This window comes from Ixodes scapularis, unplaced genomic scaffold (assembly GCF_016920785.2).
Source record: "Ixodes scapularis isolate PalLabHiFi unplaced genomic scaffold, ASM1692078v2 PGA_scaffold4__175_contigs__length_147842914, whole genome shotgun sequence".
Classification (NCBI taxonomy): Eukaryota; Metazoa; Arthropoda; class Arachnida; order Ixodida; family Ixodidae; genus Ixodes; species Ixodes scapularis.
Genome location: NW_024609879.1, coordinates 124,115,771 through 124,185,634, shown reverse-complemented (window position 1 = coordinate 124,185,634; position 69,864 = coordinate 124,115,771). Strand labels below are relative to the sequence as shown.

The following is a 69,864-nucleotide window of genomic DNA, read 5'->3' as shown; positions in this document are numbered from 1 at the left end:
ACGGACTAACCGCGGACATGTCGTCACGTGATCCGTCTGTCGTGTAGATACGCTATAAAGTGGAAGGAGGTGGAAGGAGCTTACCCTGAATGACCTGTCACGGACTATAGACCTTTCCAGCGCGCTACCACCCGGGAAAAAAGAATGCGGACTCACTGGGCATTGGATGCATGCGCGCCGTCTCACAATTCGTACAAGACAGCTACTGCCCACGCTCAGCACGCCTTCCGCGGTCAAGAAGACAATGATGGCTGCGCGCAAATGTGTGTTCCCGACTGCTTGCACGTGGTTCAAGAACCGCGTTTGCAATAGGAGCCGTGAGAAGGCGAGGCGACGATAGCGTTTACAAAAATAGTAAAGTATTTGGCGTTGACCGTCTGCATACGCACAATGTGTCCAATCATAACCTCCTATATACTGACAGAGCTTGACAGATCGCGACGAGAAGCGGCCGCCGAAATGAAAAAGGTGGAGCGGCAGACAACGGATGAGAGAATAGCCACGTGACTGGCGCCCCGCTGCTGCGAAACGACGGAACGCACTTCTCCCGAGCGAACAAGTGCGATTCGGGTCCTCGCCGCTGCAAAAGATATGCGCTGACATCCAGGTTCCCCGAGAAAGGGCTCTTTGATGCTCTGTGCTACCAGATCCTCGCGCGCTCCGAATCTGCGACCGGGCACTCTATGGCTCCGTCGTCGAACTACAAGGCTTTGTGAGGAAAGAGGTGACTACAGACCATTCGAAGAAGTAGGCATCTGTCATTAAATTCCAGACATTCTCCGCCCGGTTTCAGTTACACCCTCTCTTAAATCTAGGTTCCTGACCGTCGCTATCTCGGTCGTCTACGAGCACACCCGCCGTTGGCCCTGGCAAACTTTGTTTTTTTTTGTCTTATTTATCGCAGGAAGAAAACTACGACTTGATATTTTCAAAAATAAAATGCGCGATCTAAATGCACGTTTGGGGAAATTTTAGAGCGCAGCTCTTAGGGGCCCGTTTCCGGCTTGAGCGGCGTCGCCGTCGCCGTCGGCGTAACCGCGCGGTGCATTATGGGAAATGTCCCATAATGCACCGCGCGAGCCCCCCACCGGGGTCACGTGACCTCGTGGGCGGCACGTGACCCCCCCCCGAGGTCACGTGACTCCCCTGAGGTCACGTGACCTCGAGGAGGGTCACGTGACCCCCGAGGTCACGTGACCTCGGGGGTCACGCATCGTCATCGTCATCATCAGTGATGATGACGATGACGATGCGGATGCCGGTGACGTCATCAGTGACGTCACCGGCACGTCATCATCATAATCATCGTCATCATCATCGTCATCATCACTGATGACGTCACCGGCATCCACATCGTCATCGTCATCATCACTGATGACGTTACCGACATCCGCATCGTCATCGTCATCATCACTGATGTCGTCACCGGCATCTGCATCGTCATCGTCATCAGTGACGTCACTGATGACGTCACCGACATTCGCATCGTCATCGTCATCATCACTGGTGAAGTCATCAGTGACGTCACTAATGACGTCATCGGTATCCGCATCGTCATCGTCACTGATGACGTCATCAGTGACGTCAGTGATGACATCTTCGGCATTGGGGGGTCACGTGACCTCCAAGGTCACGTGACCCCCCAAGGTCACGTGACCCCCCCCCCCCTGGTTAGTTGAACTCGCCCCCCCCCCCCCAGTACCCTTCCCTCCTCCTCCTCAAGAGCTGCGCTCTAATTCGGCGTTACATGGAGTTGTAAGCGGCTTTCACTTTTTTTTTTTAGTTTTCTATCGGCAGTTGTTGAGGTTGACTAACTTCTGGCCATAGAGGTTGACTAACTTCCGGCTGCCTAAACATACACACAACACAATTACTGTATATTACTAAAGTCCCCCCCCCCCCCCAAAAAAAAAAAAGTTACTTTAAATTTATATCTAATTTAAAAGCAAAGGTGCCGAAATTGTTGTTGCTACGACGGTCGGCGGTTCCGGATGCGGCCATCACAGATTCCCTCGATCGCCGCCTACGGTCCGCACTCTTTGAAGACCCAATCTTTCCTCCTGGGTGTCGGCGGTTCCGCGCAAACTGCGCCGTCTCTGGGCCATGGGTTCACGTTGCCGCGTACGCTGTGCATACCGGGGAAACGAAATCATGTGCCTACGTCCCGGCGCCATCGTAAGAGGCGTGCGCCGCTCGCGTCAAACAGTACCGCGTCATTGGAAGCGTGCGAGAAGACTCTTTCCCTTTGACGTAAGAGGGGAAGTGGGCGCACCGAGCCAATGAACGGAGCGAAAGAGCACGGCGGGAATAGCGTAGCCAGTTCACCAAATCAGCCCAGTCCAGTCTGAACCGAAAACGGCTGCATGCACTAGGGCAATAAATGCTAACGTATCTAAAATAATCATTAAAGGCCATTTGGCTCCTCCCACACTAACTCCTTCGTTTTAGGCCTAGAAGTGGACCGTTACAGAAACACCGTTTTGTAGAAAGGTAACCATGTGGTACCTGTATAACGCTATCAAAATAAAACGTTTGCGTGTTCTTGTTTTTTTTTCCTCTGGAGAACTATATTTGTAAATTTCTAGTTTTATATAAAACTACTTCTGTATAAAACGCTGGTTCGACCAAAGCTTGAATGTGCAGCATTTATCGTGGGACGTCGCTCACACGACACCGGTGACTAACCTCGAAGCTCCGCAAAAATGGCGAAGCACGTTTTGTGCGTTGTAAGTCGTAACTATATATAAATGCACATCTATAGTCGGTTACAGGTTAAGAAGGTAGCGGCAAATGTCCCTCAAAGGGAATCCTATATTTTTATAGTACCTCAACCATAAAAATCACTTTATAATTTCCTCCCCTTTCTTTCCGCAGTGAAATAGCTCGTTTATGCGTTTTCTGAAATTTTTATGATTCTAACGCTTCACTAGAAAGTAAACTATTCCTTAGCCCCTCGTGCATTTCTGCTACGAATTGATCAGTTCATTTCATTTCAATATATTTGGCCCAGGAGAGTAGGGAGAAGAGCAGAAAGGCCGAAGGCCTATACCAGTTGTCATGGTATGTTCTAGTAAAGTCAGCATAACTTATTGTGAAACGTCAGCATACGCATGCTCTTTCGTAACAAGAATGACCTCTGATTAGAACTGCGTAGAACTATTTCAAGGGGTGTTAACTAATCACCTTTGCAAACACCTCGGACAAACTATTTCCTAACAAAATTGCGTACTTAGTTCTTATTTTATTTTGTGAAAATTTTCAGTGCGAATTTACGTTGCCCTCCCCCTCTGTAATGCCTCATAAGCCCCGAGGGCATTAAAATAAATAAATAAACGACAACACAAAAGAAGCAACGCCTAACTATAGAAGCATTCCAGCGAAACGAAGCACAGATATATACGATCGGACCAAAAACGTGCGATGTGCTCATGATGCAATAATCATTGTTTCACTCGCTCATCGTCCCTTCCCACATCGCATTCTTAAAATAGAACCGTATTAACTGATTCGTCATTGAATGGGACCCTTCTGTGAAACCATCACCGTGACTGGCTGTCCTTGGGTGTTTTGCCGAAAAGTTAACTCACAGACTTTTTTTACGCGGTTACTGAAAGAGATTTTCTGGTGTTTCCTTGGTTCTTGATGTTCTGATTCCGTTCCAGCTCTGTCACTGACGGTCACCGCAAAGACAACGGAGGTTGTCGACCCCCTACCACCACACCAGACCGTGCACATCTTTTACTTTTTGCTCTTCATGTGCCTCATCGCTGTCGAGGCTCTGGTCAACTGCTTGTTCGCCATTATCAACGCTCCAGGCTACCTGAAGCTCATCGAAAGCTTTTGCGAGCTTGAGGAGCAACTTGCCCTTCCACCAGACGCAAGACAAGTCATGATTCGCTGTTCATGGAACATTATCAAATGTCAGGTAATCAAGGGTGATCGCTGTGGTGATATCCGGCTCTAACAAACTGTTTTGGAGATGACTGATGCAAGACAGTACTTGTGCATATGAGACAGCGGTGAACAGCAGTGGCATGCTTCACTCTCAAAAATAGGGTGTGTAGTACTTACACCCTTTGTCCAATATATAACACCCCAAAAACTACAAATCCATGCTGCTTCCCAGCATGGATGCAGACCTAACCCAAGCTGCGATACTGCCCTTGCTACCGTTGCACACTATGTGAGGAACAATCTGAACAACCGTACGCCGACAGACTTGGTCCAACTGGATCTGTGAAATGCTTTTGATACTTTAGACCACTCCATCTTTCTCTAGAAAATTGCACAGCACGTAGTGGGTGGCTCCCTACTGCTCTGGTTGAGCCGCTTTCTAACTGACCGTGCCCACTGCGTGTCGTGCCATGGCGATGTCTCTGATAACTTCACTGTCACCTCCAAGTTACCCCAGAGCTCAGTTTTGAGGCCCACTTTCTTCCTGTGATACGACAATGACATGCCTACATCTAGCGAATGTCTGCTTGTCCAATAGGCAGACAACACCACCAATCTGGACCCAGTGACGTCGCCCTTCTTTGTGTCAGACGTCCAGGCTCCTTAACCAGATCGACTGCTGGACTAGAATCAGCAACCTCGCGAAAAACCAACACAAAAGTACGGCAGTGCGCCTCACCAACAGTCGTTCTACTTTCCTTCCAGCTTACTCCCTGTCAGGCGCTCCAATTGCCGTGGTTCATTCGCTTCCTATCCTGGGAGTTGTCTTCTCTTTTTCTCTGGACTTCTCTCAGCACATCACCAACACTGTCTCAAATGCGCGCCGAACTCTCGGCTTTGTTGTTTCAAGCGCCTGGGAGTCTGAAACGTTTCGTGCACTGTATACTGCCTTGGCCCTGCCTGGGCTTGAGTACTGTTTCTCTGTATGGTGCCCATTCCAGGCCCACCTGGTCGACAGAATCGAAGGCATGCAGCGTCGGGCCACCCAGATTCTATTTTCGCGTGCTCGGCCGGCGTGCACTAGCTTGCACCCCCGTACGAGGCTTGACTTAAGGCTCTAAGGTGGCAGAGCCTTCAGCCCCGCCCGACTGTGGCTCGGGTTGGTCTATACTGTGTCGGCTGCTCGGCGGTTCCATGGAGGGCACTCCCCTTGGTTCCTACATTCCCATAGAGAAGCAATTCGGCCAGCCAGGTCCACAGCTTGCACGCACTGTGCACCACATCTAACTCTGTGCTTCCGGTTGCCCCTAGGGACTTCTTGAGACCTTGTCCGTTCGTTGCCCCCTCCCTGTACTGACCGGACAGAATCAGCCGCCCTTCGCCGCGCATTTTCGCGATCCTTTTCCAGCGTGCGAGTCGAGTGATACATCTTATAACGTATAATGACTCCACGAAAACACTCAAGATTTTGCTGGCCCTGCTGCAAAACCTCCGTCTTTTCTTTTTTTCTTCTGTAGCCTTAGATACGTACAATAGCTATTTAGTAAGTTAAATGTATAAATGCATATGTATATATCCCTGTTGCGTTCCATTTGTTATTTTCTTGTCGTTATATCTTCCTGACTTGTTTATGTGCCGATTGTGCTGTCAAAGTTCGTAAAGGAGGCAGGAACTTGTCAAGCCACCTTGAGTAGCTTTTTGTCCTGTCGCCTCTCCATAAAATGGGGTCAATAAAATCTAATTGAACTGAGTTCAGCTATTAAACCGCTCGTAAAAGTTGATATCGTCAGCTCGACGTCAGCGGACTGCACCTCGCATTGTAGTTTCAAGGTGGTATTTATGGGAAATAGGGTGTAATTACACTTCCTGTTTCTGAGAGTGTTGGTAGTACTAAAGGTGGCCCCAATCGATAACTTTTTACCTCTGGTCGAAGTACGCCCGTATGCATAGTGGATCAGCTGAACATTCTCATAGACGTGTTGAAACTCAGGAAATAACAATCATTAGAGTACTTTGTTTTAGTGATGTAGACTCTAATCAAGAAATATTCACGAATGGTAATTTGCAAGCATAAAAAATCACTGCAGTCAATTTGATCTTTTTTTTCTCCTATAGTCATCACTGTGCTATCGGCACAAATATATATATATATATATATATATATATATATATATATATATATATATATATATATATATATATATTCAAGTGATCGAAGGCCGGGACGGTGAAGTCGCCGCATACGACGCTCTGAGATGTCGCGAATACACTGAGAGCGAGGCTGGTTGGGGTATATCAACCTTTCCATCCCAAAGATGCTTCGCGGGAAAAAAAAAATAAGTTACCGGTTGTAAATAATTTTACTTTAACTAATTACCATCTATATTGGTATCATTGCCAGTTCAGAATTCGCCCGAATTTCGAATTCATGAATTCGCCATAACCGTTCATGCAGGCGTGACACCGCCATAACTGTATTTTCCACAGGAGGCAGAAGGAAGTGTATGCACGAGACAGCTCGTGCCGTCTCGTGTTCGGCTGGCCCGGATCCGCAGTGGAGTTGTCGCGCGTCCAGTTCCCACGATGCACGGCAGCTTGCGCCTTTTCCCTTACACGTCATCACTAGGTGGATGGATGGATGGATGAAGCTGAACCTTTTGAATCGGGCGGCAGCTCGCGCCATCTATAGCTAGTGAATCAACGCAGCGCCTCCTGGCTTGTGTCTAGAGCAGGGTGTCGAACCGGAACCGAACCGAACCGAAAACCGGAACAGAACCGTTATTTTTAGCCGAACCGGAACTGAACCGAACCGAAATTATCGCCGCCATCTTGGAACTGAACCGGAACTGAACCGGAAAAAATATAACGGTAACCGGTTCAAAACGGTTCACGGTATTTTTTTTTTTGTTAGTATTACAAATTTATTATTTGGGACTAAAAAATTGGCACGTGTATTCCTCTACGTATTGATCAAATCGTCATATACAGAATTGCAATGTATAATAAATCCTGTTTTTTTGCGGCGCTTTCTTATTGGCACTATGATTAGCCATGTGTCACATCGTCACGTGACGTCATGATGTCAAGACATGCTGTCAAGTAATGTCACATCACGTGACCCCGTGACGTCACGTGACTCACCACGTTAAGTCGATTCGAATTGAGGACGTCGCTATATCTATTAACGTTGTTGATACCGTGACGTCACATGACATCACAACTTCGCACTGAGAGTCACGTGACACCATGATGTATCCGATTGTCATGATCCCGAGTCGAATGCTCTGGTTCATGACAACCAGTATCGCCAAACATTCGGGTAACGGCTCGTGTTCAACTCAAAGATTATGATGGGCCCGAGTCCCACTAGAGCTAGAAACAGAAACAAACGAAAGCTACAAGCCTCAGACACATGCAGCACGTTCGCGATGGTACCTTTACACGGCTTTGAGTTGTTCGGTGCTCGCGAAGTTGGCACGAGTGTTTACAAGCCTGCAAATGGTACCATCGTGTGCATGATACTCATGTTTGAGCAAATCCTTCTTTATTCTACAAAGCCTGTCAAATCGCGAAATACTCTGGTTTAAGGCTAGCCGCTGTCGTTTGTTTCTGTTTGTCGCTTTATTGGGGCTCGGGCATTATAGCCCAACTAAAATTATATCTGAAGATCAGCCCATGCTCTCTGCTTTGCCAACCCTGCGTATGACTATGATAAACACTGACGGTGTATATATTAGGATCAGATCACGTGGCTGATAGTTCTAATTGCGAGTTGAGGAGGGGAAAGCTGTTTCATTTCTTTCTTTCGACTGTGTGCCATTTCGCGGAGGGGCAAACTAATGAATGCTTTTGCAAGTTATCAACGTCAGGGATTACAACTTAGCGGTATTTATTGAACTTAGTGTAAAAAAAAATGCTGCACGACCCATTTTACATGTATGCACACCATTGAGGCTCTTAAACATGTTTTCGTTATTGCTGAACTGCCTCAGAAAGTTGTCCCGAGAATAGAAGTGTTAAGGGGTCTAAATGTGACGTATTAGTGCGACGTTACATGGAACTATTAGTGTGTACGGGAGGGATACCTGAGAAGAAAGATCCTAGTGGCCTCACGGGGATAGCCGAACGTTGGCAGTCGCTCTAAGTCTCACAGGAGTGTCGTTCTCAAGTTCTCCAAGTTTCGACCGCCCTGTACTTTGTTTAACCTTCACAGTTTGGTGCAAAGTTAAAGCAAAGAAGAATTACTGTTAACAAGTGACACAAATATAATTGTCGAGTGAACACCACTCAATACGGAGCAGGCAATCCCTGATGAATAAAAAGTATCTTGAGGAGCAACTAAAAAAAAAAGGGAGTGGGGAGGGGGGTGGTATTAAAGCATACTATGTCGTAAAGATTCCTCTGCCCCACATTTTCGGCGCAGACTAGAAAGCGTGGCCTGGAAACGATAGTGACAGATGGGTAGTTGGTACAACTTTTATTTGTAAAAACACTCTTGCCAGAAAGCACGTTTTCGTCGTGCCAGATACTCGAGCCGTGCCTAACGACGATGTACCAACAAGAAAAATGTGTGCATCTCAAATACATAGCTTGCACTGAGCGCGAAACTTTTGCAGCGTGCATTTTGCCAAACCGGATTTGATTTTCTCAGCAAGAACAACTCGCAATGACAACCAGTATCTAGTGCGATTACGTCACGTGCAAACCATGTTAAATACTTCAGCTTTCTGGTGAAGTGCGACGTTCGCAACACTAGCAGTAGACGTCCAATGTGTAAAGTTGTGTAGTATTTATACAGTCTCGCGATGATATACGGCAGCCTAATGAAATGTTGGAGCACATGACTGATAAAGAACGGAGTCGTGAAGTAAGGTCTCAAAACAAGTGCACGTAAAACCTAAGATAACATTAGCCTCCCGAGGTAGTATCTCGCGACGTGTCGAGCTGAGGCAAGCTGATGCCCAAAAGTGATTTATGTTAGGATTCTAAAAAACCTTCTTTTGCCCTGCGCGGAATTTATGTTTAATTAGGAATATCATTTTATGCATTTCTATGAATTTCTTTTTGCAGTAAAGGGTTGTGTAAGGGATTATTTAGAAAAAATGGCGTGTCATCTCCTTATTTCTGCACATTTCGTGTATTAGCCTTCCGATATATCATGTGACCACAGTGTTTTTTGGCATACCCTGCAACCCAGTATTTTACACTGCAAAACAGCTAACAAAAGCACGTTGCCGAAGACTCAACAGCTGGCGTATTTTCGAGTATCGTCCTTCCGTGTCGGTCTCAGGTGGTTATGTGAACTACATAAAGTCAAATTTATCGATGATAATAAAAATATACTTAATTCCTGTCTGAAGATTTGGCAGCATAAATAGAAGATCCTCACCTCAAAGATATTTAAGTAAATGCGCCTTTAAAATATCTGAAAGATGTTCTGCAAATATTTTTCGGCGCTTTTATCCTCTATAGGCACGTTATAGGTGATTTTGAAAAGCTTTAAATATTTTTTTTTATATTTTGAAGCTAATTTAAATAACGATTTGTGTTCCTCACGCATATATAACTTCTCAGATATATAGAAGATTATTATCTATGTGTTTTTATTATCGCCTTTTTTTACTGGAACGAATGGTGGAACTATGACGATTGCACACTTAAACTCTCAGAAAGTATCCAATTAAGTAGCTTCCGAATTGAGTAGAGCATGAAATCCCACTTTGTTCTATTTAACAAAATCATTAATTAGCGAGGGTGATGCTTATTTGCAAATGAAATTGATTTTGCATTTTGTCAAGAGCAAACATCAACATCCAGGCTATGCCAGTTTATCCAATATAAGAAAATGTTCACATGGGTAAGCACTGTTTTAGGTCAGATTCGATCTCAGTACGAAGGTGCTCATAGATTAGAGTGAACAATTTCAGCCACTCCTTTTCGCATGATTCGTCGCCCGCATCATGGTGCTGAGAGCAATCAATGCTAGTTAGAAAAACAAGCATTGCGATTGTCGCTTAGTGTTTCTATAAAATATAGACTGGAAGGACTTGTCCCGTGACTTTCGTGACATTTTGAAAATTATATTGCCTTAAGCTCAGTCGTCTCGTCATCATATATATATATATATTGTGAAACATATTCCGTAAAACACATTTTATGGTATATATGGCGACGAGGTGCCCATTTCATGATTTTATTCACTGTAATTAATTCCTTAGTTCAAGGGCAAAACCACGATTCAACATCTAATACTGCGATACAAAGTTGTACCAATCACGGGTATTTTAGGCAACCTACTTCCCTTCGCGAAAACATTTCGATTCAGGTACAATGTATGTGACTCTGGCAAACGAGGGGACGTTGAGTCGTATAAACACGACGTTTTGTATGTTAATGTAGATTTTCCTTTCGTGTTGTGTAGGAATAAATAACATAATTTTATAATTTTGGTACCTGAAAATAAAACTGAATTGAACAAACGATAAAAAAAAGAAAACTATATACTGCAAACGACTTATTTTTCGTGGGCTCAATATTTCGCGATTTAGGTCAAAGCTGAAGTTTTGGAATAATTCGCGGGTTGTAATTTTCTCGACGCGGTGGAATCTCAATATAAATTTCAATCTGTTTACATTTTACCGAAATCGTTCGCGGGACCCATTTTTCGCGAATTGTAGGCGATTCGCGAAATTCTCAAAAATAGGTCCTCGCAAAAATCAGATCGTTTACAGCAGTTAGTTTCATGGCCTAAATAGTGCCTATTGACAGAACAACGCGGAAAATATATTCTCAATTTAGCGGTTCAAATCGGTTCGAACCGGTTCGAACCGGTTTGAACCGTTATTTTTTGCGCCCCGGAACTGAACCGGAACTGAACCGAAAGCCGTGAACCCGAACCTGAACCGAACCGATAAAAATATCGGTTCGACACTCTGGTCTAGAGTCACTCTACTTGCGTCAAGGTCACCTGCAGAACGTCTTGCAGCATCTCACAACGAGAGCAATGCTAGCAGGTGGTAACGCCAAGACGGACGCGTCTTCCACTTTGCGGCGTCTCGCGACGAGCCTCTGCATGCTTGCCGCTTGGGGTGCGTCGGAGATCCACTAACAAATGAAATCTTGCGCAGACCGCTGATCTCTACTGCAGTTGGGGGTGTCGCAAACTTTCGTCGAACCGGATTTTGAGATTGTACTTTCGGGGTTCGACTAGTTCGAACCGGTTCGACGAACCTTTGAGCTTTTAACCAGATTCGACCGGTTTGACTTTGTGGACAGTGTGGCCAGACCTTGATACAAGCATGTCTAGGTTTGGAGATTTTTTTTTACGCAAAGGGTTATTTTAATTATATGAACAGTTGCAATTAAAAGAAACTAATTCTAATCACTGAAGAAGTTAATGACTTAGTTTTGTACTGTATTAACTGAAATAACCAATCAGTGCTGCCCTTAATTCATCCCTTAGCCATCACCATCCAATCCGAAGCCAACTGGCCAGCCTGTCACGCATGCGCATGGCAGTCAAACCTAAGTCGAACCTTTGTCGAACTTTTCACAAAAAGTTCGAAAAAGTCGAACCTGGTCGATCTCTAACCGCTACCGGTTCACGAGACGATCCAGGCTTGTCTTGTTGGGGTCGAGTGGCACCACCGGCAGCCATCGCTGGACACCCTACAAATGCATGGGACTCTAAGGGAAAAACGAGGAAAAAGCGCCGTTTCCCCCGAATCTAAGCTGTCGTCCGCACTGAAACTTTTTTGGCTGCTTTTTTGGGAAGCCTGTCAAATAGCTTGCGAACAAACATTAAAACTGACAGCCCTCGCAGTTCTTATTAATAAATGTTTTTTCGGTCGAGAGTGACTCCGCTGGGCGAAAAATGAAGTGCAGCTCAATGAGTTACTGCGGAGTCGGTGGTGGTTTCGATAAGTTAGGTTTAGCAGACGACCAGCTCAAAGGCTTTGCTACGCGAAATTCGTTCACTCCCGGAAAGCCGCGGTCAAGATGAACCTTTTTCGACATTCAACAACTTTTGGGCTTTCCCGAGGACAGTCTTATTGACGGCAAGTTCCTCTGTTTACGCCTCTGCGAGAGCAAGCTTGCCAGCTCAGCCGTTTGATTTTTTAATCGGTGTTGGAACGCTTGACAAATACCGATTCGATCTCCAAACACCCGGTATAATGATAGCAGCACATCATAAAATACTCGCCTTCGAGCACAGTGTACGAGCTTCAATATTCCTACTTTCGTATGTTTTTCTCATAGACGCGTTTAATGCCATGGTGTCAAGCAATGGCCGCCGGTGGTGCCATCGACGTGCTCCCGATCCGGGATCCAGCTTACTACAATAGGGATCAGTGGCGCAGACCTCGTATTTTGTATTGAACCAAGCCGTCTGTTGAGATCGGCATATTAATTTCAGGCAGTTCAAGTTTCGAAACTGTTTTCTTGGTGTCTCAAGAGGACCTCCTTCCCAGATGGTGATGTTGGCCTGGAGCCTCGCCTTCGGCGCACTCAGCGACTATGGGACTGCTTTGGCAGCGGGTTTGGTCAAGATCCCCGACATCTTGTATTACGTGTCGGCAGTCTATGGCACGTACGGCATGCTACTCATCTGCGGAATGGCCCTCATCTCTAGAACATGGATGGCTTACGTCGCCAGGGCCATCCGCGTCTACCTCGGCGCCATGAAGGTGCAGCTGGAGCGGAGGCTGAATTCCCGCACCGCCTCTTTTCAAGAGTAAATACTCCCAAGACTGTTATTTTGTTGTAAGGATAAAGAACGTTTGGGGACCAGCGTGGAGTTATACCCATAGCCATGTATTAGTGTAAGTTGGTTAAACAGGACCAATACTCTCTATAACGTACATAAAAAAATTAAGGTTAGTGCGTGAAGGGCTAAACCGCCGCAAGGCATCTGCTAGTATGACGACTTTTCTTTTCTTCTCTGTTTTCTTTTTTTCTTTTTTAAGGGGGGGGGGGGAGGGGGAGGCACCAGCCTTTTCTTCTGGTATCGTTGGAATTCCCCAGCGGAGGACTGAGGACAAACTTATGCCACAAACATCTCTGAAATCTCAGTTAGAGTATACGTTTCAGCGCCATAAAACTCTTTCACTCCAGTTTGTACACCTGGAAATATGTCATAAATTGGCGGCGACCAAGATAGTCTGGCTACATATGTCGCGTAGAATGTTGTCGAAGAAAGGCAAAGTGGTCATACCGTTTGATTTTGCCCTATACTCCGTTCATCCCATAGCTGAGACTGAGTTATTTGCGTCCCAAGCTCGTTGCTCGCCCTCCCGCGGCGGAAACGGGAAGCGCTCTAGTGAGGGTCCCCCGATTCTCCTGCTCAGCGGGCACGGCGGAACTGCTCGCGATCATGGCTCTAAAAAAGCCTTTTCCGAATGCAAACAACACTCTTCACTGTCCCAATGCATGCTGCAGCCGACATATGTGATCGTACCTGAGTAGAGAGTTTTAGTATTGAATATAGAAGCATGCGCTGCGCGTTTAAGATAGACTTGCGTGCCCTACGCTGCGCATGCGCGTCGTCGGCATGCTCCAATTTAAGGCCGCGATTTTGGGCTCCGCGCACGCGCACTGCGGAAACCGAAAACGCACAGTACTGTTTTACCGGTTTCTAACGCAAACGAAACGTGCTGCAGTGAGCAGACGTGCAAGTGGGTAGGCGTTTCTTGGAATTGGAAAGGCTGAGATTGGCGAAACGGTGGTGCATAAAAATGAAAGAAACTAAATGTTCTGAAAAAATTGATGATTAAAAAAAAGGTAGAACATTTTTTTTTAAGGGGCATATTATTCGGAATGATTAGCGGCGACTTTTGGAGTTTGGTCTATTGTCAAAAGTCGCGACTTTCATAGCACCATAAACTTTACCCACAATTAGTATAATTTTACGTGGATTTCTGAGATTAGCTAGAATATTTTCAGTGATTTTAGACTAATTTTATTTTATAACTTGTTAGTTAAAAATGCTGCAATTCGCACCAGTAATGATAATTTGCACACTTTTGATTGCCATACTCGTTTGCTTGTTTGAAATTAGATCGTAAGCAACAAATTATATGAGAGCTTGAAAAACTATGTATTAAAATATCGTAATTGTATTATTATTATTAATGCAAATTGCGGCACGATCACAATACACGCCAGGATCACAAAAATACGCCATTTGACCATAACTATTTTCAGAAAGATCTCATTTTGTTTTCTTCTTAGCATATGGAAAAATATTGACATCGTTATCAAGAGAGACAAGCATCAAACACTGGATGTAATATAAAGTCGTGTGTGTCACGCGTTGCCTTAAACACACACACACACACACACACACACGCACACACATCTGCTGACTGACTCGGATTTCGTCCATGGTTTGTTTTAGTGAAAACAGCGTTTCTTAACTTATACATTTTGTAAACCTAATCTAAACGCATCACCCGTGGCGATATTCTGTAAATTCGGATTGATTCTGATATTTTTGTGCTGGGAATAATGATAAAGCAATTAGTCATCTAAATACACAAAGGCCCGCACTTCGTTATTTCACATGACAATTATCTGAGCGAGAAAAGGCAGCAAGGAGACACAAATATCAGCAGATTATTTTTGCGACAAATACAATATTCTATGATACCTCTAAGGTGCATGAAAGACCCTGTCTTTAAAGGACACTCTTTAAAGAGACACTGCACTTGCCTAAATATTTTTAAGTGTCTGGATCGGACACGTATGTCACAGAATAAAGTTTCCGCGAGCAACTTCTTTCGTTCAATAACTATGCTCTGAGACACAACTTGAGTTATGAAAGAATCTGAAATGAACACTTATACCGAGAAATTATGTCCAAAATAGAGGTTACTTTCGGTTTCGTTCCAGAATTAAAACGTGCCCTCTGGTGTAAATATCGGGCTAAACTCCGCTTTTTGTTTTCAGGATAAAGAGCTTACCTGCGCACATAAGATCCAAGCTTTCTCGTATAAACGGAATAATTAGAGTCGCTCAGTGGAGCCAGTATACGCCAGACAGGCTCAGCATCTGGTACACAGGCGCATATCTCCGACCCTCACCACAACCGCCATTTTGAAAAATGAGTGGCGCCACCTATAGTAAAATGGAGTCGCGGCCTCCCTCTTGTCACCTGACCGGGCTCTCTGCGCGTGGGTATGGACGACAGCGTGATCACGTGGCGAAAGAGAAGCGTTATGACTCGTCTCAACTGAGGGTGAATGGAGTATAGTAGCGGTCCTGTCGCTTTGATGCTGCTTTTAAGCTTTTCGGAGCTTAGCTTCGGGGAAATAAAATGGAACGACTATACGATACAATTTGCTCATAACCCCATCGACGTCTTGCCAGTACAAGAGGTTCGAATGTTTCTTTTTTCAGAAAGATTAGGGCTCTCGACCAGTGTCGGCTGCTACTCCATCAGGTCAAGAAGACCACGGAAGAGGCACAGAATCTGCTGAGTTATGGACTTATCTACACGTACCTGTACAGCAGTATCGATATTTGTATCGCCATGTACTACGTCACCGTTAACACGATGTTCATCTTCGAAGTTCGACTCTTCTTTCTGGGATGGACCATCATTCACATGAGCAGCATTGTGCTGCCTATCCTCGCCTACAGTTGGGTCAAACGAGAGGTATGTAGTTTTTACTGTGCACTCCTTTCAAAGGTTGTCATCTTAACAGATGTAAAGGACCTTTTTTTTTCGACACCATGAGCTTGCCCCTAGCTGCTCCAGAAAGCGGTGGTCACGCCTTTATTTATTTATTTATTAATAAACGCCGGATGTGTGGAGACGGCGGTGCGGTCGAACAAAATGACGTGGTGCCAAACAGACCGATTTCACCAGGAGTTGCGCGACGCCACCACTGCCGCGGTGCATTCTGGTACCTATAGTTCTTCCCAGTTTCCTGGGCGCGTCATAGCGTGTTGTACGCCCGGCGTTTGGAAATTTTCGGGTGAGCACTCACGGTTCTGGGCCAAGGTGCTACAATAACAGCATCAGGCAAAAGGGCATCGAATTTCGTCTTCCCGAAAAAAAAAAGCAGCCCTTGAAAAGAGTGTCTAAAAAAGGTAAAGAGAGCTGGGAAGAGCGGCAGGAAAAAGCGTTTTTTATTTGTTTCGTGAATTCCGTCATAATTTATATTCCCCCCATTGCACGCTAACTAAAGAGTGTCAGATTACAGGGCACGAGACTTAGTAGGGCGTGCCGAAGTGTTCCGTACGTTGGAATCTCCCTGAGCACTCGCTCCGTAGCGGTATATCCGTTGGGACCTCCGCACTGCCTTGCGGCTGCCGTTTTTAAGACAATTTTTGCTCGATGTGCTTTGGGCATTGCAACTGTTATTGCGACGACATGTTTCGAGCACAACTGTGCTTCAAAAAATCGGGACGATCACTAAAGAAAGAGCAGCGATTCTCGGTATGTATAACTTGAAATAAAACGGCTTTTTCGAAATCAGTCTTAATTGTTTTTTCTGACAAAACGTGAAAACATTGCACAATGCAATTTAGAAGTACAACACTTACCGCCAAAAGGTACCAAACGAACCTGACCCACCTCGTGGTGAGCTATTATGCCACAACCTGATTTTGGCTAGCTTTATATCGATCTAGTTAGTATTAACACCAATCGAGACGGCAGAAAAAAAAAAAAAAAAAAAAAAAAACATTTACCGTCGGGCAACTCTTGCCGTTCGAAACTTGCGCAAACTTAATAAAGCCGAACAGAAGCTGAACACAAAAACTCATCTCTACCCGAAGTTTTCATGTATCTCGCACGGTTTGTTCATTTTAACAAATGCGAGTTGCTTCTTTATGTGCAGGTATCTCCCTGCAGTTCATCTGCACTTTGTCGCGAAGGCTGTCAACCAGAATAAAGCGAGTTTTAGAAAACCGCTCCCCGAGAATGTCAGTTTAGCTCATCTTACTTTATTGTCGGTTAAAAGTTATACCCAAGGCGGAGCACTACAAAGGTCAGTGTTCCACCGACAGGTTTGACGCTGTTTCGCAGTGCTACACCGAGCCGATGGTCCCTCTAATTTTGTTGCTCCAGGCTTCCTTTCTTTTCAACACTTCTCTTTCTCTCCCTCTCAGATTCTCTGCTCTTTGACATTGAAGTAGATGTTCACTTGCTTCCAAGTTCATTGAGACGTCGGAGCAGCCGGAGTGCTCGAGAGAGTAGTGGCACCGTTGTTTTTCCCGGGGTCGCAGTGGGACCACCGCGTGAACGCAATGGGTTCACGCGCGTTCACGAAGATGAAGAAACTGACGGCGACGAAGCAGACTACAAAACAATTCTAAAGCGATCAAAAGACTGGAACTGTTTTTTTTTTTTTTTTGTGTGTGTGCTTGGTGACAAACTAAGGTATCACAAGCAACACAATTTTATAAAATGCAGGCCTTCCCTGACTACTCCCAAATCAGGGCTATTCAGCCGGGAAGCCGGAGAGCGATGACTACAAGTAGCATGGCGGCGGCAATACTTCCGGAAATGCGGGCGCCTGCGCAGTTCGCTTGGTGGCATCGGTCTCTTTGCGCAGCGCAAGTTCGTCTGCTTTTTGAGCACGAATGGCGGTGAATTCAGAACGCCGAGCCCTGATTTACTCTCTTGGAAGGATATTGGTAGACCTCAAGGCAGCTAGCATTGAGGTCTACCTACTATCCCTCCATCAGAGCCCATCACAGCTCGGTGATCTGAAGTCAGTGCAACCTCTGCTCAAGAAGCAGACGAACGTTTTCACCTCAAGAAAAATGAAGTTTTGCGCAGTGTTCATACGCCACGCGAAGTAGTTCTTACAAGGTTAGGTTGTCAGGGGAAGAAGCGCTTATTTTGGTGTTTGAAACGTGTACGTCTTGATAAGATAACACACATATATATATATAATCTAAAGCGCACCTACATATATCTCCATTCTATACATAAAAGGAGAAAATAGTAAACCTCCGCGAGGAGCCGGACTTTTTTTTACTACGGTTCTTGAGGTGAAGTTCGCATCACACCGCGCTGTCAACGACGCAGTTCGAAAGCGGTTCCGTGGTTGCTTGGTTGGCCGCGATGGCTTCACACGCAGCATGGGGGCCGACTGAAGCTGCTTGATCGGGACGCGTGTTTCTGAATACTCGAGGTAACATGTGATTCAATTTCGGCTCGCTATGCGTCGCATTTCTAACAAAGTGTGCATTTACTGGCCTCAGTAGTGTGGTAAGATAGGCGACAAGTATGATGACATAGTGAACATAACAGCGCACAAAAAGACAAGGACAGAGAAAAGGAACATGCACGACACATGGCGCGTGTGTGTTGTGCATGTTCCTTGTCTCTTTCTGCGCTGTTCTGCTCGCTGGCCTCAGCGTTACACCGCGTTCACTGCCACCAGCTGCTCTGACATAACACTCCCAAGCAATTCCTTGCTTACATTGAGAAACAACTCGCTAACTTTCAAAATTTGTTAGCGTAAAAAAGAAAGAAAAAAGAAAAAGGAAGCAACTTATGGCGTGTTTCCAAATAGAGAAAGTGATGAAGTGACAAAATAAAATTCAAAATTCCTGTACAAAACGTTAACAACTTTGCCATCCTGCTTTCTTCAAGGTGAGGGACCTTCGACATGTTGTGCAGAGCTTCAAATTTGAGGGAACAGTACCGGGTGCCCTAGTCGAACAGGTAAGTCTCACCTGGTGACCTGTACAAAAACATGTAGCCGTAGCAGACTAGCCGTCAGAACGAAGCTGATTAACTATAGGAGTTGGAATTTGTTTGTCACGGTCGTACTTTGTGACCCTCTGATACGGATGCTGCTGATATTTAGTGATTAGTCGACGAAACTTGACTGTGGACGCCGTCTTACGTGTGCGTTGTGTCTAGGACGTATGTTGCGAATTGAAATGACTCATCGGTGAATAACACCGGTCTAAGGAGAGTCGGGATTGGATGCAGATATTACCATTTACTCACCTGTCCATAGTCATGGCATCTTCACCCTACTATCATGCGGCGCTGTGGGCCTTCACTTCATGGGTCGCTGGCCTTTCTGCTGCGTCGCGGCTGTCCTTGGCCAAATAAATACACGAATATGCGGTCAGTTCTGACGCCACAAATAGGATTATGATAAACCAACTTGAATATATTCATGGGACACATACTGATAGATCACATTGTTTCTGTATACACACACCCTCAACCGTCTTTACTTTTTTTTTTCTTCGTCAAAGCTGGCCATGCTTTTGTATGACCTGCGAGCTGAAGACTTCAAGTTTTCCGTTCTGGGTTTCATTCACTTTGATCCACCCATGATGGCAAAGGCAAGTATCAATGGCTTTCGGAGGAATGAATTTGGTTTTGAGGGGCCACTTTGATGTCCGTTCTAAAAGCAATTACATACAAGAGTTTCGCTCCTGGAATTTGAAGCGTTCCGTGGGTTCTCTGAAGTGAGATGGTCAAAAACCCAGGCTAGAGCCTATTACCTTGAATGGCACCTAAAGATGCCCAGTCCAAAACTCATTATGTGTTCAGGCATGAAAAACACTTTTTTTGGGCCAGAGATTTCTCACTGCTTCCATCTAAAGTGCCGTTCACACACTTGCAACCGAGTAGATCCGAGAGAGACAAGATAGGTTTTTAGGCCTCTTGCGACGGCGTAGGACGAGATGCGCTGCTGCGGAGCAGGTCCTACGCCGTTGCAAGAGGCTTAAAAATCGGTTTCTACTCTCTCTCGGTCCTACTTGGTTGTAAATGTGCGAGCGGCGCTTAAAGGAGCGATGAAACAATTTTTGTACTTTGCGCAAATACCGTTTAAAACGGATCCCTAACGTTAATGACCTATGAAACACGCGTTCGTTTTTCACCCCACGTAATAGAAGTCCCAGAAAAAAATTTAAAAAAAAATCGAGCAGCATTTACCCCCTCAACTCGCAGCCAGAACAAGTGGCCACGTGATCTGGAGCCGATGATATGCCGCCAGTGTTGATCATAGCCACGCGCTGGGGTTGGCAAAGCGCAGGACACGCGCTGAGTTCCAGACATTGTTATGGCTCGGCTGTTGTCGTCATTGCAGCGATTGGACACGGGTCACTACCCGAATGCTTCTCGAGCTAGCAATTATCACGAGCCCAAGTCGAGTGCCCACGCAATGCTCTGGTCCAATCTATGAACCTCATTCAAATATCGTCACTTGGGTGTACTGTGATCCCCACGTTACGTCATCAAGTTTTGCAAAGGAGAGATTGAATGAAAATGATCGCTTTTGTCCTTGAAATTACACCGCAACAAAGGAGTTTCTTTGCCAGTGGCGTTGCGTGTGAGCATCCATGAGTCCCAGGTGTGCCAGTAAGCTCGTGTATAGTGAAAAGCATTCTAACTGAATATCGTTGCACAGCTCCTTTAAGGCTATGTTTGAGGACGATCACATTTAACATCCAAAGAATATGAGGAACAGGAAAATCACTACCGGTTTCTCTCTCGTCTACCCCCTCCAGTAAGTTACAGGGTCACGACAAGCTTGCGCTTCGTTTTCTATTTCAGATGATGGGTGCCGTGACTACCTACACTGTGCTCCTGACCCAAACGACTCAGACTTACATCAGCGAAAGCGACTTAAACTGCACCTTCTACTCCCTCATTATTCGTCCAAGTTTGACGTAAAAGATTCTATCTTACAAATTTTGTTTTCTTGTGCGTTTTTTTTTTTAATAAATATTTACGAGATTAGAACGGCATGGGGTGCCCTGCAGTTGTACCCCACTACCAGCCCAAACTTCTCACCTTCGATAGCGCCTCGGGCGTGTAGACCCAGTCAAAAGGGCGCGCCGGGAGGCAACGGGCGAGTGCTGGCTGCCGCGGCATCCGAAAGATACGCCCTGCTGTCCTCATTCTGTCAGTGCCTATAGCCTCCCCTTTCTCACAAAGCCTGGCAGTTCGACGACGAAGCCATGGAGTGCCCGGTCGCAGATTTGGAGCGAGAGGATCTGGTAGCGCAGAGCATCAAAGAGCCATTTCTCGGGGAACCTGGACGTCAGCGCACAGCTTTTGCAGCGGCGAGGACCCGAAGCACACTTGTTCACTCGGGAGAAGTGTGTTGCGGCGTCTCTCCGCAGCAGGGCGCCAGTCACGTGGCTCTCCTCTCATCCGTCCTCTACCACTCCACCTTTTCCATTTCGGCGGCCGCTTCTCGTGGCCGCCGAAATGGAAAAGGCGGCCGCTTCTCTGCTAGGCTTTGTCAATATGTATAGGAGGCTATGGCTATATGTTTTCTTTACAAAGGTTGCCCATATGCCCCGTGTCTTGCACGTTTGAACAACGGGGATCGTAGGCGTACCATCGATTATTAATGAAATGCGAACAGCGGAGCGCGTGGCCAACGATACCATGCTGCGCTAGCTATAGAATTGATAAAACTATGGGGTGGAAAGGGGGCTGCGGGGGTGCGCGTAAATACCGGTGCGTGCAGCTCCGATGTAACCCCGAGAAGTTTGCATGGCGCGCCCTTACGGCGAATCGGGGTGACGTCACGGCGAGGACAAAATTTTTGCCGGACTCGCTCCGCTCGCCCTGCGGAGGCTGTGACGACTTTAGCTTTCGGCGCGCTCGTTTCTATATGTGGCTTTATCGAGGTAGGGCCTGTAGCTGCAGGTGAAACTTCAACCAACATTTCAGGCATGGCTGACAAGGCAGGCAACGCATGAATCGCAGCTGGTATATGAAAATGAAGAAATATAGCCACTAGAAATATAGCATCCCTATATATTTACATCTCACACAATCAATGCTGCTGATGGTCGGAATGAAATGGGAGGTTATGTATACAATTTTCGTGTTGTTTTTTTTTGTATCTCTGTATTTAAACCAAAACGCAGAAGCAGAAAAGCAGCGTGCTGCTCGGTCTGGGCCATGTAGAGAGAATCACAGATGAGACTGCGCAAGTACAGGGATAAAGTAAAGAAAGAACGAACACAGTCATATACAGTTAATTGGTTATATCTGTTTATATTGCTCGCATTCGACCTTCACTGGATTTGGATAGTATTTCAATGGACTCGACTGGTGCTATCTGTAGACTTCTTTATAATATCACTCAAGTAATGTACACCAAACAGGTAAAGTTGTCTAGCCCGTTATTAGTCCCTTAGGCTCTAAAATTTAGATTTTAGATAAATCAAATTGTCCTGGAAGCTAAAATACCAGAAGCATTAATCACGCAAACTGTCAACCTCCACAGTTTCACATTTTCTGTTTTTAGTGCAGCATCTACCACCGGAAAGCCGTCAGAATGCCTCGCTGTTCCTCCTGTTTTCCTCTATTGTCAGAGAGTCCAGCTGCAGGGAGTTTGGAGGCTGAGGAAGCTTTTGGGCACCTGCAGCAGTGTCTCCTTCATTGGGCATGACAATTCATACTAAACGGCGGTAAAGATTGAGATTGGGAGAAAAAATTTAATGAAATAACTGCTCTCATTTCAAAACGTTACCATATCGCACTAAGCCCTAGGGTCTAGTGAACAGTCACACTGCTTCGCGTCCTTCGTTGGTGTGGGCGTATTTTGCCGACGACAGAAGTTTCCTATGCAGGACTTCATCCTACAAGACTAGGTTGTGAATGTCTGCGCACTTAAATAAATAAAAAAAATAATGTCCCGAAAACGGGACATAATTTTTTATTGGGACAGAAAGACAGGATGGCAGAAGCGGACCTTAAAAACGGGACTATCTCGGCCAAAACGGAACGTCTGGTCACCCTACTTTACGGATTACTCGGATTGAGGATTGCAGCGTGAGCACTTACATTGGCCATAGAGATCATACATACTCCCTCTAGAGGAAAAGGTCCGCCATTTTCCCATGCATTCTGGCTGCCGCAAGCGGCGGAGCATGCAGGCAGACCCTCGGGGCCCCACACATGGTTACCAATTGCCCCTTCGATTTCACGAATATAATTATATCACCAGAGCAGTTTCATGGACTTCAACAGTCCACGAACTTACCGGTGGAAAGATATTCGCGTTCCTTTCGAAGCTTTCTTTTTGCATAGCACGCAGATGTACGGCCTCGCGTCAACGCTAAACTAAACCAGATACCCGGGTTCGCCGGTGGGGCGCGGGTGGGCGCGGTTGAGGAATACGAAACCGCGCAACCACCAGATTTCCGAGATTTCGACAGAAGGGAATAGCTCAGAATTTAGTTTACTACGTTAAATTATCACTGTTTATATTGCTGATAGTTTTCAGTCTTCGCGTTTACCATTGCGACTGTCGTCCTTCAGCTGGCAACGTTGCTTTCTTTCTCTCGTGTTCTGTCGCTCTCTTTTGCGATCTTTCACTCGGGACCCCGGGTGTCGGCGCACGGGATTTGCCACTCCTCCTCACCCACCTTTACCCCCCTGACGTTGGTAAACTTGGTAAACGTTGGCTCCTTTAAAGGGCAACTCCGCTTCATTTTTGATATTTAGAAAACTACGTAGCCCTCTTCAGTATCATATAGGAAGACCCCATGTCAAATATTACGATCTAATTCCGTTTATATATTTAATAAACTGGCCAGCAAACCTTCAAGCGAGCCAAGTCGCCGAAATCTGCCAACTCTAGCGTGCGGCGCAAGGCGCAATCATCAGCGCAGTCAATGCCACGGAGTTGGAGCAGCCGACATTGAGCCACTACGTCAGAGGCATGACTACGTCATTCTCACGTTTTGCTTGTTTTTACTTCTCAGAGCGAAATTGAACGATGACGTCATGAGTTTCTCCATTCGGTGTTGGCTGACCGGGCGTTCACGTGATCACCGTAACGCGGATGCGCTAGTTTGCGCTGCCCTGCGCGCTTATCGGTCTGTTTCTCCGCTCCCCTTCTCCTCTTTCGTCTTCTCCCCTTCCCCCTCTCCCCCGGGCCATCACCGTCCACGCTATGCGAAGCGACCTGCCCGCGTCCAATAAAAAAAAAAAAAAAAGAAAGACCTGCCCCCGTCGCGTGTTTTGTTTCTCGCTCCCTCCCGAACGTCACAAGACCACGTGGTTCGAAGTGACGTGGCCATGACTCTGACGACCTGAGACCAATGTTGCCTGACGCAACCGAAGTTTCGGTTTCGGTTATCAGCTGATGTTTAAATTAGGATTACATAAATAATATTCCACATTTCGCGAATCCGAAGACGTAGAGTTGTTTAGTAGTGCTTTGTGAATTTGAATCACATGTAAGCCTAAATTGAGCGGAGTTGCCACTGATCTCTATGACAATTGCTGGATCGCGTTTGCCCGCTCCGCGAATGCGGTCACTGGCGGCCATCTTTAGGTAGAGTTATATCACCTCTAGCCAATGTAAGCTGCTGCAGCCGCTATCATCCATGCATGGCAGATAGCGTTTTGGCAGGTGGGTTGGCAGGCTGCGATCAAAATAGCGTGGGTGATATTGCGTGCTTGATTAAAATTATTTGACGAAACATGTTTTTGAAACCCGGCGTGAACAGCAGTCCGGTTTTTGAGGACCTGGTAAAAGTTTCACGAAATCGCAGCACCGGAAGAAAAGCAGCACAGCACGTATCGAAAGTCGCATCGAAAGAAGCATCGAAAGCAGACGACGGTACGGAGTCTGCTTTTGATGCGAGCTGCGCTGCTTTCCCCCAGTACTGCGCTTTCGTAGAACTTTTGTCGGGTCCTCAAAGATGAGGCTACCGTTCACGCCGGGTTTCAAGAATCTGCTTCGTCGAACAACTTCAATCAAGCACGAAATGTCACCCACGGTACAGTGTACTAGATCTATGGCTATTTTTATGGCAGCCTGCCGCCATTGCGCTGTCCGCCATATTCACTGATCAGTGGCCATATTACTATGATGGCTAGAGATGATATAACTCTACCTAAAGATGGCCGCCAGTGACCGCATTCCGCTCCATAGGAGGAGCTGGTCAAACACATCAGTGGTCAAACGCGATCCAGCAAATAGACATAGAGATCAGTGGGAGTTGCCCTTTAATCTGCCATTTTTTGCACCAATGTTGCCAACCGTGTATAGTGGATTTCGCTAAATCAAGAGCACTGCAAGAACATCGCCGCAAATCGAAACTACGCTACGCCTGTCGGACGTAGTTGAAGGGACACTGACAGGGTATTTATGCTCGCTGAGGTTTTTAGTTGTACGTGACATATGAGAGCTCAACTACCCAGAACAGAATTTGCGCCTCGAAATTCGGTTTCTTTCCGCCCGAAAACCGCCGATCAAGAACTGGCCGGTTCGAGTCTCGCTCACTCTCTTTTTCGCGGTCACGGGCCGTTTTCTAAGGTATCGATGCGACCACCAAATTTAATCGAAGTCGTGGGTCACTGAAGGCACACACTCAATATTAAAAATAGAAAAAAATATGAAACCCATTTTTTGTGGCTTCTAAAAAGCTGTAAATACGTTGATTGAAAAAAAAAAAAGTTCCACAGACAACCGGAAGCATTCTGTGCGTGCGTCGTTTCGCGTATCGTGGGACTCGCGGGGCCGGCGATGGCAGCGGACGACGGGCGTGGGATCTCTATTTCAGAACTGTCGTTCGCGGTACCGGCGAATTCTGTCTACCGTTAAAAGAGAAATTTGGGACTGATCAAAAGAATTGGTATTCATCCCGTACGACACGCACGGCCACCAAGCCGATTTGCACGAAGACGTCGCCGAGCCGTCGCTCCCTTCTCGTGGCTGAAGACATCGCTCCCGCAAACGTCAAGCACGACGTGTCTACTTCGAGTTCAATATGCACGCGTACGATTTCTTTACTGGGTGCGAATGTCCCCAAAGCGTGGTGCTTCCCGACTTCGACCCGGGAGTGCTCTTGCTAGAGAAAAATCGACAGCAAACTTTTCAACTTACAGTTTACCGGCTGAATTATTACTAAGGAAAGAGATCCACCAAGATAGCGATGCCCCAGTAGCTCAGTCGGAAAGACGTCCGGTTCATACGCGGTAGGACCGGGTTCGATCCCCCGTGAAATTTTTTTTTTTTTTTTCAAACATTTTCCGATGTTTACATATATATATATATATTTTTACAATCATCACTGAAGAAACAAACAAAAAATAACAAACTAATGTTGTGGACGATACTTCGCTGAATTAAATGGTATGGGATTTCCGTTTTGACACCTGCGAGCTCAATGTAATCACTTTCCACAAAATGCAAGGAGCGTATAAATCAGGTAACGTCCGCTTTCCGAGGTGCCCGTATATGTTCTACAGGAATTGCAGCCAGCCGTTGGTCCCGATCCCGTTGATCTTTCTGAAACTCTGTCGCACAATGCCACTTTTTTTCGGATGCAGGAAATGTGAGCCAGCTGTTCACGCAACATCTTGGGTGTATTCTTTTCGGAGCCGATCATGGAAATTCACCACGGGCACTCACTGCTCATCTCCAACTCCTCAATGTACAAAACAACTCATCTCGGAGTACAGAACAACGAACGGAACAAACATAACTGCAAAAAAATCGCACGGCGAGCAGTTCCCGACGCCGCATCGCACGCCGCATGTCCTGTCGTCTGCTACCGGAGAGGAGAAAAACAAAAAAAAAAAAAACGCACGGTCGGGTGTAGCCACGTGACTTCCGCCACTCACTCTCTTCTCTCCACTTCTCCGACCTCCGTCGGGTTTCGGTTTCGGTTTTGAGCAGTTGCGTCTTTTGGCTTTATTAAAAAAATACGCTACTCTGTTGCAAAATATTAAATGGGTAGTCCTCCGACACCATAATGAAGCGCCTGGCAAAAAATAAAAAAATTTTTTTGGGGGGTGTCAGTGTCCCTTTGAGGAAGGGTGCGAAGGATGTTGCCACTCGTGCTCAATCGGGCTCGGCAAAAAGCGAGTGGTGCGCTTTCGATGTCGAGTAGAGATATCGCAGGATTGGTATACAAAGCGCACTCCTTCTCCGCAAATATCAAGCGGCGTGTTTTCGACGATTGTGACAACGTCGACCTACCGGTTGCATGCGCGGACGTCAAAAGGCTAGATTCTAAAACACAGGCGACAAGGTAAGAAAACTAGTTTCGCGTTCAACTAAATTGTTACGACCACGCGACACTCTTGGGTCAGATTGCATTTGATAAAATTGTTCTGTTTGGGCAGAGGCACAAGCGCTGCTGTGTTTGACGACGTGGACAAGTAATAAAAGGACGGAGCTCGTTGTTTCGAAAGTTCCTCGGTAGAATTCACGCTTACAAGTACCACCAACCATTATTGTGGAAACGTGCAAGACACGTGCCACGAGCGGGTGTTTCTATGCCATTCGCTTCCAAGGGCCGCTCATTTAGTGCTGCGCCGTCCTTTGTTTCTAAGGGAAGCTCGAGACAATGCCCTCGTGCACTGGCGAATTTGATGATACCTGACAGGCAAGTGCAAACACACCAAGGGGCTTTAGTTGTTTCTGTTTCACGTCTTAATGCTTTGATTTTGTCATGAACAGTTGCTTGATTGCATGCCGAAAATAAAACAACCTGGCTCTCGAACTTCGATATTGATGTGGAACCGAACCGCTAACACAAACTTTCAAAATTCACTTTTTTTTTTCTCTCCGTTTTTAGTTCGTCTGTGGGTTTTGACTGGAGTTTGTCCAGGACTCGAACATAAACCGTCTGTTCACAAGCTCGTGTGCACACGTAAATAACGCCAGCAAGTAATTTCACTCTAAATAAAAACAACAACACGACGATAAAAACTTACTTCATGTACAAATATTTTATGCTGTACCAAGTTGATCTCTGTTATGAAAACCGGCGTTCAGGCTAAAATAACAATAAAAAAGCTATATCTGGGGATTAATAATTAATATTTCAATCAATTTTTATTAGCACAAGAAATCAAGTCTGATTCGTTCGATCAAGTATCTTCGCTGTCTGGGAGAGTCGGATATGTGCATCATTAATTTTAAAATTAAGCTATGCTAGGGTTGAGCGTGAAATCGACGCGCGACAGAGACTGTTCGCGTTCGACGACTCGCTGCATCTTTTATTTTGCGGATAGCCAGTGGACGCGGAAAATATAACAAGCGCGATATAATTCTGGAACAGAGGAAACAGGGGCCGCTAATGTGAACATAGAACAAACAAAACCCGAACCGGAAGTGTACTCGGCTCCCTGTCATGGCGGCAGGAAGTGGCCCGAATACCATGTACATGTGCACTGATCTCAACCATCTCAACTCTGTATGCGAGTGTGGCGAGTACCAACGTTGGCGAATACCGCAAGTGCCGCGAGTACTCAACAATCAACATTCAGTAAGTACTCGCATAAAAGCCGCATCCGTCGAACTGAGCTGGCTGCGGTATCGGGACATTCTCGCCGCTAGGGACATCACGCTGGGGATCAAATTTCTCTACTGCGGCGAGTCCGGGTAGTCGTCTGCTGCCTTCAAACTTCGTTTCTGTGTAAGAAAGAAGCGACATTTCCCAATTTACGTCCCATTGATATTATACTAAGCGTTTACGGAGGCAATTTTAAGCCTCCTGAATTACTTTTGATGACTCGTTGCACCCTCGTTCGTTCGGACGTACTCGTACGCCTACATTGGAGAAACTTCACCGGCGAAAGGCGTGAGCATGGAACTCGTAGAGCTGCACAACCATCCAGAATACCTCGATGCCTGCTGCGACATTCTAAACAGTGAATGGAAACGAAGCTACACTGCTAGGTAAGTTTATCGTAATCACTAGAAGGCTGCTCAGGTGATTTCATTCGAAGAAATGATGTGGATTTCGTGTGAATGGTCATAACGCTGCTGGTTTCGCTACTACTGTTTATCCTGCAGACAAAGATTGTGCCTTTGAAGCTTGCAATTGATGAGTGGTAGATTAGACTGACGCCCTTTCGTAGCACACTCACAAACACTCGGGAAACTAGCTGTTCTGAAAAACTAACAAATGTGCGATCGTCGTTGCGATCGTTGATATACATAAAAATGTCTCCAAAAGGTGGATCGTATATAACCCTGCCACCGTCTCGATTACCGTCCATCACGTCATGTCACGAACATCAGGGTCGGCATGCACAGAATTATGTTCAGGCCATCGATTTGCGTATCTGTTTCGGGCATATAACACTTTTCCCTGCGTGTTGGTCGAAACATTTTCGTGCCTTCATAAGCTATTCAAGAAGTTTCAAAATGGTATTTCTGTACTACATATTGTTTTGTATTTACCTTCGTGTCTCGGCTGCTTTCCAGATGTTCAGTAGATATGTGCAGAATTAATTTTGGTGTGCAGTACCAGAGTCAGCCTGAACATCAAAACAATCTTGCCAAAACAAACTTGACCGATTATTCGAGCGAGTTGAACGACAGATTACATTCCCGCTAAGTATCAAAGAATGATAGCTTGACCATAATTATATTCGGCCCATCACGTTTGAGGGGCTTTCTCCCATAGGGTACTGTCGAAAGTCCCTCCATGCAACACTGCACACATTGCACGGTGGGAACCAGTTGGCTACGGAGCAAAGTGGCATGGTTTCGGTTTCGATCAGACAGCCGATGTCTGTACTCATCCAGCCAAACACGTGAACTTCCAAGCCTGCGTAACTTTCCTTCACGCACACGCGAACACGCTTGCACGACAGGGGGTACCAGCAGGGAAGTTGCAATTCATCGTTTTAGATTTGCCTACTTTTGCCCAAGATCCGGCACATCGGAAACCAAAAAAAACAGTGCCAAGTTTTTTTTCGGTATCTCTCGGCAATGCCCACAGTATTGTGCACTTGTAGGAAGTCGCAGCAATGAAAACGCAAGCAGTGCGCTCTGTTACGACACAATGATCATGACATCTTGTGGCCAACTGGTACCTAGAATTCATTTTGTGTCACCATGCCACCAGGGCACTTTGATTCAAGAAAAGATCTAGTAGCGAACTCAAACAATGCTCGTATTGCGTACTGTTCCTTTCTTTGAAGCACGACACAGAGCCACGAAACTGGTGGGTCGACACGTTACGACAGTGGCAGAAAGATACGCTGCCTTCAACTAAGTGTGCCCGTTTTCTAGCCAATTGTGCGGGATACATTGTACGAATGTATGCGTTTTGTAGACTGTCCGCCTCTTTTCTTCAGGGCTCATAGTCTGAGCAAGTCAACCAGCAACCTGCCAGTTTCGTTAGTGCTGGTGCTCAAATCGGAAGCACAGACACAAGTTCTTGGCCACGCCAGAGTGTGCAAGGTGCTGCATGATGAACAAGCCTGCTTCATTGAGTCAGGTGAATGATCAGGCACCTGGGTGATTGGCTGAACTTGAATGATTTGGCGTTCGATTTGTTCGCTCAATCATTACAGTCATCGTCATCCCAGAAGAAAGAGGAAAAGGGCTTGGGAGGGCGATCATGAAGCTCACCGAAGACTACGTCCGCAGGTACGCTAGAGTTCCGATTTTGACGGCGGAATTTTAAGGTGGGCGACGTAAACTGAAATCTGTTGGCGTCGCCACCCGTCGCGGGCCTGTCCATTTGTTTCTTGTACCATGCAGAAAAGGCTTCACAAGGTGCCACCTCTCGACGCACGACAAGCAGGAGTTTTACGAACGGATCGGGTACTCTGTGAGCAACCCTGTGTGTGGGGTAACTTGCTTTGTGGGCTTTTGCCTTGTAATCATGTAACCTCGACCGTAACCATAATCCTCTGAACATGCGTTATCGTAACTTTTCAAAGACATGCTGCTTTGACATTCTCTGAACAACCTCTAACAGACCTGTGCAGACGTTAAAAAGACGAAGCAAATGTTTAGAGAAATAAAAAGAAAAAGCTGATAGCCTTATTTCAAATGTCGATAGCTACGAGATGGCAGTTAACGTCGACTTGTTATTTTGCAGGTTAGTGGAAGTGTGGACCGCTTAGGCCACTTTGAGAAGGGTCTGATCAGCCAGAGAAATCTTGCACCATCTCCAGCAAAGCTACATCTTCCGGCAGCCCAGACAAGCCAGAACTGTGCTGTACCACCGCCCCCACCAATGCCTGTGATGACTCAGCCTAAAGCGCAGCTTGGCACAGGACCCGTGTGGATGATAAAGATACTTTGAGAGACGTGAACACAGCCACACTGGCATTTCTTCCCTCTCAAGCTATTTGCAGTCAGTTCCTCTAAAAATAAAAATAAAAACAGCATTGATTGCCACACAGGACACACTCAACATACCCTTTACTTGTGCTTATGTTCACATAAATATAAGTACTTCTAAATTGTGAAACTTCGTACCTCAAGCTCCAACTCTAAAATCACACTAGATCCGGCAACTCTGTGACAAACATGACTTGACGGACAGTCTGCGAAACCCTGTAGTGCATCCTCAATCATGACTCGGCAAATGTGCGTGGCTTGGCAAAGCTATGTCTAAAGTACTTGTGACGTTTTCGTCCTCTTCTCCACAAAATACCATTGATGGGCATCATAATGTTCTTTGTGGGAATGCCGTAAAGATGACAAGAGATAAAGGAATCTTCTTAAAAGCAAGAAAAACAAAATAAAATGAAAAAAACTCATGCCATCATTGACTGCCGAGCCTCATCCTGCGGCTGATGTCCATTGGTTTCGTTCATGTCCAAGTTGATGAGCTCGTGTTCTAGCTCAATGAGGTGGTGGTCTTTGATATGAGGCGCAAGAGATCTCATGGCTTCGGCGAGCTTGAGTAGGTATTCGCGGTTTGGTCCGCTGGGGCCTTGAGCCGTTCGGATCTGCCTGGCTATGTCTTGGATACTGGCTGGACCGAGGTAGAACGGATTGTCCCGGTGTGCCACATAGATGGTCAGTGGGAACGGTTCCAGGGTGCTATCGCTCTCTGGATGGAAGATCACTTGCACCTGGGACATATTGATAGAACGTCATGAGAATTATGTGCCCCATTCACACAAACGGATATTATGGGGTGTCTACAACGGATCTTAGTGCTGTAAAACGAGTTACAGAAATCGGCACCGGTGCATGGAAAGCTCTACCTTTCACCAAAGTTGCGTTTGGGTGGTGCACTTTATCTGGTGGAAGTTTAAGGTGTAGCATCCTTTTTGTGAGAAGTGAGACCAACAAACTTGCCAGAGTCAACAGCGAATGTGTCCACAGACAACAGAGTTAGCAATATTTGCAACTTGTGATGCCAGCTGCCAGGTGCAGTGTCAAAACACTTGGAAATGACAGCTTGAAAGTAAAGTAGCAGAGTACCTTAACATAATATGCGGCATAAATTCACAGATCAGATTGAAACTGATGGAGCTAGTGCTTCAGCCTATGGAAAAGCATAGAGATGTGAGCATATGCTTATGCTATCGGTGTCCTTAACAAAGGTATATAGCTTCACACTCTTGCCAGAAATTTTTAAAAGTAGGTATTGTTTCTTCCTGATCTAGAACACTGCAGAGGTGGGACAGCTACGCCAATCGTGCCATTTTGACACATCCACAATTTCTTGCACCAAAAGCATGAAATTTACCAAAATTGTGCCATGCTGCACCAAAGATCACGGTGACGCTAGATTTAGCGGAAGGTGAAAGTTAGGTTGATAACCTGGGCTATTCCATTGCCAGGTGGCGCAAGCGGCTGTCCGCAGAGCCTTATCCAACATTGTTGGAGTAGTTGAGCTATGGAACTGCTCATAGACGCTGCTTGCACGAGCAGTACCCCCCTCACTCACCAAGACTCGCTTCCCGTCGTTCGACACGCCGGACAGCTTCTATGGTAACTGCAGTGTATTCTCTGGAACACATATGTTTTGAAGCACAGCATCTAGATGGCGTTCTGCTATACCCTATTGAACTCGTTATGAAAGGAAAATCTAGATGGCGGTTCAAACGACGGGAGGCGGGCTGAAGTGAGGGAGGGGGGTACACCCTCTCAATGGGAGTTTTACAACTGAGGTAATCTAGTAACATTGGCCGTATCTGTCCAATCAGCTGTATCTGTCCATTTATTCATCCATCCGATGGATTCGATGGACACATTCATATATCCAAACCGTCGTACCGTTGCATCATACATGCGACAATGTATGAAGCAACGTAGCGTTAATGATCCAGAGTCGTGCCTCTTTATTTTAACCAGAATTTGTTTCTTAAATAAAATATATATCTGTGCAATTTCACATATTTCTCAGTAAAGTTATATTTGGTACTTTCCAACACTTGTAGTACAAGCCTAGTTTCCATGAATTGTTACTCTGTGTACAACTGGCTGGGATGCTTTCTTAAAATGATGTCACAGCTTACTCCTAAGGTGCTCCAGCAAAAAAATTTTAGCTTAGTGTTCCAAAATGCAGAATTTTCAGCTAAAACAATTGCTCCAAGTTGGTCAGTCCCACCCCTGACACCGTGGTAGTTATTAAAAATATAGAAGAACAAAGCTGAGGTTGGGGACAGTGGCATCCACTGCCTAAATGATTTGGGTGCTGCCTATATTTTTCTACTATAGAAGGTGCATCTGAAGGAGGACACTGTTTCTAATATTAAAAAAATATATATATTTCGAGGCTCTACTTCAATGAACAATCAGTTTGGTTTAAATGTGGGACATTAGTTGGCAAGGATACTGCTGTTACTTTTTGCTTGGTTCAGCCTACCAGTATAGCAAACAGATTCACAAAACATTTTCTCTCTGATATGAATATCACTCGGTCACAAGTGCTGTACACGTTGCAACAGCGGAAGTTCTCTAATGGATTTGCATGCATGAGCTCAAACATGCAAACATCCAGCTGCTATAGGAATGGGAAATGATGACGGCAACAGCTGGTGCAAACAAATTACTAGATGGCATTCGGTTAATTACAGGAAACCTATGTCGTGGTAAAGTGTTTGTGTATGGGGATAAATGGAATTTGAAAAATGACAATAACAATTGCATGGACTGGTATAGGTAGATGGTATATTCTTTTAGTTAGAGGAATCTATGTCATAGTAAAGTTTTTGCTTGCAACGATGAACGGAATGAAAGAATGACAAGAATACCGGATGGTATTCGGTTGGTCAGGGGAAACTATGTCCTAGTAATTATTTTGCTTATGGGGATCAACAGAATTGAAACACGACAACAACAACTGCACAAGCTAGAATTAGCAGATGGTATTCGGTTGGTCAGAGGAAACTACGTCGCAGCAAAGTTTTTCGCTTGTAAGGATCAACAGAATTGAAACACGACAACAACAACTGCACAAGCTAGAATTAGCAGATGGCATTCGGTTGGTCAGGGGAAACTACGTTGCAGCAAAGTTTTTTGGTTGTAGGCATGAATTAATCAATGGAATACTAAATTCCGCAAAATTTGGAATGCCTCAACTCTTGTGGGAAACGTTTTGAGGTGTTGCAGTCCATCATAAAAGTGTGAAAATTTGGGAAAAGGCACAGAGTAGGACATCAATTAGACTGAAATTCGTCAAATGCGGGTACCGAAATGCACTTCTGAGAATTCCTTTTTGAACGACTTGAGCCCTTGGTCATAGCTAGGGTGCTGTGTTTGCTGGTACGTACAAACCCAATAAAATCTGAAAAACGCTCCCCGGTAAAAGTACCGGGGATTCCGATTTATCCCTAAAATTCGGAATTCTAGAACCGCCATTCGGAAAAGCTCGTCGGGTCCTTACTTTTCTCCCAACGTCACATTTGTTTGTAATGGCTGTTTCACACATTTGTGTTCGGCTGGCTGTGTTACGACCGCTTAATTGTGACTGCTCGCAAGATAATGCAGTATCCCTGAAGCATATATCTCCACATTTTTTTTAATGCATTATTCTTTCACTGCGGGCTTGAAATATTTCTGAAAGTGTTACACTAGTGATCCGTTTCTCGTAGACGGCTCGCAGATTTGATCTCGCAAGCACTGCAAAAGCTTCAGCCTTTGTAGTTATATGCAGGTCGGATGTGATCCACCTGCCAGATGGCATCAGTGTTTTTTCTGGTTGTAAGCAGTCGCAAGTCATCGTAACACTGTGAGTTACGGTCAAACGCAAGTGCGTGAACCAGCACTTTAAGGGTCACAAAAGGATTGTCTACTGACCCTTTATCAGAAAACGGAAGCAATGTTCTTACGACATGAGCCCGAACACACACTTTGTTTGGAGATTCGGCTTTCAGACACGTCTTCCTCCCAGACATTCATTTATCTTTTTCCGGCTCTGTTTCGTTTGGAGATTGAATCTGCTTGCCATTCAGGATGATGAGTACCTTCGTGTGACAGAAAACAAGTGAAAAGCTCCCCGGTAATTGGGCCGAACAATATCTAGTTCTTTTTAAAGCAACTGGCAGGGACGGCATTATCATCTGCGAGCTTTGCCTCTTAGAAGTTAGCATGGCTGTTGGAAAGGGTCCCCTCTACATCTTGGAGTACTGGACGGCACGTTTGGCTTTGAAGTAGAGCTCGTCTCGAGATCTCTACATGTGTATCTCTGTGTGAATTATTTGACAAATTAATTCATTTTGTGATATGTTAATTTCTCGCTTCGTTGCCTAAGACGGCTTTACTGAACTCTGTTCTCTACTTAAATTTAAAAAAAAAAGAAACGAAAAAAAAAGAAAAGCTTAAGAATTTTCTGTGAGCTGAACGGAAATGCTGATCAGAACTCCGAATTATCAATAAAAACAATTAACTAAAAACAAAAAAAACAAAAAAAAACACCAATTCTGTTTTGTCATAAGATAAACTCCGAAAAGGCAGATCCGTAGCCATACATAGAGCATGGTCACATCAGGTGTGAAACCTTTAAAATATTGAGCACATTATTAAGAGCTCAGCTAGCAAAATAAAGAAAAGTTGTGCACCTTATCATATCCATCTTTTTCTCTAAAGTCAAGATAGTACATGACTTCTTGGATATGCTTTTCCGGGATCTCGTAGGCAACACCCCACACACAGTCCTGAAAGTACACAAGAAAAAGAAGAAAAAAAAATTGTACGAATATATTTATACATATATTTAAATACATACATGAGATATACGCAACAACAAAAGAACATACCTCTGGATCGTTTGAAGGTATTATTGTGACCACTCTGCCAGGCTGCAAAACAAAAAAGTTCAGGTAAAAACTTTTGTCAGATATTCGCACATCGAAGCAGACCTTGAATGACACGATCCAACGCAGCAAGTTTTTTCCCCCGCAATGCTCCGTTACGCAAGGCAAGTGCTTCCTCTACCTTTGCGGCGGTTCACTATTTTTAAACCGGTGCGGGAGGCCAACATAAGCTGAAAAAAAAAAGTGTCTTTCTCCAAGGAGAGTACAAGTTTAACTACTTTCCGTGGTGTGTACTCACTTTCCCGGGCACTCCGCGGTGATCTTCGCTGGCCTGCCAAAATCGCCGCACGTAACCCTTCACGTAACCGACCACTCGCCGGCTGTGAGGAAAGTCCGCCTTCCACATTAGGGATCCGTACCCGAAGACCCACATCTTGCGCCCGACCTAGAACTTCTGGGAATTGCGTAAAGGAAACATCGCCGACGGATTTTAAACAGCTTCCGAACAACAGCTGTTTCTGCCGGAGCCCCTGCGGAGCGCGGCGTTTGCGGAGAGGTTGGACAAACGAAAACCGAACGTGACGTTTTTGATCACGTGACACGCGCGCACGTCGCAACTGAATCAAATGAATGGGGTTTCAACATTGCAAAATTCCGGGAGCCACGCACGAAGTTTTGTAGAAGTCGTGTCGCGTTTGTCTATGTTTCAAAGTTTATGGAGTCATATTTTTTTCTTCTGTTTTGCAGTGTTCACTATCGAATCATAATTGGTTTCGTAAAGTTGTCCGCACCGTGCATCAGTTTTCGAAACCGTCCACGAGGGGGAAATCTGGCCGCCGGCTGTGAACAAAAATGGCTGCAGCATGAATTTTGGAGGTGTGCTTCGTTGTTTCGTTTGCGGCAATGTTTTGAAGAATGCCGGACCACGGAACATTTTCGCAGCGACTCAGTCGGTAAGCAATAGTCTCGTTTTCTTCCAATGAGTGCAATTCATTGATGTTTCGGCGAGGCTTACATCGTCCTTTGAGCGCTTCTGCTTTGACCTTCATAGGTAGCATCAAGCTCATTCATTCGACGGTCAAAATGAAATGCAACGCTTTTGGTTTCAATCAAAAAAAAAAAAAAAAAGGATTGTTGTTATTTCTTAAAACAGTAGAATCCCCGCAGTTTTCCTGGGGTGTATCACGGCTTTTCACAAACGCTTTATCAAGAGAGTAAGTACTACTCTGCCTGGTACCGGCGAAAATGAGTAAAACGAACAAATAATCAAAATAGCAAGCAGTCTTCATGTAAAGATACAACCATGCATATATATCACCACATGTCAACCTTTTTTGGGGTTTAGTTTGATATTTACGATTTAGAAGCTAAATTCTAGTAGATTGTAAAACCCCTCTGTACACCGAAACAGTTTTCTGAAGCGGTCCACGCAACACAACTTGCATGCAACAAAGGCCATGCAACACAAATTGCATCAACGGCCTTTATTTTATGCACATGCGATGTGGAACCGACGCTCTATCATGAATCGCTGTTTAGAGAAGCTACACTACGGAAAGTGCTCATCTCTCAACATGCCAAAGCTCTCCTGAACCAAAATAAATGTACTACTTATTTTGTTTTTTATAATACAATTTTTATATTGTATCGTATAAAAATTATATATTGTATTATATTACGCCTTTTAGCGTTATAATTTATTACGCTGGCAGGCGCTCTGCGTAAGGGTTTTCAGCTATCTGCCTAACCCCGCACACCACATGTGCCCCTTCCAGTATGTGAAAATAAAATTATTATTATTACTAATACAAACACAAGGGCTGTAGACGCTCCACCTCCGAATTCACGGTGGGAAGTGGTGTTCACTACACTATTCGGTGTGAATGCACAATTTGTGAAACGTCACAGAAAGGCAGGGGCATCTGCCAGCACCCTTCCTTCAAAACTGGCACCCTCAAAAACAAAGCTCAGCTTAATGCTCATATACCTTTGTGCGATGAGAAGAGTTGGAGCCTCTCGTGCAGTTCTTGTGTCGCCACAGACCAGTGAGTCTGATCGACAAAAACGAAATGTGGTTTTTTGGCCCGCACAAATAAACTACCGTAGAATACCACACATCCGCCCATTCCACACTAAGCGCCCATTCTCAGATTTGTAAGATCTGAGAAAATATGCACAGTACACCGATATGTAACATTGATGACCGGACAAGCACCCGACCCCCATTTTTTCGCGATTATCTCAAAATTTGGAGTGGGCGGCTTGCTCTGTATTTTACGGTATGCATCGCAGAAAGCTGGAACTCTGTGAGAGTGACGCTAACGGTAGTGACAGTGTGCGAAAGTTCGAAAATGTGACAATGTGTACAGTATATCACACCTAATGCTAACCGTATGTTAGGCTACCTCAGGCGTAACTTTTCATTGGCACCTGTTTCCCTCAAGTTGATTCTTTATAAAACTCTAGTTCGACCGAAGTTAGAATATGCAGCCTCTGTCTGGGATCCCGGACAAGCCACTCTCATCACCGCGTTGGAAGGCATTCAAAATAGATCCGCTCGTTTTATTCTTTCTAATTATCATTAAACATCTAGCGCAACTTCTATGAAATCTACTTTGTCACTTCCGCCCCTCTTCCTGCGACGTAAGCTTTCACGCCTCTCTTTATTTCACAAAATTTATTTTCATAACTCTGTGCTTTGCGACAAATTAATCACTCGTCCCTTTTATATTTCTGCTCGTCGTGATTATCAGCACAAAGCTGAGGTACCAGTCGCTATCACATCTACATTCCAATCTTCTTTCCTTCCTCGAACATCCCTCGACTGGAACCACCTTGCCGTACCAATTGCATCCATAACTGACAATGTGCTTTTTAGGTCTGCTCTAGCCAATCTTTTTTTATTGAGTGTGAATATCGATACATTACAGTGTTTTAATCCCAACTTTGCTCTCTCCCTGTGTAATGCCTTCGGGCCCTGAGGGTAAAGCAAATAAATAAATAAATAAATACAAAGTAAAAAGATGCAAGAGAAAAACTAAAAAGTAAAAAAAAAAGGGTACTGATGTAAACCTAAGCTTAAAGGGACACTGACAGGGTATTTATACTCACTAAGGTTTTTATTTGTATATAACATATGAGGAGGAACCCTGAAACTGGGGGGGGACAACGGGGGCTTAAGCACCTGCTGTCATTTTCCAGGGAGTGCTGGGCAATATGCTGAGCCCCTGTGCATTTGGCTCAAGGCCTCCCTCTACCCCAGGGCCGAATTAAGGTACGGGCTAAGGGGGCTGCAGTGCTCATCTCCGGAAATTAGGAAAAACAAAATAAATAAATATGCTAGTCTGTTTTAGTTCAGAACAGCTCAGATCTAAAGGTGGAACAAAACTAAGAGGAGCCTCTGGGCTCTGGCTTTCTGATGTCGTGCCAATCCCCTCCCCCCCCCTTTTTTTTTCTTCGACGGGGAAGCGGTTTTTCTAGACGAGCTGGTGTTTGTGAGCTCTTTGTAAAAAACTGTGCCAGAGCAACAAAATGTAAGCGCTGCCTGCCACCCTCCTTGTCGGAGGGAGCAAAGCTGTCGACGGTGGCGGTCCCTTTGAGGTCTCTTCTAATTGAAACCAGGCGGAAGGACGTCCACGGAGTTCTCTATTGTACTGGGGCACCCTCGATGCATTGTACGGACAGTTGTTAGTTGGAAGGTAAGCAAGTGTTGCCAAAGGCTACATGAGCAACATACACGTTACACATTTATTTTTTTTTGTATATTTTTGGTCTTTTAAAATAGTTCCATATGGAAAGTTTCCTCCGAAACAACAAGTTTAAAACAAGCAAAAAGAAATATCGGTGAGCCTCCCGAAGCATTCTTTTCTAACCACTAACAAGCGTATCAAGGAGCCGGCTCTTGAGATGTCCCCTAAACTTTTTCGAGGCAGTGACTGCAAGCAACTGCTCTGGAGCCCGTGTCTCATCTGCCAGTGCGAGACCTTTTCTGCCATCGAGTGATATGATCGCTGCAATTTTGTTTTGCGAGCCTCTGAGGTACAACTTTTTATTCTTAGGTTAGAGCAGGGGTGGCCAAGCTGCGGCTCTGCGGCTCATGGCCCCTAGTATTCCTGACACCCCCATCCTTTCCCTCCTCCCTCTTGGTCACATGACTACTTCCCCAAGAAGAGAAAAGGAGCCAGTTTTAAATTGAGACAGGTTGCGGTTTGTTCCTGTGCTACCGCTACCATACGTACATACAGTTGGGCTGCTTTTGACTTGGATAGATCTAAAGGTTCAAGTTTAATTTATTGGTCTAAAAAAAGTTTAGACCCCCCCCCCACCCTTTTAGAGCGCAGCTCTTAGGGGCCCGTTTCCGGCTTGAGCGGCGTCGGCGTCGCCGTCACCGTCGGCGTAACCGCGCGGTGCATTATGGGTAAATTTTCCCGCTAGATTTAGCGGAAAAATATCTCCGCTAAATCTAGCGTAAAAGTTTTCCCCGCTAGATTTAGCGGAAAAAATTCCCCGCTAGATGTAGCGGAAAAATTTCCCCGCTAAATCTAGCGGAAAATATTCCCCGCTAAATCTAGCGGAAAAATTTCCCCGCTAAATCTAGCGGAAAAATGTCCCCTCTAAATCTAGCGGAAAAATTTCCCCGCTAGATTTAGCGGAAAATTTCCCCGCTAAATCTAGCGGGAAAATTTTCGCCGCTAGATTTAGCGGAAAAAATTCCCCGCTAAATCTAGCGGAAAAATTTTCCCGCTAAATCTAGCGGAAATATTTCTCCACTAAATCTAACGGAAAAATTTCTCCGCTAAATTTAGGGAAAAATTTCTCCGCTAAATCTAGCAGGAAAAATGCTCCGCTAAATCTAGCGGAAAAATTTCCCCGTTAAACCTAGCGGAAATATTTCCCCGCTAAATCTAGCGGAAAAAATTCCCCGCTAAGTCTAGCGGAAAACTTTTTCTAGGGGCTCACGTGACCCTTCAAGGTCACATGACCCCCCCCCCCCCCCCCCCCCCGCCCCGAGAACAGGTAACCCTCAGTACCCTTCCCTCCTCCTCCTCAAGAGCTGCGCTCCAATTCGGTGTTACAGGGAGTTGTAAACGGCTTTCATTTTTTTTTTCTTCCTTTACTCTACCCTTGGAAGTTCAGTGGTTTTGTTTGCGGCTCTTAGGCTGGGTCAGCTTGGCCGCCTATGGCTTAGAGTAATACGTCTAAATGGCTGCAAAGTTCTAAACTACTGAACTTAGAAGAAACAAGACCACTTCCAAAACTAATGGAAACATTTTACCCTTAAAACAGAGCGTGTAGGAGAGGAGTTTGAAAATACCTCCTTGATCTTCAAAAGAGATGCCCATGAATGTGCCAAAAATGATAGAGTTTGCTATATCACAATCACATTTAGTCTTACTTATTTCTAGTATTATTTGTATGCAGAAGTCTGTTAGTTTGGGACACGAGAGTTCAGTTATTAGAAGAGGGTGGACAAGGCGGTTTGAGCCCTTAATACTTTAACCATCAAGATTACTTTGCTGTATGTTCTGCTTTATTGTTTAAGTCCCCATATGCAAGATATGAGTAAATAAGCAAATTAAAAAAAATAAAGTCAGTAAATAAAGGGGTCATGAGAGGATATTGGGTTGGAATGTTGATGACTTTGAAGAGGCGTGTTCCTCCTAGTCTGAATGTATGGGCACACGGTATAGGTAGTGATAGTAACCCTTCTTTAAACCTTAAAATATTAATTTTTTTTTCACTCCCCCCCCCCCTTTTTTTTTCCCCTTTTTTTTTTTCAACCCCTAGCCCCCCCAAGTAAAATACACTTCCGGGGTCACTGCATATGAGAGCCCAACTACCCAGAACACAATTTGCGGCTTGAAATTTGTTTTTTATCTGCCCGAATACCGCCAATTGAGAACTGGCCTGTTTGAGTCGCGCTCACTCTCTTCTCCGTGGTCATGTGCAGTTTTCTATGGTTTAGACACAACCACCAAATATAATCAAAGCCGTGGGTCATCGAATTCACACACTCAATATAAAAAATAAAAAAAGAAATATGATACCCATTTTCCATGGCTCCAAATACGTTGAAAAAAAGAAAAGCTGCACAGCTGCGTGATTTTTGCCAGCTCTCTCCTCCTCCATATCTCTTCCTCCCCAGTTCTGCTTCAAGCAGTTGGATTTTTTAATTTTATTAAAAATAGATGCGACGCTGCAGCAAAAAATTACATTGTGGGTGGCTATTTCAGTGAAAAAATCATTTGTTAAAAAGAAGAAAAAAAAATCATTGTTGTCTTTCCAGGTTTTTTTTGCTTTCGTTGTAACCTTCCTCACGACAGTTTTATAAAACTGTGCAGGCACTACGGAACATCTCGTTCGGACCGCAGTACACGAGTGAGCAGCAGGATCAGGTCTTGCGGATCCTCAACCACTCGTCCGAAAAGGAACTGCAGAAGCTGTCCATCGGGGCCTCGAGTATCCTGCGCATTCTGCACCATCGGGAGGAAAATGGTGGCTTTGAGAGCATTGACCACGTCCTCTCCATCCGGGGCTTCCAGGAGAAAGGGCTCAAGAAGATCTGTGAGGCTGTCCTCTATGGGAAGAAGCCTCAGGTGAAGAGGCCTGACAGGACCAGCATTGTCCCTGCCTTGTCCCAAGAAAGGATACAGGTAAACATCAAATCCCTATTTTCTTTTTTTTTTCTGAGATTTGTTTGCTATGTGCATTGAACATGTTGACTTGGAAGCTGGCACACTTTTAGCCTGAAAAGTATAGGGTGTAATTCATCCCAGAGATTGCTCTCAAATCGGCCAGAAAATCCAGTGCCTGCTCGTAGCGATGTAAAATTCGAATCGAAGGAGTATTTTAGTGATAGACTTTATGTTGTGCAATTTCGAGGTGAAATATCATCTAATACCTCGGGTTCCATGTTTTCAGATAAATCCAAAGAACTGAAAAAAATATCCACCGGTAATATTTTGGTACCGAATTTTGATATGCCAATGCCTCTCTCCCCCCCCCCCCCCCCCCCTTTTCCACAGACACACACACAAAAGAAACAAGCTGTATTTTAGAATTAAGTTTGATAGGCACACAGGGTCAAATGTCCTGCCACCACAGTTATCTTTCCAATCTCGGACCCTTGTCAAAAGGGGTCGTACCGCTTATCTCGTCAAGGTTCATTCAGGACAACAGGTCATTGTACTTTCGGGTTACGACAAAGGCCACTGTCTTGGTTTTCTGTTCGGGCGATATTATTTGTGCTTTAGAGAAGGAGAAATTGTGTTTTTGTAACAGTGAAAACTATGAGCCTTAGAGATTGCATAAAATTGGGAAGAGGAGCAGTTGAAACTTCTCCGTTACCTTGTTTACCACTCCACCTCGCGCGGCAGCAGTGTAGGTTGATGGAAAGGGATGAGTACGAGCTTACCACCGACTATTTCCAGGAGTTTAGTGATCTTAAGGTACCGACGCCTATCGAAGTAACCCACGCTTGTGTGCAACTCTTGTCGTCGGTCAAATTAGTATTGCCAATGGTAATGACACCAGCGCCAAGTGCATCTGAAGACACATTAATTGATACACGTGTATTTTTATTTATTTTATCTAGCACAAGTTTACACCCGGATATTATTCATTTATTGATTTGTTTTGATAGGAAACACTGCAAAATTAAACTCAGAATTTTGGAGAATGGGGAATCAAACAACAAAGAACTCCAATAAACTCTGAAGTCTCTGCATAAACTCCGAAAACATAGAATCCTACTAATACCGTTGCCATGGTCAGTGGCAAACAACGATGCTGACGACCAAGTTACCTGTTGGGCTTGTGGCGCCATCTGCCAATGGGCGCAGTGAGTGGACGAAGGTGTCTCTTACTTTTGATCGAGTGCGTCATCTGCTTGCTGCACATGTCGGGAGATGGCGCCACAAGCATAACCTTCTGTTAACTCTGTCATCTACACTGTCACCTGCTGTTGACCAAGGCGAGGTTGTTAGTCAAATTTTTCGCAGGAAGGAGCTACTGGATAACCCTGGAATATTCCCGATCTGTGCATATTCTTGATTTTTTGTGCATTGTTATTTCCTGGTGGGTTTGAAATGATTCTGACAACCTTATGTGCAACCATCTCTCATACATAGTCTGTAGATTTGATTCTACAAATACTGCAAAAACTTTCTGTCTAGTCGAAAACATTCCAGGGTCGTTCGATGGATGGTGCCACTGTGCTCTCATGCCATAAGCAGCGTCAGACAGTGACAACACAGTTGGTAACACTCAAATGAACACTCATGAGCTAGCCTTTATGGTGCTATAATAGTGGTTTGTTCAGTGCCAAGCTCAGTTGGGTGCCACATCGAAAAGTTTAGACTTGCCAACTCTTAGTGGAAGGACCTCTTTCTGCACGTATGCCATCAAGCCTGTCGAGAACTTTCTCTGCGACAGTCTTTCCTTGTTCGGACTAGTGCCGGTAATGAGCAAGGGGACGACCTCTCGTTCCAGGAGGTCGCCAAGGTGCTTGCAGTGGACGTGAGCCCACCCTACATCACCTGGGCTCACCTGACTCGAGACAAGCAGATCTTGTCGTGGGAGAGGACCAAGTTCCTTGACGAGAAGTCGCGGCACCACCTCCATTCCTACTACAGCGCCGTAAGTGGTTAGTTTTCCGTCCGCTACGGCACAGACTTGGTTTCCAGGAGTGCTTGGGCTACACCAGGGTATCTTCAGGGGTCTCCCAAGCTTCCAGATTTCTTTGGCCGTAGGCAAAGTATTCTTCTGGCTGTAGCACCGTTTTGCAAGATCCGAGTCATCCATCAGTGCATATATATAGCTATGTGCCAAACACCCTCTACTATGGGCACTAATGCTTACAAGGTCTGTAGCATTTCTACATTGCTTTGCGTATAAATATTAAAACCTGGTGGGATCCCTCATCCATCAGTCGAGTGATATGCATTCCTCAAGATCGAGAACCCCTGCTACGGAGTTCAGCCGCTTCAGTACTTCCAATTGCTATGGCACTTTCAAGTGCTCTGTCACCCTCAGTTGTTATGTCACTTTCTTCTGCTAGGGCGCTTTCAGCTGTAAGGGTGCTTTCAGTCGCTCCAGCACTTCCAGCTGTTCCAGCACTCTTAGCCAATATAACAATTTCAGTCACTGCAGAACTTCTCAAACTAAGTTTCGTAATAGCCAACGAGCAGAAACATGAATTTGATTGGCGGCTGTCAGAATTGTGATTGCGGATGAAAAAGAGGGTAAGGCGAACATTGGAAACCGTAGCCTTTCCTGCGTTAAAAGGGTACTCCGGCGTTTTATTTGTGGTCTGATTTGCCTGAAGATTTGCTAAACACACCAACAAACATCACTGAAATAGTACCCCGAAATATTAGGCCGAAATAATACTTTGTTGCAAAGTTATTGAATTTACAATTTTCGTCCTCGTCGTGTTTTTGAAAGTAAAAGTCTCCACTGGCAACAGTGAAAAATAATGCGAACGGTTCACTCTTTGAGTCGTAGGATTTGTTTCCAACGAATTACAAGCAGCATCATGATGTCAAATGAATGCTTTGGAAGCTCGCTCCAGCACCCGCACAGCAGCACGAAACAAGTGCTCGGCGCAGTCCATCTCTTAGACTGCACGCTCGACTGCCGAGCCTGCCCGCCACCGACGTCGCGGTGCCGAAAGGTGCGAGTACGTTTGAATGTTGGTTCTGGCATAATTTTTATTTGCCAGTTCCACAGCAACTATTCAGAATTTTTGCGACGCTAAATAGCATACTCGAACGGGTAAAGGCCGGGAATTCAAAAAAACAAAAATAGTTATTCAGGGTAGCTCAAAAATAGCCGGAGTACCCCTTTAAGGACATGGAACTGTTTGGTTTTGGCTTCAAGTATAGAGCAGCGGAGACTGTTCTTGTGCGACGACGACGACGACCAACGCTCACGACCAGAGATGCGGCTTTAAAAATGCTATACTCCATTTCACCTTAGGACGGGCCGCAGTGCACGCTACAAGCCATCCAAGCCAATCCAGTGCCGTGCCAGTGTCGGGTGACCTTCAAGGGGGGCACAGTGACACGTGGGAATGCGTAGCCATGCGATGCGTTTAAAGCGTCTTCTGCGGTCCGTCCTAAGGTGAAACAGAGTATAGTCCTAAGAGATTAATAGAATTCTGCAACCCTGCCCGAAAACAATGCGGTCGGTTGACGAAGAAGAGTAACTGGTTAGACGGCAGGTAGACGGGCGGACAGATGGATGGGCACGACATGGCTCTAAAAATACGCGGGACCTAAGAACGAGGAAATGGCCATTGTTTCTGACAAAAGGGCTCAGAGAGAAAACTGCGTCGCTTGGATGACTCGGCGTCGGTGGGGTCATCCATGGTCCCCTTGAGCAATAAGGAAGTTCCTCGAAATGTTAGACCGAAATTCAATTGTTTTGCGGATGTGTAGCAATGCGCGCATCTGGGTGTTCTTGTTCGACGGAGAAATCCCCTACATTTCACAGAGACGACTTTATTTCGGCGTGTGCCCATGTAGAAATAAGAGACTTGTCGTAATTGCTGCGTCGGAGAAATGTACTCAGCCTCATGTCTGTTAACCGCCCCCAGAAATATTTTCTAACGTGTGTCAATAAGCACACATTTTGAAAAAATGGTGGCCGGGGTATTGTCATACGGAAGACCCAAACTCGACATTTATTTCATAACCAGCCAAGAAATATCTTTCATGCGTTTGTACGGACAAGCGTAAACGTGACGACGGGTCGCGCGCACGGGTGTCGTGTTTGGATTATCGGTTTTAGAAAAGATTATCTTCTTTTTTTGGTCAAGTCCCCGCAAGATAGAATTTGCTTACAGGGGCTGAAAAAGTTGCAGCGAAGCTAGCCATTGCGAAAGGACGGCCCTCTCGTTTCCATTGCTCGCGAGACTGGACTAGTAAATGCATCCGGGCTTAATGACAGCGAAGCAAACGTAGACCTTGGAGAGGTGGAGGGAAGGATACCGCATTTTATGGACCATATTCCGTATACCATATATGCATTTGAAACGTTGAAGCTTTATGTATCACAGACTATCTGTGGGTGCGGTATATACAAGGCTTTTTGTTTTTTTTTCTAGATCGTTCATTACGATGCGACGTGGTGGATTTTAAGATGGGTAGGGGCATGCGTTAATGAGGGGGAGGAGCAAGCAGCGCACTGCACATTCTGTCTCCCTACCTTATCTGTAGGATTAGGATAGATAGATAATTTGATTAAGTGCCTGTCGACAGCCAAGTGGCCTAGGCAGCAGTGCACTGTCCAGTGAGTGAATACACAAGATAACTGCGTGTTTCTGAAGTAATAAAATCAAACAATGTCATCATCTAAAAACAATGCATTTTAGGTTTGTTGCAATCGTGTCATCGGACAGATTGATCGCACGTTAGGATGCATCTAAATTTCTTTTCGACAGCTTCTAGACTTCCACATGTAAACACGGTTCAGTTTCGTTCTTGTCTTCTTCCTCGCCCTTTGCCCAGTATATATTTTGAGTGTGGAAAATAGAGAAGGTGTCGAGATTTTGGCTGGACATGAAAAGATCCCCACGCGGTCCAAACATATCCTGGTCCCTTGTCAAGGGGTGCCAGACGCCGTCTGTCGTTTCGGCACGTAAAATCCCCAAATTTGATCCGATGCCGATTCATTCATCTATTCATCCACACCCTCTCCTGCGCGGCTCCTGCTCCGCCCTTCCACGAATGTTGATAACTCGCATAAGCTACGGCAATATTTTTTTCTTTTTGTTTACGCATGTCGGAGCAGGTGCAAGAGGTGCTTCCGTCACTCCCGGTGGCAGACCTCTACGTGGTGGAGCAGCGCCCGACCAGGCAGAAGCAGAGCTCGGAGAGTCTGCACCTGCGGACGCAGTTGGCCATTCAAGCCATGCTCGTGGCGCTTCTCAGCCACGGCAAGGAGCACCAGCCGCAGGTGAGGGGCGGGGCCATCTGCTAAACCTCTTGGCGTCGCGATGTTTCCATGCCTGCACGGTTTCCAGAACACGTCCTAGACCGGTCCGTTCACCGCGTCCTCAAAAGCGGTCTCTCGATATCCACACGACATCATCGTTGAAGTGTCGCACCGTGGTCGACTGCGATGATCCCGACAGTGTCGCAGCGGATGTTGTGGATGTTTAGCGGGTCGCCCTCCAGCTTGACGGTCAGCGGAAGCTCCGGCGGCCAGTAGTCGTCGTGCCCCGTCGCCGGTCGTGCTTTTCCAGAACTTCTACGCCCGACTTTCGGAATCGCGGCATCCGACGGCACGACGCTCCAGTCTTTTCGACGTCGTCCGTCACCGCTTCGAGACGGTTTTGATGCGAAGGCAGAATGGGACGCTCGTTCCGGGCGTCGTAGTACGAGGCCGACTCGTGTGCTTCAGTGACGAATGGACGCCGTTCTCCGCTCCGTCCCGGGAAAATCAACTCCAGATGGGAGGTGGCAATATGCCCGGCGTCGACCGCTTTGTGCTATGTTGTCGAGCCTAGCGTAGCTCCTACGGTGTTCTTCCGCGTCTCCCTTGCGCGAGAGTGCAAACGAGACGGGAGAGGCGGCCGTGTTCTCGAACCGGCGTCGGCGCGGTGAAAGCCGAGATGGCTTCGACGGTGTGGTACAAAATGGCTGGATGCCGAGCGTAGACACGAATTCGAACGACGTTGAGGGCTCGACAGATCAAACCGACTTTATTGTGAACCTCAAAGACCGGGTTCGCCCGCTCCGCCGCCGTAATTTAGCTAAGGTGACCATTAGTTTTCTGGAAATGGCGAAGAGCAAACTTGGCTCGGTCGAAGGTGGCAACTAAGAAAAAAAATTTTCTATGGTTACAAATTATGCTCATGTCACAAATTATGTTTTCCATCAAAAAAAGAGGAGAAAATGTCTAGCGCAGTATTTCTCTTACGATTCCAAACTGCATAATACCTATTTCAAGGGGGAAATAAAAAAATAAATAAAAGAAATTGGTTGTGTGAATGTTTGTGCAGCAGGAAGTTAGTCTGCCTCAGTGGGTGTCTGGTGTCTTTAACGTGGACCACGCAGTAATGATACATACATGACTGCACGCCGGTATGATACTCATCCAGATTGAAATGGGCAGGGGTGGGGATTGAATCCAGGATAAATGGGTTTTGCAGCGAAAGCTTTTGCTCCACCTTCTCCGAGCTGATGTGCGCTAGCTCGCTTGGCCACTGATGCTCCCCATCTCAGGGTAGACATCTCGAAATATAAGTAATGTCTTGGAATCGCTCCCAGCTCAAAACGAATTTCGTGACACAGGTGTTGTCTTTTACTTTTTTGGCAATGGGAGAAGTTTTTTTTTTTTTTTTTGGTGCCGTGTTACAAAAAAAAAAAAAAGAACATTTTCTTTGCAGAATTTGGTGTTTCTTTAATGGCTGGTTCCTTTTCAATCTACTCGGCACCTTTGAGCTACACTCCCAATTGAAACGAACGAAGAACCAACAGTTACTTCCTAGTAATTTTTTTCCGGACGACAATGCAAGTTTTCAATAAAATCCCGGAGACGACACTTTCGGCTCGCGACGAACGAGCACATTGTTTTTCCAATGCACTGCTCGCACAGAAGTCGCATCGACGGCCATTGTGGTGGTCTGCCTGCCGAGCACCTACCTTCTGGTGCATACGTTTTGCATTCTGCAACCTTGTTTTTCTCGGCGAGAACAAGTAGAAATGTCCACCAGCCGAACGCGACGATGTAATGTGCAAGCCATGCATGGCTTTTACAGTGCTAGCCGAGTCGAACTGCGGTTGCCCGCTTTTCTGACCTTTTCAGGTGGTTTCCATCAAGTCGGCCGCTGTTACCCAGTTGTTTCAGCTGAACGTCGGGAATGAGAGGATATCCGGCCAAGAGACGCTGAACGGGCTCTTCGAATCTGGCGCCTTCGCGATCGAGAAGGGGCTGAGGACGTCCTACCTCCAGGAGAGCTCGGTCAACCGAGAGCACCTCTGCAACGTCCTGCTGTTGGCCCATGCCTTCTACCTCTTGGTCGAATCCTAGTGCAAAGTGTGACTGTGCGACCTTCCGAAAACAGTTGCCTAGGTAATGCATTACTGCCTCTCATTTGGGTCTTTGCGAGACTGTTTGCGGAACCGTAATAAAGACATTGTGGTCGTTACAATGGCCTCTGAAAACTGGCACTCCGTGCTTTGTGCAGCGATTGGAGATTTCCATTGAGTGCTATCATACAGAGATCGACGTGGGAGTGACAAACGTGATGTTGCTGGGCGTTACGTCTTCTTGACCTTCACATTGGTGCAGTATTCAGCATCAGCATTGGAAAAGTAAATGTCGGTGTTTGTTGTTTCCCGGGCTGAACACCTTACTTTGCAACAATTAAAGTCTCAATAAAGCGAGTGCCGCCAAAGGTTGGGGCTTGATAGTTCGCCTTTGTCCCGTCAAATGTCGTATAAAAATAGCGATACAATGGCCGCAGCTTCTGTTTCCGTAATCTTGCGAGAAATTGCATGGGATTGACTTCTGCGCATGAAAATGGCGAAACGGTGGCAGCGCCGTCATTTGCGTGCAAGAGATTGCATGCAATCGAAGCGGCTCGGACTCTTGCACAACAGATGAGACATTTCCGGAAAGTCGCGCAAGGTCTGGAAGCAATCTCGCCACACGGCACGGGGAATCATGAGGCTGAGCCAACGCATGGCGGGACTACCACATACATCTGCAATAGTAAATTTTGATGGGTCTCCAAATGCACTCGTACTACCATATTTGGAAACATTTATCGCAGGATTGGACATGTTCATTAAGCAGGCGGTCCTGCCGCAATAAGCACAGTGGTTCGAATGTATGCTGTCCATGCCACTCCGTGACGAGTAGTTGCGCGACATTATCTGCGGTGCTGTGCCAGGAAGGGAGAGCCATCGTGGTGTTTCGAGCTAGCCAAACTAGACATGCGCCCTCGTTGGGGCAAAATGAGGAGTGTACAGTGTTGCCACCGCACGAACAGTGGCAGTATCGTTCACACTGCTGCATCCATGTCATTACAGCAAGTCTCATGGTGAACTGACACAAAGAGCAATGACAGAGTGGCCAACCTCGGGCGAACCCGATGTCTGCCACTTTTGAGTTTTGAACAAGATTATATGGACCTGTTGTGGAACTCTCGGAACGCGTCGCCCTATTCAGGTGTTTTTTCCTCAACTTTTTCTTGGGAAGAAGCCCTTATTTTCTATAGTCTTTAAAGAATTTCGATCTCGAAAAAAGAGTAATTTTAACGACCCAGAAAAACTTCTTAATGAGAACGTTTGGCTGTAGCCAGTTACGAGAGTACTGAGCGGAGTTTTTTCAAACACTCCAAAAACCACTTGCAGCATCGTACACAGCGTTTCCAACTCTAGATACGCATCCTTTAATTTTTTTTTTTTTTTTTTTTTTTCCGAGCAAACGGGCAAATAGGAACTCTAAAAGTGTCCTCTCTGATTCGGTGGCACAGCCCGAAATGCACGCTGCGACACACTTTGTACCACGACAGAGGCACACTCCTGTCCTCCGGCGGTGCCTATCTTTCCCGGCGTCGTTTGATGAAGCACAGCTCGCTGTTGTTACGGATCCCGGCGTCTCGCAGCAGCGTCCTGTCCTGATTCAGGGGTTGACTTTCGAAGGACAGCCAGTAGGTTCTCCAAATGTACCTCCAGCTCACCACTCTCTTCACACCTTTTCTTGCCTGCAAAACACATTAAAAAAAAAAAAGCGGGAAGCTTGTGACATGGCAGTTTAACGAAGCCAGTTTCGACAGAGCAAACTAGCCCGGTTTTTTGGTTGGCACAAATAAACTGTGCGTCCTGGAAGGCTGGAACTTCGCACAAACGTAATGCTAGTGGTGACGATAGAATGCGAAAGTTGCGAGTTTGTGATGTCATCTGGATCACAAGATGAGGCAAAAGCTATGATTCCCTAAAAAGCCAATGTCGCTGAGCCATAGAACAAAGTTGTAAAGATTGATGAAAAGAAAACAAAAATGTCGATGAAAAAGAATAATACTGTTTTTTTTTTTGTTTTTTTTTGCTGACGAGTTTTTCTTTGTCCTACTGACAAGCTTTTCTTGGTTGCGCTGTCGTAGAAACAGATGGCAGCAACATCCATCAATAAAGTGCGGTGTCGACTAGTCGGCTTACATCTGTTGCCAAAGGAATACAGTGGCCCGTCTGCCATTTTCGAGAAACCGCTCGTAACTTGCGTCCGAAATTTCCGCTTCCTGCCTTCGACATTGGCTACTTTCCAGTGAAGAGTGACCAATCTGCGACGCGTAATTCATTAAAAAATTCGGTAAAAAAAAAAAAAAAAAATTTGAAGCCTTTTGATGTGTTTGAGCATGTCTTACAAGAGGCGTCAAACGCACCAGTGCCACGTGCAGCCTTGAAAGCAAATGCCTCATGCATTCACAGTCACTGGTTGTCGGTATAGTAGTAACAAAGTTGAGTTTTGCCAAGGCGCTTTAGGTAAAACCTTGGAAACGTTTTCTTGGGACACACTGTACACTGCACAACAACCTACGGTGCATCCCGGAAAAAAAACAGCCCGGTGACGGCAAGCCCTGAAACCTTGTCATCTGGTTTGGACCACAGGCACTATATTTTGAGCCGAAAACCGAGCAATTGTAATGCAAAATTAATTTTTGCAACAAAAAGAAAAAAAAAAGTGGTGGGGGACATTTTGTAAATATTTTTATTAGGAAAGAGCGCCGAGCCTTTGGTTTCACCACGGTGCCTAACCACGTCTCCGACTGGCGTGCTTAGCGTCCTATTCTACCCACGCGTCAAAAGTGGTCCCGAAGGGGCAACAAACAATGTCACAAAAGCCGGAGTGTCATGCTGTCGGAGGTCGCGACCCCAACAATTGGGCGCACAAGGCACGGAAAAAAACAAACAGTTCCGGTGCACCGGCCCATAGTTTTGCCACGCACAATCCCCCGAACCGACGGACGCACCATGCGGAGGGTGGCGTGCCTCTGCAGCGCTTTCTTGAGGTCGAGGACCGTGGCCTTCTGCTCGACCACGACCGTGTAGGGATCGCCGTCCGCCCTCAGCACCCTGAGCGACATGGCTTGGCCGTGCTCGAGCGCCAGGTACGACCTCAGCTCTTCCACGGTCACCTCCGGATGCAGGTTGCTCAGGAGAGGGTCGTTGCTGCGATGGCATGAAAGCCACGTAAGCTCAATTATAGTCGCGTCTCGTTAACATGAACCCCGTTAGTGTGGATACCCTGACATATGGACACAACTTTCGGAGACAAACTGGAAAAATACATGCATTTTTGTCTCGTTAATACTGACAACTCACATTATGGACGATTTTTAACGGGAACGGAGGTGTCCATGTTAACGAGACGTCACTGTACTCGATACGAAATGTTCACAAAAAACTCTTGTAGCCGTCGTGAATGTCGCTGATGGCTGCCATAAGTGCTCGATGGTCCGTGAGGTAAGTGGGTAAGTGCAGTGAAAGCTTCTTAAACCATCAAACATTACGTGTAGCAACTGGATGTTACCAAAATGCGATTTCACGTAACGCGAGTAATGTTTGCAGACGAGTCTTTCAAGCAGACGGCACGGAAGACTCTCCCTTCATCGTGTCGTTAGTGGCGGGATGCCGGGGCTTTCCTCTCTCTTTCCGCACTGCACGGCCGAAGGGAAAACTCCACATCCCTGGCCCCACGCCACGAGCGGAGAGAAAAGATTTTCCATAGGGGTGCAAACTCTAAATCTCTGCAAAGTGTTGCTCGTAAAACTGTTCCTTAAAAAAAGGAATTAAAACAATTAGATGTCTGTGTTTCGATGGCATAAAGTCGGTCTGCCTTCAAGGTGTTGTAACACTGGTGTATGCGGTGGATGAGATATTTTACCAGTGTAGTACAAGCACTAGCCTGGGGTCTTTGATGTGTATCGTGTGGTGGTAAAACACGACTGCATGCCGGTGCGATGCTCATCCAGATCGAAACGGGCAGGGGTGGGGATTGAATGCAAGACCCCTGGGTTCTGCGGCACAAGCTTTCACTTCGCACCCTCCGAGCTGCAGTGTGTTAAAGCGCTCGGCTGCTTATTGCCTTAAATATGCAAAGATTACTTCACGGTCTTTGTTTTGTCTCGATATTGACTCGCCATACCAACAAACGTTGCTAAACTAGTAATCCAAACAACAGGAGAAATGTTTTGAATTTGAATTTTAAATTTATAATTTTGATTTAGTTTTGAATTTTTTTTTCAGCTCCAACTTTTTACGGGCAACAACGAGAAAGTGACAGCAGCAGGCACGGCTTCGCTCTATGGACAGTAAAATTTTTTCCCATTTGATTTACGAGGTTTGATAATGTCAAATGAAGGCTCTGGAAACTTGCGCAGCAGCACGAAACAAATGCGTGGCATGCCGCCTTTTTTAGCCTGCCTGCTGGTTTTGCAAGCCCGCCAGTGACTTTGCAGCAGTGAAAGGCACGGTTGTTTGAATGTTGGTTCTGGCATCGTCGTCACCTGAAGATTTCGCGAAAACTATTCTGAATTTACAGCTACTAAATACCACACCGGAAAAAAAGGCAAGTGCCGGGTATCTAGAAAATGTAGTTAGTTTGGGTAACTAAAATAATTGCCAAGAGTACCCCCCCCCCCCCCCATAAAAAGAAAAGAAAAGCTACGGTAAAATATTGAGCATCCGCCAATTCCACAATGAGCGCCTCCCCCTCAATTTTGCAACATTCACAAATACACAAAGGAGATATCGTTACACATTGCTGACCTAAAAAGCGCCCATCCTGCAGTTTTACACGATTATCTCCCAATTTCGAGTTGGCCCTCGCTTAGGGTTTTACAATAAAAAGTTCACTAAGGAAAAAAAAAGCGTTGGAGGTGAATTTTAGCATATTTTTTCTCTCATCATTCCGATGCTAGCCAGTTCGTACGTCGACTGCTTACGCCGAAAACATTCAGTCTCTGCCCGTCGGTACTGTTCCACTAAACCTGGCGTATCGTGGGAAACAAAGACCTGGAATGCTCAGCTTGAGATTACATTCCACATAAGTTTGTGCAGACCAGTCTTTAAACTACATCATGTTATGGTCACGTCTCTACAAACATGTTATCCTTTACTTAGCAGGATTTACACCCTATCACAAAATTAATAAAGCTAGTTCCCGGCACTGCGTACCAGACATCTGAACAGTGTAGATTTTTTGGGGGGGATGGGGGGGGGGGGGGGGGGGGGGGGAGGCGGTCAAGAAAGGATGAATGTGGTCACGGACAAATGCTCATTGTTTTAGCAGCAAGGTATATATACAACACCTGATCAGTGCATGAATCTTTGCATCCGCGATGGCCATGGCATCGCGGAAAGACAACTCTTTCTCAGTCTTCTCCTCGAGGTCGGCGTGCTGAGGGACCTCGCTGGGGACATCCTCACGATCTTCTGCCATCTTGGCTCCTTTAGTTCGATGTGGGCTCTTGGAAGCCGAGTTTGGACCATTCTTCCTTGGCCATCAGCTGACTACAAGGAGAAGAAAATAAGGGAACAAAAAATATGTCTAATAAGTGTTTGAAAAGGGAAACTATACGCCAAGGAGCTGTGACTGTTGCCGTGTCCCCCAGGCAATTTTCTGATCGTTGAGGACACGGCGAGTTACAGTTTATGAACTTATGCATTGGCGTCAGTTTGGGAACCGCTGGTCTACGGTGTCTGATGTTATGACAGAGGGCGGCGTTTTTTTTAAAATGTCGTGCAGACAACAAGTAATTTCTTTATGTCATTTAATGATTTCAAGTTTCGCGTGTCTAAAGGACCTCTTGAAACTGGAAAAAGATTGCCGGAAACTCGAGGAGTTAAAGGGGCACTAAAGTGCGTTTTGATATCCTCGTTTTACAGCCATGACTCTACCAACGAGCACTGAGCATTCTAAAAATAAAAGAAAACGAAATTGCATTCATGAACAACCGATTTGCGTATTGAAAAAGTGATCAAAGATCCCGATACTTACTGTTGTTGCAGAACGACAAACGGTGCTACCAAACCTGGCTGATTATGGTCGATTGATGGAAGCCACTTGTCAGCCACTTGCGAGCGGTGGGTTCCCGCGTGGACAAACGGGACTGGTCGGCCGCTTGTCCACGTAGGGACCCACCGCTTGCGAGTAACTGACACACGCCACCCGTCGTTCGACCATATTCGGCAAGGTTCAGCAGTGCCATCTGTCGTTCTGCGCCAACAGTAAGTGTCGGGATCTTTGATCACTTTTTTATTTTCAATACGCAAATCGGCCGGGCATGAATGCAATTTCGGGTTTATTAAGATGCTTAGAGCTCGTAGACTAAGTTATGACCATAAAACGAGGGTCTTAAAACACACTTTAGTGTCCCTCTAAGCGATGACATGCCTGAAATAATGCAGCCAAGTGGTAAGACCAAGCGAGGTGCAAAAAGTGGATGCTGTTTTGGGTCCTGTTTTGCCAAGCAAGCAATCCTTTCTTTTTTTCCTTTGTTCTAGGCAGTAAGAAAGCGAGACGTGTACAAAATCAGTGCGCACTTGTCTTGAAAAGGTAAAGACATTATACGGACGCTAATCCAATTGAGGCATAAGGTCCAGGAAACATTAAATTTCCGAGCAAACTTAAAACTTGAAAGAAAACAGGCTCCAAACTTCACCGATACAAAAATGTGAAAATCATATATATAACCCACCTTGACAAAGTTCAAGGTTTTGGCACCGAAAATAAAAGGTTGCAGTACAACATCCCTAGGCGCCCAAACTTCTCACGTGCGAGTAAGCCGCATCCTGCCCGCCACAAGTGACCCTTTGCCTGATCCCGCTGTTTCGAAGCAAAAGCACTACAGCCAATGAGTCCAAGTACGAAATTCATTCATCACAATATAACCGCCGTTGCGGACATTAGCTGCGAGTCAAAAGTGAACAAATGACCTAGCTGCCGGCTAATCCAGCTCAGTTATGTCTTTGCTGCCAATTTTCGTAGATCCATCAGTTGACAGGCTCCGCGGAAGAATGTTGTTCGGAAACAGTCCTTCTCTCGTCCGCACGCAAGCAGGTAAGGGCGGACGGTGTTCCCAGCACCTCCAGCGGCACCGCCTCCCACGGGTGACGGAGAAAAACCTTTTTTTGTACAACACACTTGTTGCGCAAATCTTTGTTCAAATGCTATGTTCACCATAAAAACTGCAAAAGAATCAGTTTCCACTACAGGCAGTGTGCATCCAATGTTCCACCGGTTTTGTCGCTTCTGCCCATCCGTATGGGCCGATAGCGTAGCAAGGGCGACCGAGCGGACGCACCATGAACGGGTGTTAGGCGTGACCTTGATCTAGTAACGTTGCTTGCAGCATCATCCGTCTTGCGTTTGTCACGAGGTCAAAATGTCAAGTTTTGAGTGGTCAGCCGTGGTCTGTACCAGACCAGAACTGCTTCGTCAGAAGCTAGCCGACCGGGCAACAGAATCCTACTTGTTCGGCTACATTTATCCATGGATATACCCATCTGGGAACTGCTGACTTAACCTTTATTTCCAGACATACACGTGTCTGAGGGGCTGCGGCAATAGAAGACAAAAAGCCTTCCGACGAGGGCAGCGGCCCATTTTAACAGCAGGCAACAGTGTGAAGGACCAGTTTGAGCACAAAAAAATAATCGAATTGACATCAAAGCATCGTAATCACTATAATTAACATCAACGCCATCAAAAGTTTAAAATCAAAATCATTTACATTGACGTCATTGAAATCACGTTCACAAACATACAATGTCAGCGAAACCCCTTAATCTAAATTACTCCGCTTCTGCAGTGTCGAAATAAAAAAAATATACACAAAACTTACTTGTCCATGCGACACTTGAGGTAGTCCTGGGCCAAATGCCGACAGGATTCGGCGTCGTTGTCGTGCTCTTTCAGGCAGAGGAGGTACTTCAGGACGCCTTGCTTGCAGTCACCTTCATCACAAAAGAGGCCCTTTAAGCGTCACTGCATAGGTGCGGTGCCTGCAGCACGCCTCCGACTGATCTGTTTAGCATCCTATTCCTTCACGCATCGAAAATTGTCCCAAAGTGTCAACAAATGACGTCACAGTAGCCGGATTGCCATGCCGTCGGATGTCGCAATCCTGGTGGGTGGGCGTGCAAGTTCTAAAAACAAGAAACCATGTGGGAACATGAGTGTCACTGTCACCGTGGCGTCCCAAGACCTGGCTGTCGAAGCTTTCATTCACTGCTGAGTTAAAGAGTGACCTGCAGCAGAATAGTGCATCTGCCACATCTGCCACTGCTGCTGTGCGACTGCCCTGACTGCGGTCGGCCACAGCATGACGCTTTGACGACGTCATCCTGGCGAAAATCAAGGGACCACTTTTTGGGACGTGATAAACAGACCAGTCAGAGAAGTGTTCCAGGCACCATAGTATAGATAAGGGTCTCAAACTCATCTGAAGGTGGGGGCCACATATGCCCTACCCCCAAAAGGTCGAAGGCCAAGGAGGGAAAGAGGGGGGGTAGGGGGGTGTATAATTTGGTATCTTAGGAGAAACAAAAAAGGGCAATGGTGTTTCACATTGCAAAATAGCCGACACTCCCAGGGATACCCCAGATATTTTCTAGAGCTTTCTTTCTTGTAAGCTCGCCGTCTTTCCAGTGACATCTTTAGCCTTGATTTACATAGACATATACTGTAGGCCCAAACCCGATGTGATAACCAGATTTTAATTGTCAATGTGCTGGCAGTTTTCGATGGAACAAGAGCAATCACACTGTCATTGCCCTGTTGCACTATTCACAAGGGTAACCAGTCATGGAAACAAATATCTTTCAGTTATACGGAAGGTCTTCCTTCCTTAACAATTTCTATAGCACCCTAATAAGAAAAGAACTGTATTTTCGAGGTATCTTCTGTCGGCCAGAAGCCCAAGCTGATAGCTTTATCTTTGGCCAGGGGCTCCTGCTGAGCAAAGGTTCATGCAGCTGGTGTGCCTCTTTGAGCAAAGCTAGCGCTTATAGCCTATACTCTGTTCACCCTTAAAGGGGCACTAAAGTGCTTTTTGAGATCCTTGTTTTAAAGCGACAGCTTCAGGGTGCTCGTGTCGCAGAAAAGTTTTGCGTCGGCGTCAGTGTAGGTGGGACAAGAAAATTCTGATTAATCTATAACTGATTCACTTGCCTTAAAAAAAAATATTCAAATAATTCTAGGCGGGGTGGGATTGAACCCTCGACCCTTCGGTTGCAAGCCAGACACGCTATTGACTAGGCCATGCGGACATGCTTGGGAACGAGCGGGGATTTATATTTAGCTATCGCACTCAACTCTTAAAGGCGAAACTTAAGCGTTCCCTGTAATTTTATGGTCCTAACTCAATCTACGCGGTCTAAGCATCCTGAAAAACCCGAAATTACATTTATGCGCGGCCTATTTGCATATTAAAAAGTGATAGAAGTTCCCGACACTCGCCGATGGCCTGAACGACAGATGGCGCCACCGAACTTCGCTGAATATGGTTGAAAGACAGACGATGCTTGTCAGCCACTTGCGAGCGATGGGTTCTCGCATGAACGAGCAGTTGGCTGACAAGTGCCGTCCATCGCTTGACCATGTTCAGCAAGGTTCGGTAGTGCCATCTGTTCTGCACCAACGGTGTCAGGAATTTTTATAACTTTTTAATATGCAAATCGGCCTGGCATAAATGAGATTTCCGGGTTTTTAGAACGCTTAGAGGTTGTAAATTGAGTTATGACTAGAAAATGAGTATCTCACAAAGCACAGTGCCCCTTTGAGCTGAGACTGCAACCAGTGCCACAAGTATGCAAGCTCGAGGTCACTGCTTTGAAACGTTCTTCCACAGAACGAGCGCTCATGTTAGAACAGCACGTCTTATAGAGAGGACCACGGGCTAGCTCGCGCTTGTAGCTCTGGATGCAGTCTAGTGGTATTGTCGTTCCAAATTATTTAGGGTGAAAGGGTCGAGAAGCAAATATTTAGACGAAGCAATTCTCAGTCCAAAAGAAAACAAAATATTGCGAAATGTATGAACATGTTATACAAGAGATCTTTTTTGAGTGGAAAGGAATCGACAATATGAAGCTACCTATTACTTATGGCGCATGTAGCGCTCAAGGCATGGAAACGGGGGCTCACAGCCACAGGACGCTTGCGGGCCACGTCCCAGAATCGCCGGCTGCGTGTTGGAGACCCCAGGTGTAAACGGTATTCGCTAAAGCCAATAAATCCTTGGAAAGTAGTGCCAAAGTCTCTGTATGGTCGCCATTTCGATCCATGGAATTGGCACCTTTTCCTTGACGTCCTCAGCCTCGCTGAGCCGATGCGAATTCGCGGTAATGGGTATTCTTTGTAAAAACCTCCCTAGTAAACCGAGATTTGATTTTCCAGACGCTGGCGAAACAAGTGCACATCTTTTCACCACCACCACGAACACCTTTTTAAGGTGAAAAGTGTGGACAAGCTGAAGAACCCCCAACAATTCTTTAACGTCCAGATTTTATTTAGAGTGTTTGACTACGACCGGCTGCATTGCGACCGGTTTTTAAGCCGCTAAGTGATTGCTTACGAACTGCTGTACTGCTGCGCAGCCGGTCGAAAGCAGTCACAAGCGGTTGGTGCCTGGTTTATCGAAAAATGGTTCTGCTTGTGAAAAGTTTACGAAGAACAATATCATTGTAACAGATCTGTGGAGACAAGACAGACTGATGAGTTGATTGCACGTGCAGTGCTGAAGGCGCTTATATTTGCGAGGAATGCTTTCAGTACGACGATGCATCGTCGCAACCTTGGCACGGATGGTTCGAACGACCCTTGCGAGGCTTGGAAGATTTCAACGGACGGAAAGGACGACTCCCATGGGAACAGATACTGTTCAGACAATCGTCTTGCAAGGCTTTAGTCGTCTGTATGTTAGTATCCGTTTGTGTCCTGCGAGCAGGCAGGGAAGGCAATAGCACACTGCTTTCCCAGGATACAGCGACTTTGGTATTCACCAGGCGCCATTTTTGGGCGCGGTGCTCCCAGCGCACGCTCAGAAAAAGCCCGGAATAACTGTACAGTCTCCGTGGTGTGGAAGGCCTTTGCGAGAGCGTTCTGGAAGTTTGTCTTGAGCAGCGATTTTCCTACACATCCCCTGGGGGGAGGGGAGAAGGGGGGGGGGGGGGTTGTACACACCCCCTTGTTTTTCTTAAGACACCCCCTTATATCGCAACTACTCCTCTGTTCTCAATGCCCTGCCCCGCCCCGCCCCCGCCCGCCCGCCCCCCCCTCCCCTACCTCCCTCCCCAAACCCCCCCCAAAATTTAGACACCCCCCTACCTTCAATTCCTGGGGAAACCCCTGGTCCCGAGTTCGTACCCAGCTGCAACAAACTCCGCTATGGACCGTACCACAAAGTTTCCGGAACCTTTCTACATAACTGAGATCGTAGTTTTTGGCAGGGGCAACTATAATGAAAACGTCACTACTTACACCGAGCACAACTGCAATCTAAGCTTACCAGAATAATAAGCTCTCGCACTCAAATTTCCTAAATAGATGCTTTCAAGATAATGTGAGGGCCGGTGGTAGGCCCCAGGAAGAAAGGACAAGTTTAAAGATTAAGATAACTGTTTATTACGGGAGAAGGAAGGTATGTCAGAGTCAGTGGGACGGGCGGAAGCAACTGGAAGAGAAGAACGCAGGCTTGGAGAATCTTGAGGCGAAGTGGCGATGGCTTCGGGGCAGGGGCGAGGGCGAGGCTAGTTTATGAGGTGAGGGGTAAGGTTACAGCTGCGGCGAAGAAGTCGGCTGCCGGGGTTTGCGAGCAGAGTCGACTTGGCTGGTGTTTACATTTGGGCGATGGGTAGAACTGAGGGCGAGAAGAATGGGCGGTGGTTTGAACGGCGAGGGCTCGTTGGCTCTAGAGAACTCGGGTTGCGGGGAGCAATTTGGAAGGAAAGAACGGAGCGGGGGCGGCAGAGGGGATGGAAGAATAACAGATGGCTACGGTTAACATATGCTCACATCCCACCCCGCTTCTATAGGCCACGTCCGCGTGGCTATGAATATAAAACAAATGGCTAAGCGAAAGGCGCAGCTATTCTAGGGGTACTTATATAGAAACGTGGCTATAAGGCTATAAAACTAATGGCAAGCGAAATGGCGAAACTACTCTGTGGATACATCAAAATCTTGAAGGCGCAAGGGCAGAATGCGTGTTCGGCGGGGTCGGCGGAATGTGGGGCGCGGTGACTCAGCGGCGGGTGTTTCGCAGCTTGATGAATGGTCTTGTAAGTTGCTGATGCTCGGGCAAGGCGCGAGTGTTGGGAGTTCTGGCTCCTGTTGTGTCGGGTCGGGAAGGGGGGTTGGCGATGGCGCTGATACATCACCGACATGGGGGTCTGTGAGAGTTGGGTCTACTTATGGTGGCGAATATTTCTTCACCTGTGAGCAGTGAACCGTGCGTTCGTTGGCGGAATTTGTGTTACCGAAGGCGGGCAGTTGTCGAACGCGGAATGTCACAGGCGTGGGCTTCCCAACGATTTCGTAGAGGCCCTTAAACCGGGGGGACAGCTTTTCCATTCCGTCGGGCACGGGTTGCTGGCGGCGAATCCATACGATGTCTCCGGGCTCAAAGTCTCTACCATCCCTGTGAGAACGATCGTAGATAGCTTTACGTGAAAGTTGGGCGTCTTCACTCCGCTGAAGTGCGTCTGTTCGGTCGGCGCATAATCTGAGCAAGCGCTCGTGCATGGTTTCCGTGTTTTTGGGCTGATGCTTTTGATGAGGCATTTTCGGGACGTAGCCGTGGAGCAAGGCGAAGGGTGAAAATTGTGAAGATGCGTTGTGGGTTGTGTTGACGGCGAAGGCTGCTTCCTCAAGGCGTGTATCCCAAGTCTGGGGATCCGACTTGCAGAGCTTCCGAAGTACGGCCACGAGCGTGCCGTTGCTACGCTCAACCAAGCCGTTACTGGCTGCGCGGTAAGCCACGGAATGGTGAATGGTGATGCCATGGAGTCGCATGAAGCGTAGAAACTCGTGCGACTCGAATGCGCGTCCGTGGTCTGTGAGGCAGTGGTCGGGCGCTCCGTAGCGGTAGAACACCCGGAGGAGGTGAGCGATGACCTCCTTCGTAGATGTGGAAGTGACTGCTGCTGGAACCACAAATCGTGATGCAAAGTCGATCAGGTTGAGCAGGTAACGATGGCTACCGGTGTCTGGCATGGTGACATGGTCCATGGCGATAATCTTGAACGGGGTCTAGGTGGTTGGCATGATGGCCATCTTCCCCACCGATTTCGTTGTGGGTCGATTGCACGCCTGGCAGGTCTGGCACGCATTTACGTATTTGGCCGTCGTGCTCGGCATTCGGGGCCACCAATAGCGCTCAGCGAGTTTGGCCAGTGTTCTAGTGTAATCCATGTGGCCGCTGCTGTCGTGCATCAGCTCGAGTGCCTGGTGTCGCATTTTGGCGGGAAGTACGATGACTGACATCTGGGGTGACGTGCTGTAGTAGAGTACGTTGTCAATCACGAAAAAGTCTGGTAGAGAGGCTGGGTCGTCTCTAAGTCTTTGCCGTATGTCGCGGCATTCGGCGTCTTCCTGTTGAAGCTGGGCCAGGTGGTCAGACGTTTGGACAGTGGCGCAGGCGAGGCGAGACAACATGTCGGCTACAACGTTCTGTTTCCCCGGACGGTGATGGACCGTGAAGTCAAATTCCAGCAAGTCCATCAACATGTGCGTGAATCTCCGGGATGGCTTCATGGACGTAGTTAGGCACGTGACGGTCCAATTGTCTGTGATGAGTGAGAACTTGATGGAGAGAAGGTATGGGCGGAATTTTTGCGTGAGCGCCCAGTGAACAGCAATACATTCCCAGACGTTGCTGTGGAGCTTGTGTTCTGCTGTGGTCAACGACCAACTGGCGTATTCGATTACAGTTTCCTTGCCGTCTTGTTGCTGAGACAGTACAGCGCCGATTGCAGTGCCGGAGGCGTCAGTGGCGACAGTCGTAGGGGCACTGGGATTAAAATGACCCAGTACAGGCGCCGACGTCAAGGCAGTTTTTAGGGCTTGAAAGGCAGTGTCGCACTCTGGTGTCCACTCGAAGTTGCCCGTGCGAATGATGTTGTGAAGCGGAGCAGCGATGTGCGAGAACCCGGGGATGAAGCGTCGGTAGAAGTTGGCAGCTTGAACCCATGAGAGCAGGGACTTCGCGTTTCGCGGAGTCGGGATTTTCAGAAAAGCGTCCACCTTCTCTGGGTTCGGCAGTTTTCCAGACTTGGAGAGAATGAAACCCAGGAACTTGATGGATTCCATTCCAAAATGGCATTTTTCTGCCGACAGCTTGAGACCGCTGCGTTGGAGAAGCGTCAAGACTTCGTCAAGAAGGTCAAAAAACTCGGTCATGTTAGTGGCGAAGAGCAGCACATCGTCGAGGTAGACGCGAACACCGCATTTGAGGTGGCGTGGTCGGAGTTCTTGGAAGACGGTGTTCATGGCTTTCTGGAATGTGGCGGGCGCATTTTTGAGGCCGAAGGGCATGCGTGTCCACTTGTAGGTGCCCTGATGAGTGATAAAGGCGGTTTTGTCTTGATCCTGAGGTCTTAGCAGAATTTGCCAATAGGCAAACTTCAGGTCTAGCGATGCGAAAAGGCTACAACCACCGATGTCTTCCATGATGTCGTCGGCGCGGAGAAGGGATTGTGCGACGTTTACAGTCATTTTGTTCAACGGAATATAGTTGACGCAAAGGCGCCTTTTGGTCTGTTGGCTGACGACAACAACTGGAAAAGCCCAGGGTCCAGACGACGGGAGGATAATTCCCTTCTGCAAAAGGTCTTCTGTTTGACGTTCTAGAAATCGGCGATCGTCAAAGGAGTACCTGTATGGCTGGCGGCTGTATGGGGTGGCTCCAGGAACCAGGTCGATGCTGTGTTCCGTCCCCATGTAAAGGCCGAGGTCTTGCTCGTCTGTGGCGAAGAGAGGCACGTGGCTGTTCAAGATGGCTTGAATTTTGTTTCGGTCAGTTTCGTCGAGGCTGGGCCCAATCAATGGGACGAACGACGAGGGCAGAGCTGACGAGGGCGTGGCAGAGGCAGGCGTAGGTTGCTCATGAGGCTCGACGAGCTGGCGGGTGGCGGTGGCGCAAAGGGTCGCGACGTGCGAAGCCTGACTGGGCGCGCTGAGTGGCGGGGGCGTGGTGGCGGGAACTTCCAGCGTTGTCCAGAGAGGCTTTTGGTCCTCTAGGATAGGTTCCAATTGGAGCCCAGTTGGCGTTGTCGGAGCAGCGTGCCACCTTCGAATGGCAGTCTCCTGCAGGAGCACGGCGTTCGCCATCCGAGGCAGGGTCTTCTCAACACATGGCACGACGAGTTTTCGGTGCGGCTGGTGAATTTCGGGGAGTCTTGGTGGCTTGACGTGAAGCTCGGCGCGAGCAGCGCAAAGCCAGTCGTCTCCGAGAATCAATGGAAGGGGGTTGTTTTCAAGCACGGCGGCTTCGACAACTCCAGAGATGTCGTCGACGGAGATGCGAAGACAAGCAGATCCGATGGGCGTGATCGTACCACCCCCGACGACGATGAGGGGAGCTGCTGTCCACGGGAGGAGCTGTAAGCCGCTGACATGCTTCGCGGAGATGAGGGTTATGCTCGATCCGCTATCGGGAAATGCATCAAGATGTCCTATACCACGGACGTCGGCGGTGACCATGGCACATGCAATTTTCGAACCACTTAGTTCAGAGTCTCCAGATTTGCACGTGAATGTTCTGTCGGAGCGAGGCGATGGAGCCGGCGGCGGCGGCGGCGGTCGGGATTGTTGGAATTCGGGACACTTGGCAGAAAGATGACCCTTGTTCCGGCAGCGAAAACACACTGCGTCACGTATGTCCTGGCCAGATCGATAGGCGGGAGCGTTGTATCGCTGGGCAATCGCGTCATAACGCGCTTCGCGTTCAGCAGGCGGAAGGTGTGAAATTCTGCGTGGGAAGCGGTCGGACGACGACGGTTGGAAGTCGCGAGGCGATGAAGTGCCTTTTGAAGTTCCGGGCATTTGTGCGGAAGGTGGTCGTGAGTCGGAATTGCGATTTCCGTCGCGTGTGAACGGGTCACGCGTCCGGCGAACATGTAGCGACGCGTTGTCCAGTTGTGTGACAATCGCTATGAAGGCGTCAACACTTGGAGGGCACTGGGCAGCAATAGCATTGGTGACTTGCCTGTCTGCGATGCCCTGGATGATATATTCGATCCGCTGTTGGTCAGTGAGCAGCACGGGGCATCGGGCGAGAAGTCGCAATTTGGCGAAGGTGTATTGATGAAGCGTCTCAGTTGGAGTTTGGAGGCGCTCCATGACACGTCGTTGCCACTCGATAAGGGTGAGTTGGTCGCTGAACTGCTGGAGGAGGGCTGCCTTCCAGTCAGTCCATGAGGCATGGGCGTGGCCGGCTGCGAGGTGCCAGTTCTTTGCGGTACCTCGAAGCTTACTGATGGCGATCGCTCGAAGGGTCGAATCGGTCCAGGCGGCGAGCTGTTTCGTCTTCTCTAGTTCTTCCAGCCAGAGCTTGGTGGAGGTAGTTTTCGAGTCCTCAAATGTTGAAATGGAGGAGCTCAGATCTGGAAGTGTCGCAACCTGTACTGGACGGCTGTGCATCTCGGCCAAAAGCTGGGTGTTTTGCTGCAGGCACGATGCCAGGAGTTGCATTACGTCGGGCGTGGACACGGGCGTGACGGTAGGCTGTGCCGTGTCGCCATTCTCGGTGCCGGGAGGCAACACTTGAGGCGCGGGGATTTGGGGCTGAGGCGCTTGTTGCTTTTGGTCTCGAAGAAAAGAAGACAGGCGGGCGACCAGGTCATCTTTGGATCCCGAGGAATCCAGTCCTCTGGCATCCAGTTCGGCGCGGAGGAAATTGGCGGTGAAGGCGTGAAGGGCGACTGGAGTTGCTTGGTCCCACTGGATCATGGCGAGGGCGTAGGCGATGGCGGGTAAGATGGCGAAGTAGGCTTACCGAAGGTCTAGAAGTATTCCATTGTTCAGGAGGCGAAGGCGATGAAGATCGAAAATTGAGGTTCGAAGGGTCGACTGCGCCAGATGTGAGGGCCGGTGGTAGGCCCCAGGAAGAAAGGACAAGTTTAAAGATTAAGATAGCTGTTTATTACGGGAGAAGGAAGGTATGTCAGAGTCAGTGGGACGGGCGGAAGCAACTGGAAGAGAAGAACGCAGGCTTGGAGAATCTTGAGGCGAAGTGGCGATGGCTTCGGGGCAGGGGCGAGGGCGAGGCTAGTTTATGAGGTGAGGGGTAAGGTTACAGCTGCGGCGAAGAAGTCGGCTGCCGGGGTTTGCGAGCAGAGTCGACTTGGCTGGTGTTTACATTTGGGCGATGGGTAGAACTGAGGGCGAGAAGAATGGGCGGTGGTTTGAACGGCGAGGGCTCGTTGGCTCTAGAGAACTCGGGTTGCGGGGAGAAATTTGGAAGGAAAGAACGGAGCGGGGGCGGCAGAGGGGATGGAAGAATAACAGATGGCTACGGTTAACATATGCTCACAATAATAATAATAATAATAGTATTAATATAATAATAAAATTACTAATAGACGTTTCGACAAGGTACTGAACACGACTGGGAAGACCGATGCATGCTCATACGACGCTGCAGTGTCACGCTACGACAACCTTTTTGATTGATTTTTTTTTTTTTAGTGGTTTAGATTTTAATGTTTTCATTCACGAACTGTGGCCACCGTAGGTACCGAGTCTTAAAATTGCCTTTATTTTGCAGGCACTTGTTGCGCTGCCTAGTCTGAAAGCAGGGAACACATACCTGCGTGATCGAGGGGAAAGCTTCCTTTGTCCGGTGGCTTTGGTGAGAAGGTTTTTTGCCCAAATGTCATTGACGACATGGCGAGCACATTACAGCGGACGCACAAGGTTTCCTATTGACTTAGATTTAGGGATTTAGGTTTGCGAGAAAATCCACGAAACACGGACAACACCGGAACCACACGCGGGCAAACCTTTTCCCACTGCCTTTTCCAGTGTTCCATGAATGGATCGTTTGGGTTGGTTTCGGATGGCTACTTGGCGGTAGCTTGCGCCATCTGTCATAGAAGTATCACAACAATTTACTTTCCAGTAACTCTCTCCCCTTTACAACAAAATAACCCAGCTAAAAAAAAAAAAAAAAAAAAAATTAACGTTTTACGTTTCGACAAGATGCGGCTGGGGCGTACACCTATCTTTCAAACATATTGAATAACAAGCTTGCCCGAATTAACTCTACTACACAAATCCATAATTTTCTTAGGGATAGACGGACATGATAATAACATTTAATATCAATGTAAAAAAAAAAAATGTTTTGGGCATTTACGACGTTAAAGTGAAAATATCGTAAGGGTGCAGGCGAGTTGGAAAGGTCGGAAACATCAAAACGTAGAAGCATAGAGATCATACATAGTAGAAGAGGCAGAAAATAGACTGGATGACGTCTCGAAAATGATGTTTAAAGGGCAACTCCGCTTCTTTTCCAGTAGTGCAAAACTATACAGTTCTCTTTGTTATCATCTACCAAACTCCCATGGCAAATATTACGACGAAATTCCGCCTAGAAGTTCATTAAAATCGCTGTCAAAGTTTGACAAGCACGAATCCGCTGGTTTTGGTTGAGACGTGCGGGCCAGACAACACTGCCCGGCTGCATTTCCGCTTCCTCCAAATTCCTTCTCCCGGCACGTCCGCGACGTCATCAAACATGTACAGCTTCTTTTTTTTTTTTTTTTCAATTTTTTTTTTTTTTTTCCGGGGAGAGCACGGGTGGCGCCAGCGCCGTGAAAGACGTGAGTGACGCGCTCGGCCGGCCCGGCGCTCGACTATTGATACTACTGATAAGCCGATCGCCTCGTTGAGCGCGGCTTGTGTTACATCGCATACTTTTGAACACCAAGTAAAAGGAGGAGAGGGAAGCTGCTTTCGTAAGAATTTTGAGTGACAGGTTAATCTTCTATAATCTTCTGGGAGGAGAATAGCGACGCCTGTGCTAATTCAGGAGGCACAAAGGAGGATCCTGATAAGGGCAGCATCCCCCCTGGGCCGACCCTCGCGGAAGGGCCGAGCGTGGATTAGGGCCGAGCGAGCCGGAACTGCCGAGTGCGGGGGCTAGGCCGACCACTGCGAAAGGGCCGGGAGGGGTGTCGAGGCCGAAAGAGGGGGGAAGGCCGGGCACGGCGGCAAGGCTAAGGGAAGCGTAAGGGCCGATAACGGGGGTGGGGATTAGAGCGATCAGTGCACGCGTGGCTCCTTCGTCGACGCGGGAATTCGTTGGAAAGAAAACCGATAGATGGCGCGCCCTGGTTTCGCTCCTTTCTGTTTGGAGATCTGTTTGGTTTGACGAGTCTGGCGTGGAGCACGGTGGAGGAAAAATGTGTTTCTTCCACCGCGGCCTAAAAACCTTTCTTTTTTTAACACACATTTTGAGCGAGCGAGCGAGCGATTGTCACAGCAGAGTGAAGTCTGGAAAAGCGAAACAACGTAATCCCGCTGCATGAGCTCTCGTGCATCCAGATCCTCTTGCAGTGCTATGAACTCGTGCTCTAGCTTTCGCTATAATACACGGGGCTCCTAAATTGTCTCAACATCTTTGTCTTCTATGTGCTTGTCCAAAAGGGCACGGGCACAAGCCCTGTTTGCATAGAAGCCTCTTGGCTCCCCTCTAGGCTGACTGGCGCAGTGTCTTCACGCGGCGAGGTCAGGAGCTTCATTTCGTCACGTACTACTACTTCCGACTTTATGAGCCCTCACAGTGAAAGGCAAGAGGCAGAACCTCAGTTTTTTCTGCACCCCAGCCAACAGAAGAAAAATAAACTTACCATGATCCCAAGGATAAATTCGGAGTATACTTGATGTGTGGTGTCTGAGGTGGGCAAAAAAAAGAAAAAAAAAAAAGAAAAATATTCCTACGAGGGAAACTAAGCCTATCGCACATATTACACATTCTGTGCACTCCGAATCATCTGTGCGACCGATCTAGGTAATTTGCAAAG

The 69,864-nt window shown here is 46.8% G+C and overlaps 5 protein-coding genes across 6 annotated transcripts; 3 read left to right on the top strand and 2 right to left on the bottom strand.

Moving 5' to 3' along the window:
* The first annotated feature begins 12,349 nt into the window (after positions 1-12,349).
* On the top strand, positions 12,350-20,555 carry LOC8027720. Its single transcript, XM_040221793.3, has 5 exons — positions 12,350-12,628; positions 15,292-15,550; positions 18,506-18,577; positions 19,126-19,215; positions 20,435-20,555. Exons 1-5 carry the CDS (start codon positions 12,366-12,368, stop codon positions 20,552-20,554), a joined length of 804 nt encoding a protein of 267 aa, XP_040077727.3. The 5' UTR covers positions 12,350-12,365; the 3' UTR covers position 20,555.
* A 7,645-nt stretch (positions 20,556-28,200) lies between these two features.
* Positions 28,201-31,039, top strand: LOC115315735 (N-alpha-acetyltransferase 80). Its single transcript, XM_029975031.4, has 5 exons — positions 28,201-28,547; positions 29,957-30,099; positions 30,176-30,251; positions 30,366-30,456; positions 30,709-31,039. The coding sequence occupies exons 1-5, from the start codon at positions 28,456-28,458 to the stop codon at positions 30,913-30,915; spliced, it is 609 nt and encodes a 202-aa protein (XP_029830891.3). The 5' UTR covers positions 28,201-28,455; the 3' UTR covers positions 30,916-31,039.
* Positions 31,040-31,365: 326 nt separating this feature from the next.
* LOC8027719 (putative glutathione-specific gamma-glutamylcyclotransferase 2) lies at positions 31,366-36,392 on the bottom strand. The gene is given in 6 exon segments (XM_040221797.3): positions 31,366-31,693; positions 35,633-35,728; positions 35,831-35,872; positions 35,933-35,994; positions 35,997-36,057; positions 36,126-36,392. Coding segments are annotated over 6 exon segments (717 nt in total). The 5' UTR covers positions 36,261-36,392; the 3' UTR covers positions 31,366-31,372.
* A 253-nt stretch (positions 36,393-36,645) lies between these two features.
* On the top strand, positions 36,646-49,987 carry LOC8027714 (transcription elongation factor, mitochondrial). The gene is made up of 5 exons (XM_029975030.4): positions 36,646-36,780; positions 42,169-42,480; positions 44,318-44,464; positions 47,621-47,785; positions 49,640-49,987. Exons 1-5 carry the CDS (start codon positions 36,691-36,693, stop codon positions 49,862-49,864), a joined length of 939 nt encoding a protein of 312 aa, XP_029830890.3. The 5' UTR covers positions 36,646-36,690; the 3' UTR covers positions 49,865-49,987.
* A 1,259-nt stretch (positions 49,988-51,246) lies between these two features.
* On the bottom strand, positions 51,247-67,864 carry LOC8027716 (U11/U12 small nuclear ribonucleoprotein 25 kDa protein). 2 transcript variants are annotated; one of them, XM_029975029.3, is made up of 6 exons: positions 67,647-67,723; positions 59,934-60,023; positions 57,684-57,795; positions 55,149-55,350; positions 52,809-53,007; positions 51,247-51,545 (listed from the first exon to the last, which is right to left on the bottom strand). In XM_029975029.3, the coding sequence occupies exons 4-6, from the start codon at positions 55,277-55,279 to the stop codon at positions 51,381-51,383; spliced, it is 495 nt and encodes a 164-aa protein (XP_029830889.2). In that variant the 5' UTR covers positions 55,280-55,350; positions 57,684-57,795; positions 59,934-60,023; positions 67,647-67,723; the 3' UTR covers positions 51,247-51,380. The 2 variants fall into 2 exon arrangements, with proteins under 2 accessions (XP_029830889.2, XP_029830888.2); XM_029975028.4 differs by lacking the exon at positions 59,934-60,023 and having other exon boundaries at positions 67,647-67,864.
* Between the last annotated feature and the right edge of the window lie 2,000 nt (positions 67,865-69,864).

What these genes read in the sequence shown, in the direction of transcription:
- LOC8027720 (XM_040221793.3), top strand. Translation starts at nt 12,366, where the DNA reads ATGGTGATGTTGGCCTGGAGCCTCGCCTTCGGCGCACTCAGCGACTAT. An exon ending in ACAGTTGGGTCAAACGAGAG is followed by an intron (nt 15,551 to 18,505) that starts GTATGTAGTTTT and finishes GCTTTCTTCAAG; the next exon opens with GTGAGGGACCTTCGACATGT. An exon ending in CGGGTGCCCTAGTCGAACAG is followed by an intron (nt 18,578 to 19,125) that starts GTAAGTCTCACC and finishes TCTTCGTCAAAG; the next exon opens with CTGGCCATGCTTTTGTATGA.
- LOC8027714 (XM_029975030.4), top strand. Translation starts at nt 36,691, where the DNA reads ATGAATTTTGGAGGTGTGCTTCGTTGTTTCGTTTGCGGCAATGTTTTG. An exon ending in TTTTCGCAGCGACTCAGTCG is followed by an intron (nt 36,781 to 42,168) that starts GTAAGCAATAGT and finishes AAAACTGTGCAG; the next exon opens with GCACTACGGAACATCTCGTT. An exon ending in TCCATTCCTACTACAGCGCC is followed by an intron (nt 44,465 to 47,620) that starts GTAAGTGGTTAG and finishes ATGTCGGAGCAG; the next exon opens with GTGCAAGAGGTGCTTCCGTC.
- LOC115315735 (XM_029975031.4), top strand. Translation starts at nt 28,456, where the DNA reads ATGGAACTCGTAGAGCTGCACAACCATCCAGAATACCTCGATGCCTGC. An exon ending in AAACGAAGCTACACTGCTAG is followed by an intron (nt 28,548 to 29,956) that starts GTAAGTTTATCG and finishes TCTTTTCTTCAG; the next exon opens with GGCTCATAGTCTGAGCAAGT. An exon ending in AGCCTGCTTCATTGAGTCAG is followed by an intron (nt 30,100 to 30,175) that starts GTGAATGATCAG and finishes CAATCATTACAG; the next exon opens with TCATCGTCATCCCAGAAGAA.
- LOC8027716 (XM_029975028.4), bottom strand. Translation starts at nt 55,279, where the DNA reads ATGGCAGAAGATCGTGAGGATGTCCCCAGCGAGGTCCCTCAGCACGCC. An exon ending in AAGATTCATGCACTGATCAG is followed by an intron (nt 53,008 to 55,148) that starts GTGTTGTATATA and finishes ATGCCATCGCAG; the next exon opens with CAACGACCCTCTCCTGAGCA. An exon ending in GGCACGCCACCCTCCGCATG is followed by an intron (nt 51,546 to 52,808) that starts GTGCGTCCGTCG and finishes TGTGTTTTGCAG; the next exon opens with GCAAGAAAAGGTGTGAAGAG.